The 71,392-nt window shown below is 45.4% G+C and overlaps 1 protein-coding gene and 1 long non-coding RNA gene across 2 annotated transcripts in view; one reads left to right on the top strand and one right to left on the bottom strand.

The window, feature by feature from the left end:
* The window catches only part of LOC131275931 (uncharacterized), an 18,493-nt gene extending 17,819 nt beyond the window's left edge, over positions 1 to 674 (bottom strand). The window contains exon 1 of the long non-coding RNA XR_009183392.1: positions 606 to 674. This is a non-coding gene — a long non-coding RNA (uncharacterized lncRNA). The remainder of the gene's footprint in view (positions 1 to 605) is intronic.
* Positions 675 to 16,793: 16,119 nt separating this feature from the next.
* On the top strand, positions 16,794 to 60,177 carry SLC25A37 (solute carrier family 25 member 37). Its single transcript, XM_004459510.5, has 4 exons — positions 16,794 to 17,152; positions 52,056 to 52,284; positions 54,195 to 54,251; positions 56,446 to 60,177. The coding sequence occupies exons 1-4, from the start codon at positions 16,943 to 16,945 to the stop codon at positions 56,964 to 56,966; spliced, it is 1,017 nt and encodes a 338-aa protein (XP_004459567.1). The 5' UTR covers positions 16,794 to 16,942; the 3' UTR covers positions 56,967 to 60,177.
* The last annotated feature ends 11,215 nt before the right edge of the window (positions 60,178 to 71,392 follow it).

Raw genomic sequence — 71,392 nt, 5'->3', positions numbered from 1 at the left:
TCAGAAAACAGAGGTGGAGATGCTAAGGGAGTAGGGGCATGGTATCGCCAATACCCAGTGCAGTACCTAGCCCTTAAAAGGTGCTCAAAAAATGATTTGTCAAACTTCACTCGGAGGACACATGAGTCGAAACATCAGTCAGGCTGTAAATTGAAGATGGAAGCAAATTGTTATGTGGGAACACGGAATATCCCTGTGTACTTGGATAAGTGCTGTTTAGTTCATGGTGTGAGTGAATCTCTCTTTCAGATGAACCACTACCTATAAGCAGTCCTGCTTTCCTGGTGTTTCTCTCAGCAGCCTCCTGCCTGCCTGGGTACTCTGAGCACAGCCTTTGTAATTCAGCTGAAGCAGTCAGAATCTCCCTGAGCCATTCCGCCTGTGGGAAACCCGAGGACTGAAGAATAAATATCTCCCGTATCAGAAGAGTTGGTAATTGAGACCTTGACAATCAACTGTACTTCCGGAGTTCAATAAATATTTGTTTGAAAAAACAACACAAAATTATCTAAAAAGTGGTTTCTCAAATGAATAAGCAACTACTTGTGTGTGACCATGGCCACTTCCTGCTGCATAACATTCATGAACACCTCTTGGTGACTTACCATAGTCCATGATTCAGGCCATGGAATTCCAGACTCGGAGAGCTGCTCTGACTTCTCAGCGGCTGGTTCATATTTATCAAACTCATGAGATTAGTGTGTGAAACTAGAATGCCAAGTTATCCATTACTTTACAGTGAGAGATAAATAACCAAAGTCCATGGGCTCAGCACGTTCCCCTTCTGTAGGCCAACCCTCATGAAAGCCAATGAATGACCCAGATGGAGTTACCTGTTGAGCATAAAACCAGAGGAACTAGAGGAAACAGACATTACATGGACTTAAAACAAGTAACAACTTTATACAACCATCCAGCCAAAGGCACTTGAAATACTGGCTTACTGTTGACTGTCACGATCCCTGCCTGTCCCAGCATTAGAGAGACTAAATGCTCACTCAGTCTTTTGCGGAGGTTGACTCTGTGTGACTCTCCTGCAACTGCAAGACTCCAAAGCCCTTTCAGGCTAACCCATTTTTCTTCTTATTTTAAAAACGGAAATGTTACTACTTTCAGTCTTTCAGTCAGATGTTAGGGACTTGGGCATCATCCTCTCTCTTTCAGGTGACTAAACAGCTCTCCTCAACTGTATGTAGACTTTAGACCTTAACGCTTGGAGAAAAGCTAAATTTTCCTCATCACCAAAGTTGTGAGGGCACAGTACTGTAGTCCTTGGAGTACTGACTGACAGCAGTTATAAACCAGGTTCCCAGAGAAGTTCAGTTTAAGGATTTTCGTTTTGTTTAGCTTTTCCCCTACACTCAGTTCTGTGGTGTATAGTACAAAGAGCTTAGACGGCTGTTTGTCAAAGCCTCTCCTGTAATCTAAGGGGACACAGATACTTAGGAAATTTCTCACAAGGGGAGCTCTGAGTGGAAAAGTAATGTACACTTGGCTTTGGCCCCTCCTCCTAGTGATCTTTCTCTTTCCTCCCCTTTTTCGCCACAAGAAGAGACTATCCAGTCTGCCTGAGGAACCTCTGGTTTTGTTCAAAACAGAAAATTTCAGTCTATGAGATCTAGCACATGGCAACAGAGAAAGCATTACCCGGAAGCCACAGAGATCATAAAACATTGGCACCAGCATAAATTGACACTCTTATATTACCTAGAACAGCATTTAGTACCTATCAAGTACTCAGTTTCTTGAGTGAATGAATGAGCAAATGAATATGTGACTAGCCTGACCGCTTCATTTTATCAAGGAGAAAATGAAGCCACAAGGGACAGGCTTGTAGGTGACTTAAGTGGTATCCCAAGATGGCAACTGGATGAATCAAGAATGCAACTGGCATCTGCCCCTAAGCTTGTTCTCACCCCCTCCCATTCAGCTTCTTCCTGGATGAAGCAACATCATTTATTCCCTCTGTCTTCCACCTTTAGTCTCGTCCCTCTCTATGCCCCATTGTCAACATTCATAACACACATTCCATTCTAAATAAAGCTTTTGCTAGATCCAGCTACCCTCAAAACACTGCCTTGCTTTTACTCTTTTCACTACCAAACTACTTGAAAGAGGAGTCTAGACCTGAACTGTTCAATATGGTAGTCACTAGCCATATGTAGTTATAAGCACTTGAAATGTGGCTAATTTGACTTGAGATGTGCCAGAAGTATAAAATAGACACCAATTTTGAAGACAGAATGAAAAAAGAATGTAAAATAGTTCATCAACAATTGTTTGGAACTGGGATAAATGAAACATATTATTAAAATTAATTTCATGTTTCTTTTTACATTCTTAATGTGGCTACTAGAAAGTCTAAAATTATCTATGTGGCTTGCATTATATTTCCACTAGACAGTGCTGATCTAGACTGCTTCAAAGTGCTTACAGACCATATCGAATACAAAGCACAATACCCATAAAATTAAAATGTGAGTTAAGTTTATGGAAGAATTTGTGTTCTCAAACCATTACTTACATCCAGATTTTATAGGAGGGAACACAGAGGCTTTGACATGAGAAATCACGGTGGAAATAATAGGGCAGTTTGCTCATTAACCAAGAAAATTGGCCTTGAAAGAAGAGCAATTGTCCAGCCAACACTGGTCTAGTTTCATGTCTCTTAGAAGATATCTTGGCCATAGTAATATCCTCAGAAGCTGTTTCAGAGGACAGATTAGCGCCTTCTGCGTCTGAACAGGAATGCCCATGTGTGGCTTTGGATTCCCAGGGAAGAGCAGGAAAGAGAATTGGGGAGGCAGCATGAAATCACAGGAGCCCCAGACTCTTCATCAGAAGACCTGGCTTCAAATGCTAGCTCTGAGGGACCTTGTTTAAGTCATGAAATCCTCTCTTTACCTCATCAGTGAAATCCATGCACTACAGCATAGTTCTGACTCTGAAGTTCCTGTCCATCTTCCTTGCACTCAGTACCTGGGCCTTGAGCAAATCACTTGAGATCTTTAAGCCTCGATTACCTCATTCATGAATGGGCATTAGGACATTGATGACCTGTGGAGAAGTGGAAGGTCAGTGAACTAATCTATGTAGAACACAGTTAATTGACATGGTGAGGACTCAATAATTTTTTTTAAAGGAGGTACCTGGAATTGAATCCAGTACTTCATACTGGTTGAGCAGTTGAGCAGGTGCTCAACTGCTGAACTACACCTGCTCCCTTCAATAAATTTTAAAAGCAAACAAATAAATAAAATCCTAAATATTGAAAGGTATTTTAAGGGCCATCAGTCCAACTCCCACCCAAATTCAAGTATGCTCCCACTTTTCCCTTGATATTGAGCCCCTGCTTGTTCACTGCCAAAAATGGTGGGAAGCCCACTGTCTCACAAGGCAGATGCTCTGTTTCTGAATGTTTATAACTATTAATTCTTCCAAATAGGAAGCTGAAATCTGCCTGCCTGTAACTTTCCTGCATCTGCCCAGCTTTGTCTTTTGGGCCCCACAGCCTCAGTCTAGTATCCTTCCAAGAGGAATTCCTGGATTTGTCCATCTTCAACCCTTTAAAGGCTGAGCAATTTCTGTGACTGTTTCTTAACTTTCAGACCCTTTGCCATTGTGGTTTAGCTCTTTAGAATATTTCAACTTATTGCTCTCCTTTTGAAAAGGAATCATCCTAAAGTGAGTTGACCTATACTTTACTCTGGGACTACAACCTCTCTTATCTAGAGACTTCCTTGACTAGTGCAGGCTAGGAATGCTTTCCTTTTTTTTTTTTTTTTTTGGCAGCCACATTTCATTGACTCACTGAATAGTTTTTATCAGATTCCTACTCATAAAGGTGAGGCAATTCAGTGTAGAAGTTTGAATCTTGGACTCTGGAGCCAGACTTTCTAGTCCAGAATCTGAGATCCACCCCTTACCATGTGCCAGTGGGTCCATTTTTTAAATTTCTCAGGGCTGCAGTATCCCTATCTGTAAAATGGAAATAATAGTGTTACCCCATTTTATTGGGTTGTTGTAAGGATTAAATGAGTTGGGCATTTACTGACAACTAGAATTTATTCATGAGCAAATGAGTAATTAAAAAAATACATTTTTAAGGAGAAATAACTCCAGCAATTATACTAGAATGTCTTATGATGAGAGAATTACAGGGTAATATTCCAGCACAAAAGTGGGGTACCTAACTCACATATGTATTTAGTCATTCATTCATTAAAAATAAATTCTTATTAGGTTCCTATCATGTGTTAGGTACTGATGTACATTCTGGGAAGGTATTAGTGAACCAAACAAAGAATCATCCCCTGAAAAACTTATTCTACTAGGGAGACAGGAGTGGACATGGGCAATAAGCAATAAACATCAACAAATAAGCTTAATAAATGAAAATATAAATAACAAATAAAACTATATTGTATATTAATAAATAAAATGATACTGTATATTAGAAGGTGGTGAGTGCTATGATTACAGAATAAAAAAATCATAGAATACGGAAAGGAAGATAAGCGTGTGGGGAAGTGAGGGGCAGCTTTCAGCATACAGCAGAGTGGTCAAACAACTCCTCCTTGAGAAGATGAACCAGGAACAAAGACTTGAAGGAGTTGTGGGGCTTGACCAAGAGGACATTTGAGGGAAAAGGATTCCAGGTAGAGGGAAGAGTTAAAGGCACACCATCTAATACCATAGTCATAAGCCACATGTGGTCTTTTGAATTTAAATTAAGAAAAAATAAATAAATTAAAAACTCCATTTCCTATAAAATAGAGCATTTCCACCACTGCAGAAGTTTCCACTGGACAGCACGACGCAGAGCACGGACCCTGAATAGGCGTGTGCCTGGCACTCTAAGGAAGAAAAAGGAGGGGAGAATGGCTTGGGTATAGGGAGTGAGAGGGAGAGAAACGCAGCCAAGGTCAGAGAGGGAAAATGTGGTTCGTATCGAGGAATGCTCTATCCTGTCCAGTATATCCATTATTTTTAGAATTTTCTAAACATTTTTGAAACAACCTTGACTTTTATCATTCTAAGAAGCTGCTCCTTCTAGTATCATATCTTCTAAGAGGTTGATAAGCTTGTATTTCATGACTTTTTCCAGTCGTTGATAAAAAATAGTTTAATGAACCTGGTCAAGGACGGAGTCTTGTGTCACACACACGCACATACACACACAACTTCCTGCTGATATTGGTTCCATTAATCAATCCTCTTGGGGCACAATTACAAATTGACCCAATCATAATATAATACTCCATAGCCTGTATTTCTCCCTCTTACTCCATGATAAGAGCCCTAAGAACAAAATGAGATAAGATTCATGAAAGTGCTTGAAAGTAATCAAGGGTTACACAAGTTTCTAGTATTTAGTATGACTTGGCCACCAACTGTTGGCACTAAGTGAGCATGTGTCTGTCATGGACCAGTAACTAAAGGATAGAGGGAAATACAGCAAAGCTTTGTTGGCAATAAAGGAAGGCACTCTACATTTCTACCTCTACACATGTATTAGACTTTAATATCCTCCTGCCTGGGCAAGTGCAGAAGCCTTTTTAAAAGAAACATGGTTTACTTACACAAAAGTGATCAGTTTTTTAAAAATTAAACTTTTTATTTTGAAATAATTTCAAATATACAGAACAGTTGCAAAAATAATACAAAATCCAAATATAGAACTCCAACATACCCCCCCAGCCAAATATCTGGATCCACCAACTTTTAACATTTTGCCACACATGCAGCATCATTCTATCTATCCATCTGCCTGTCTGTATCTAAGTATTTAATTATCTACTCTCTCTCCCTCTCTCTATCTCCATTTTATGAACACTTTAGTATAAGCTGTACACATCATGCTCCTTGAACACTTAGTACTTCCATATGTATTTCCTGAGAGCAAGACTCTTCATTTATATGATAACTGCACCTTAAATGCAGTTATCAAGTTCAAGAAACTTAACATTGATATAAAACTTACAGTCTACATTCCAATTTCTTCATATGTCCCAATAATGTCCCTTTGTGTGTTTTCTCCTCAAATGTTAGATCCAGTCCAGGATCAGGTATTGAATTTAATTCCCTCTGTTTCTTTACCATCTCTCTTTTTAAAATATATATATATATAACATAAAATTTCCCATCTCAGCCTCTTCCAAGCACACAATTCAGTGGGATTAATCACATTCATAATGTAGTGCTACCCGCACCCCCATCCATTAACAGAACTTTCCCATCACTACAAACAGAAACCCTGCATGCATTAGGCATTGCCTCCCCCTTTCCCTTTCCCTGGTTACCTGTACCTACTTCCTATCTCTATGAATTTGCATTTCTAGTTATTTCACATAAGTGAATTCATACAATAGCTGGCCCTTTGTGTCTGAAACAAACTGATCAGTCTTGATAGATGTGCAGTAAGTGCTGAGCAGTAAGTGGTGTGGATGTGCAGTAAGTGGTGAGCATTTAAATTGTTCCCTTTTATTATAATACTGAATTATAGTCTTTATTTTCACAATCATATTCATGCCCTATTTTTTAAAAATGCATTGATTAGAAATGTTTTGCTTTTGGGGGAAAAATAAGGCACTGAAAAAGCAGAATTAACTGTTGATTAAAAGATGGAAAACCTTTGGTGAATATAATCATCTGTGAAAAATGTCTATTGCTACAGTAAGGGATCACAGACATTTGTCAAACACTGAAGGAGAACTGGTATTTTTTGAGCACTAGTATATGTCAGATAATTTATAGACTATCTTTTTTAGTTCTGTAATGTAAACATTTCTATGTCCACTTTATATCTGAGAAATAGGACTCAGAGATGAGAAATTATTTCCCAAGGTCATACAGTCCAATAGTAAGTGGTAAGTCAGGCCCTTTGACTTCAAAGTTTACTTTTTCTACTCTGCTCCGCTTCCTCCTCAATCCATTAAACAAATGTTTATTCTTCTCCTGTTGTATGCAGGGACTTGTGCTAGGTTCTTGGGATATAAAGAAGTATAAACCAGGAATTCTGCTTTCCAAGGGTTTAAGAATCTAGTCAGGGGCCTGAGGCATGTGCTTAAATGAATACAGTCAAGATAGTAATGAAGAATGCCATCTATACGATGTAGCACACGAATCCTAGAGGAGTTTTGTGGCTGCAGATCTGTGTGGGTTGTAGGGTGAGGGCAGGCTTCGTGGAGGAGGTGACATTTTATTTTTGCATTCAAATACATTTAGTGATAGGCTCCTCTGTAGTAGGCATGGTTACTGGGGATGCAGCTGTAAAGACATGACACCTGGTGCCTGCTCTCTTGGCGCTCACACTGTGTATGTTTGATAATAAACAAACGAGGTAATTTTAAAAAGCAATGAGTACTATAATTTTTTAAGTGGTGTATTAAGGGTGATTGGGGTCTGGTTTAGATTGTTCTATCTGAGGTAGTGCCATAGGAGTTGATACTTGAAAGACAAGAAGAAGTTGCCCACGAGAATTGCTGACGGTTGGGTGTTCCACTCAGGGCGAACAACAAGTACAGGGCCCCAGAAAGAGAAGCAGACAGAATAATGTGGCTGGAGCCTGGTGGCCAGAGTCCTGGAGAGCAGAGAAGATGATATAGGTGCCCTAGGGGCTAGGTTGTGCAGGACCTGGAAGAGAAACTCGGGCAGGCAATGCGTGTTTGTTTCTAAATGCAATGGGAAATCTTGGAGGTTGCAGGTACCTTGAAGAAAGTGTAGACTTGGGAAGAGCAGGAAGGAGTATATATATGTATTAGGGACTTGGGGTACCTCTATTCCTAACTAGGGGATACTGTTGGAGGGATGAGAGCAGTGGTCACCCTAAACTCTGTTCTAAAATGTTGGGGGAATTTTCCGTAGCATTGGTTCACCATGCCCTTCACTCTTGTCCATAAGGAAGGAGGAAAGGGCAATGAATAAGTTAGGTTCTAGATCTAACATTCACAAGTATCCATGCATGAGGAGAAAGTTTTCTTCAATATCTGAATATTTTTATGTTTTGAATTATACATGTGGAAAAGTATAGAAATCATAAGTGTACAGCTCAATAAATTTCCAGAAAGTAAACACATCTTTGTCACCAGTACCCAGGTAAAGAAACAGAACATACCCAGAATCCCAGAAGGTCCTCAAGCCTCCTTCTACTCTCTGTCATCTGCCCCAAAGGACATCAGTTAGTTTTGTCTTTGAGCTTTATATACAAAAAAAAATCATACTGTCCAGTATTTTGTATATGGCTTCTTTTGTTCAACATTACATTAATGAGATTCAGCCATGTTGTTGCTTGGAGATCCTTTATTCTTATGGTTGCCTAATATTCCATTGGGTGAATATACTACAATTTATTCTACTACTGAGGGACATATGGATTGCTTCCAGTTTGGGACGATCATGAATTATGCTGCCATGAGCATTCTTGTGTCTTTTGGTGCACAAAGTAGGTGTTTCTGTGGGCTATATATTAGGAGTAGAATTCCTGGCTGTAAGGATGTTCAGTTTTAGAAGACACAGCCAGTATTCTAAATTGGTTATTTCGCTGCCAGTTGTTTTGAAAACTTGGGCTAAAAATACTCCTGGTTATGTTGACCAAATGCTCTGTTATTATCTGGATAATTTCAGTTTTCAATAACCTATCCTGGGTAGGCAAATTTCTTGGGAGAAATTACAAAATAAATAGCTGTAGACAAACTTTGTGAATGGCCACATTTTGGTTAAACTGAGAAGAATGTATTTATTATATCAAGTGGGAATTTGTAATAAACAAAGCAGAATACAGGACTTCCTAGTTTTTCTGTGGTCTGCATTTCCCCTGGGTTTTGTTGTTTTTTTTTAGCAAAAAATTTTTAATGTTTTTTTTAAAGGACAAATAGATCACATAAAATGTTACAATAAAAAACATAAGAGGTTCCCATATACCCCACTCCCCAACCTCCACGCTCCTCCCATATCAACATCCCCTCTCATCAGTGTGGCATTCATTGCATTTGGTGAATATACCCTGGAGCACTGCCATACCGCACGGACCATAGTTTATATTGTAGTTCACTCCCCCTCAGTCCATCCAGGGGGTTATGGTAGGATATATAATGCCCTGCATCTGTCCCTGCAATATCATTCAGGACAACTCCAAGTCCCAAAAATGCCCCATATCACACCTCTTCCTCCCTCTCCCTGTCCTCAGCAATTACCGTGGCCACCGTCTCCACATCAATGATACAATTTCTTCCATTGCTAGAGTCACAACAGCAAGTCCACGCCAGTCCATATTATATTCCTCCATCCTGTGGACCCTGAGGTGGTGATGTCTACTCCACCTCTAAATCAAGAGGGGTCTTAGATCCCACATGGCTGATGGATGCGATTCTCCTGCTTGCAGTTATAGATTCTCTCAGTTCCCTCGTGTGATCCTTGACCATTCTCACCTCCCCGTCAGGTGATCTGAAACCAGAGAGTAGCTGCTGCAACTCTGCTGAGGCTCAGGGCCCAGCTGGCACATGGACAGTCCAGAGATTCAAGTCTCCTGAGCATATTCAAACCCCAATGCTAACCACAGGTTCAGTAAAAGTGACAGAAAAGGCATGTGAAGAGTGGTCACATCCGAGTCCAACTCCATCACAATCAGGAACATAAGTTCCAAAGTAGGGCCCAATGGCAAACCACTGAACTCCAGAGCCATCTGCCATGACCATAGAACCTGTGCGTCTCCATGGCCCTCAGGAGCACCAGTACCTGGAGTTGTATGTACTTTCAGCCTGGGTTTTAATTAATGAAAAGTACCATCCAGCCCATTCTAGCATTGCCCCAACTTGGGAATCTCAGATCTCAATGCTCCTTCCACCAACACAGAAATTGAGGGCTTCTGTCTGAGAACTTGAAAGAAGGGAGAAAAACAAGTTGTCCTCTGAGGCCACTTACAGGGCCCCTCCTGCTGCCCCAGCTTCTAAAGGGAATTGTAGAGATGAATAACCCAGTGGTTAACACTTTCTCTCCCCTACCTGGTAGACTCCTATTGCTAACTCAGCCCTGCCATTGGCTTTGTAAGGTGGTGACCCTGGGTACCTATGTGTTTCTTTCACCTGTAAATTCACAATTGTTCTGCAATTGTCCCCCAACAGCAGCTGAAACTGAGGAACATATGATTAAAGGTCAGGGGAGATGTACCATGTCTAACAGGATGCCATGGACATAGAAAACAAGTATGGACCTCAAATGGCATATCACAATGGTTGGTGCTTCAAATTGTGAATAAGCTGCTTCCCACAAGGGCAACTTTAGGAAGAAGCAGGTATTTATTTAATCCTGATCTGTCTTCAAAGCAGGTGCTTTTTATTTTCACATGTTATCATCTCCATCATCTTAAGGGCTCCTCTTCAGTAGTCTATTTCAGGCATTGAAAATATGACAACTCTGCTGTCTGGAGGATTATGATCAATTAACCTGAATAACAACGTGGCGCACAGTGGTAAAAGTCACCTGTGGAATCTGGCTACTGTTGCAGTATGCTAATGTGTGGTGTCAGGGAAAACTGGCCTGAGTGGAGAATTGATGACTATCGAATTTTATAGAGTGGCCATCTGAGATATGACTAGTGACCACAATAAAGAAGTCTTATCAGCCTAAGAGTTTATTTGAAAAGCGGCTGAATGAAAGAGTACTGAATGAAACACCTGGGTTTTAATCCCAGCACTGCCACCCATAACTTTTGTGTCCTTGACAAGTTACTTTACCTCTTAGAGCTGTTTTGTTTATCTGTAAGATGGGAACCAAGACTATATCATATTTAAGGTCCTTTCCAACTCTTTGACTTTGTAACTACATGTTGTCCTAACAAAAGTCACACCCTAATTTAGCATTTGCAGTATGGAGTTGGAAAGAAAAGAATCTGTCACTTTTCTCTCTCGTTTCTATTAACTGTGTCCAGTGCCTTCAGACCTGAGGTGTAATGTGTTGTGTTTTTTTTGGAAATCATGGATGTCTGTAAAATTTAAGTCTATTAAGTAGGAGTATGGAGCTCTCTTCCAAAGAAATCTTAACCCCTTAATGAGTATTGGGTGTTTACTCAATTCAGGTCCCTAAGAGCTTACTGTGTTGTTAACAGAAGCCATAAGACATGGCTACTAGAGCTATAACATAAACGGAAGGTAGTGAGAGACTGAAAGAAGCAGGATGGGGTACAGGGTTCAGCTAACTTGTGGTGGGACAGAGAAGACTTCATAGAAAGGGGTCATTTGAGCTGAACACTGAAAGATGAATAACATCTCTACTGGTGTAAACATGGGAGCCTTCCCTTCAAAGAAGATATAAAAGGGGAAAAGTGCCATAGGTTTAAGGATATGGTTTTGAGGATGGACAGCAAGGGCTGGCTGTGAGTGACCATATGTTCTGGGTTTCCCAGAACAGTCTCAGCTTATACCTTCCAACCTGGTGTAATTATTAAGTGCCCTTTTCATTCTCAAAATGTTTCCCAGTTTGGATGATAGAGTATATGTTCAACATAGCTCTACGTGATGCTAAGAGGTAGAATCTGCATGCTGCTAATAGGTCTAAGAGGTAGAAAAAGAGAGGGGTCAGGAATTACTCCAAGATTGCCAACTGCTTGGCTGAAAAACTGAGGTAAAATACAGAAAAAAGGGTCATTGAAGGAGTTGCTGATTGGGAGAAAGATTCTGAATTTATTTTAGATCAGAAAGATGGAGCTGGGTTGAGTCCAACTTCTCATTCCACAGATAAGGAAACTGGGGCAAGAGATATTAAGTAACTTGCTCCATGTCCCCAACTAGACTCAGGACTGGAGCCCAGGCCTCTTGCATAAAACACCCTACCACCCCCACCCCCGATTTGGGGCTCTTGCCTTTCTCACTGAACTTTAGAGTCAGGCAGAATGTTCAGTTGCAGTTGTCTGTTGGCACATGCAAGGGGCTCAGAGGAGAGGTCAGGCATTAAAACAGAGACAGAGTTGGTAATTAGGAAAAGGAAGAGATTACCAGAGGGAAGAGAGGAAAAGAGTTCTGAGGAAGGATGTGGAGAGCATTGATGTTTTGTGGCTGAAGATAGAAAAGAGAAATGGAGGAGGAGGTGGTGGGTGTTGTCTGAAGGGCAGGAAGAGAGTGGAAGTGAGGGAGGAATTCCAGAGGAGGCAGAGGTCAAAGGGTTCCCTCTGTGAGAGGCAGGCTGATTTGGCATTTAGGTCATTAGTGACCTTTATAAGACCTCCTTGAGAAAAATGCAGGGGATTAGAAAACACTGTGCAAAGGCTGAAGGAAGAAGTGTATTGTGAGTGAGGAGAGAGGGCGAGGGCAGCATATTCTTTCAGGACTTCAAGATGGAGGAGGGAAACTGGGCAGAAGCTACTTAAGGTAAGTCGTGGGGAAGGGAGATTTTATGAGGCTATGGAGACACCTGAGGATGTTTGGGGAAATAAATGGAGAGGGGTAAAGTTTGTGATGTAAGCTGTTGTGGTGGGTGGCTAGCAGATGATTCAAAGCCCCAGAGGTGGATGGAGGCGGTGGGCTGGAGGGCCCTGGTCTGCGTGGACTCTTTGGTGAGAGCAGGCACCTCCTCCCTCAGGTAAGCAGGGGGCAGGAAGAGGAGAGCAGTGCAGAGACAGTGGCCCCTGATATGGAGAGGGGGAGAGTGGAGCTGTTGGGTGTTGTCAGTGACAGTGTGGGGAAGAGCTGCTGAGGAGGATGGTGTAGGAATTACCAGGAGTAAGTGGACCTTCTCACAGCAGTGAGGGCCCAGCCGACGTCACACAGGAGGGTTCTTAGTGGACTTGCTCAGTTGAGTCTGAGGAAATGTGAGCACAGGCAGGTTCTTCAAAGGTAGAGCAAGTCAAAACTACTCTCTCAACCTGCTGATAAAACACCCCATTCTGACCCTTACCTGTCATCCCCTTCTGTAGAAGGAAGCTTGATGATGTTCAGGAAAAGGGCATACCTCTAACTTCTTTGTACCCGATGGCTGCAGGATTCAGTTAACTTGCTGTGGGACAGAGAAGGCTTCATAGAAAGTCCCGCCTCTTCTTTCTTGGACTTGGGGTTCCTGAGATGACGCTTGCTTTCATCTTCGTTTCTTCTGCCTTCTGGGGGCACTCACCCCCAGGTCTGAACCACACTTAGTGCTTGTAGAAACGTGTGTTCAGAGGGCTCTCTCCACCCTCCCAACATAGAAACTCAACTTCAACTTGACCAGGAATCGGATGAGTGCACGCTGCAGTAAACATCCCAGCACCTGGCACCACACCACATGGTGCTCTAGGAGACAAAACACCAGCTGCAGGTGCTCCATGGCAAAGGCCTTCTCTCTGGCCAATGGAAGAGGAGTGCTGGGGCCCCCTGGAGAGGAATCATTGGTTAAATTCTGGGGATGGGGTTGCTATATCTATGTGCTTATGTGGGTAGGCTGGCAGATGTCAGAGCTAGAGCAATTATTCTGGAAAAAAAAAAAAATAGGATTGGGGAAAAGCCTGGTCCTCTTTCCTCTGTAACCCTGACTTTTTATCCTTTTTCCTCCCAAGCCCCCAAATTATATAACTTCACTACAAGTTTTCACAGTCTATATTTCATTCACTCCTGATGCCACCACCACGTGGTCAGTACCAGGGCCCATGACCTATAGAGGAGGAAGCATGCTGGCCAGAGCTACACAGCTAGTATTAAAATATAGGGGATACAGGGCTTGGGCAGTGCCCCTGACTCCAAGTCAAGTTCTCTTCACCTTGTACCCTCAGTAGCTTCTCCTTTCTAAGCAGAGCCTAGCTCCCCATTAGGCTAGGGCAGTATGATGGTATCTTTGGAGCATCAACGTTCAGGAACTTTATGTAAGACTCTGGCAGAACCAGCAAGTCATTCTAAATGTCCTGCTCCCCCCTCTTCCCACTACAGACCAGGTTGGCCACCACTTCTCTGCTCCTTAATGTCCATACTCTTGCCTTTCTAAGAAAAAGCTGCTCTTTCCCTGCTGTCCGTGTGGCTGAAGACTGGTGCTTGTGAGATGTCTAGGACAAGGGCTAGCTGCAGTGTTTCTTGGCATCCTCTTATTATTAACCACTTCTGCTACTATACCCAGTAGGGTTGGAAGGCGTGGAGGCACAGGCTCTAGGGATAACTCTCAGATTTATACTCCTAAAACTGGCTTTTCAAGAGAAAGGCTACTTCTGCCCTGTCAACATCAGAAGGTCACTTGCTGAGGCCACAGGGTCAAGAGACTGCCACCATCACTGCTGTGCTTGTTTCTCAGCACCTGTGAAGCTGGGGACCAGTGCAATGCTGTGTGGCAATAAGGAAGTCACTGCCCACCCTAACTGCTCCTAACTCCAGTGTCTATGACCTTGCCAGGCAGCAGAAAACATCAAAGCAGCAGGAAGATAGTCTCCAGCTCACTTCCTCCTTCCAGCTCTCTCTAGTTCACCTAATTGGCAGAATATAATTCACATCTAGACCCCTCACTACAAGGGAGACTGAGAAATGTGTTATAAAATTTTTAAAAGTTTTTAAAATTTTAAAAATATGTTCCGAAATTATAAGGCACTGCCTTGCAACAAGGACTTCAAGATGGATGCTGAGTATCAATCCACTCTACAATAGGTGGGGAGAAAAAATATTGAATACTTAAAATATTCCAAAGAGATTTTCTAATAGTATTATTTAAGGAAATTAGAAAACATCTTACATCTCTTAAGATTATAAGCATTGTTCACATTTGCCAAGAATTCTCTTATCCAAAAGATGATATCCTTCTACCAATTCCACCATTGCAAAATTCAGAGTTCTTCATTCATTAGGAGATATTACATATTCGGATATATTTGTGTATGTGCGTGATATCTATATGCATGTATATGCATATATATATATACATACATACACACATATATTATCTCCTAAAACTATTCCAGACATCTTTTTACTTTTTAAATTTTGTAAGTGATGAGTATTATTTAGTCTGAAAAAGAGAAAGTATTTTACTTCTAACCTTACAGTTATCATCTTATTCATTTTGTGTGCATATTTTACATATTTTGAATGTAATATTTACAGAATTATTTGTTTTTTAACATATCATATCTTGTTATATAATAGCATAATTTTTAATGGGTACATAATGCCATACTTATTTAATAATTTCCCTCTAGTTAAACATTTAGGTTGTTTCCAGTTATTCACTACTATAATGATTTTTTAAAATACTAAGGCCTTTATTATTTTTAAAAAGGTAGATTACATAAATGGTACACAGAAAATGTAAGGATTATCATATGCCCCGCTCCCCACACCTACCACACTCTCCCACATAAACAACGTACCTCATTAGTATGGCACATTCATTGCAATAATGCTTTGAGGAAGAGCTTTATACATATTCAAGCTTTTATGGCACTTTCCCAGAAGTGGCACAATGTACTACTTAAAGGGCATAAACTTTTGAATGAGTATCAACAACTTTTCATTAAAGCTGTTCTTAAAAACCAACTTTCAGCTTTTACAACAGGGACCTTTTCCTCCAGCAATCAGGAAGCAAAGTGCTTGTCTCCTGCTAAGGGCACCTACCACTCCTCTACCACTCATCTTGAGAGCCACTACTGGCAGCTCCCTAAGTGGGGAAATGGAGCCCTAGGCCTGAAGGCCTCTATTGTAAATGCCCAGGTCACTGTAGCTCAAATCCCTAAGGGCTGCCTTGAGGTCAGAGTGAGGGTCAAAGGTATCTTCTGAGCCTCCTCTGCCCTTTCATATTTCAAGTTCCAGCTTTTCTGATCAGAAGCCTCCTGGAGCGGTGGAAGCTGGTCTTGCAGGGTCAAGTCTTAAACCCTGGAACAGACATGTTGAGATGGCAGTTCCCATCTTTTCACTGAGACTTCCATCTCCATATTAACTACACAGGTCACTCCTCTACTTTCTGATTCCTTCTTCCTCCCTTAAATGGAGAAAGACAGTATTATTTAAGTAAAATAAAGCAGCCTGGTAATTTACAATTTAAGAAGTCACTTAGGTGACTTCAAGTCTAGGAGACCCAGTACTGTAAGATTTTATTCTCAACCACCTCCAAATCTTGCTGTGAGACCAGGCCTCTAAAAATCATCCAACCCTACCTTTAGGGTCACTGGGGGTGACTTCACATAAGGGCTCCATCCTGGTTCTACTTTAGTGTCTTGGTCTGTCCAGGTTAGGGTGGATTTAGCCTCTTTGTGAAAGCAAGAGGAGTAACAAACGTAACCCTAAGTGTTTTCAGTGAAATATATTTCAAATAAATGGATGTTCTCTCCTACACAGGGCCTAGACTTTTAACTTTGCCCCTGGGCGGCATTGGCCCTCGGGCTGCACCAAAGAAGGTGCTCAAGTGATATCTTGCAGGGAGGCCTCAATTCTAGAACTCCACTCCACCAGCCCCCACCTCAACCACCATAACCGCTCCATAACTGACATGACAGCCACTTCCCTCCCTTCAGGCCTTAGGAATGCCAGCGCTTGCTGAGCAGTACTATTTGCAAAACCACTAGCTCTGGGGGCGGATTTTCCACGCCGCTTTTCCTGACCTCCCTCCAGCTCTAGGCATGTCCCCCAGAGGGCCCGGCCGACTCTCCCCAATTATGGCTACCCTGCCCCTTGCCGGGCAGCACCACCCTGAAGATAGTACAACTTCCCGGGACACCCCAACGTCTCCTCTCGCCCCCATCCGGTTGCTTGGATATTTGCACTGGACAGCTGACGTCACACAGGGAGGTGGGTCCCCGCTGTCTGCACACCAATGGCGCGGCCGCGGTTGGCCTCTTCTTTTCCAGTGATTGGTGTCTCCCGCCCCTCTGCTCCACCCCACCCCGCCATGGCGTCAGGCGCCACAGCACCGGGGAGGTGGTTCCCACTTTAAGAAGTGAAGTTTTTCACCCCCTCCCCCTCCCTGCCCACCTCCTGCAGCCTCCGGTTCCCCGCGGGGCTGGCGGATGGAGCTACGCCGCGGCGGCGTAGGGAGCCAGGCCGTGGGGCGGGGAATGGATGGGGACGCTCGAGATGGCGGCGGCGGCTGCAAGGACGCCGGGTCGGAGGACTATGAGAACCTGCCGACCAGCGCCTCCTTATCCACCCACATGACAGCGGGAGCGATGGCCGGGATCCTGGAGCACTCGGTCATGTACCCGGTAGACTCCGTGAAGGTGAGGCGCGAGGAGACTCAGGCGAGACGGCGCGAGCAAGCGCGAGGGAAAAGCGCGCGCGCGCGTCAACCCGCGTACCCCGGCGCGGGGCACGGCGGCGAGAGCACGCTGTCCACGGGGCTGTGCGGCGCCCTCCCGGGGGCGGGGCGGGGGGCTCTGCGGGAGCGGGCGCGCGCCTTTCGCCGCGCGCTCGGGCAGTAGGGGCGCCAGCTCCCTCCGCTGGCCCGGCTCCGGCCGGTGGCGGCAGCTGCAGCCGGAGAGGAGGCTGGGCGGGCGCCCCTGGCTTCGGTCGCCGGGGCGGGGATCCCGCGGGAGGGCACGGCGAGCTTTGTGCAGTTTCACCATCCTGCCTGCGCGGGTTTGGGGCCCGGGGACCCCGCGACTCCTGTGGGCGCGCTCTGTACCTGAGTTGCGGCGAGAGGCAGCCGCAGGCCTGTGTGGGGTGGCAGAGGCTGCCCACACGTGCGGCGTTTCCGAGGGCTCTCGGGAAAGGGAAGCGGTAACCGCGCTGGCTGGAGAAACGTGGCCCCAGCCGGCCACGCGCCCTCGAGCCCTGGTGGTTCGTTTCTGCTCACGGGTGGTTTTTGACGGGGGGTGGGGGGTAGGGGAGAGGGATGGGGGTGGTAGGATCCTCCAGGCTCTTGGCCGCGCTGTCGGGGGTACAGGTTAAGCTACGCCTTCTATGCAGTTCCCTTTGCTCAAGGTTGCTGCACCTCAGCGGAGTATGGGCAGCAGAGGAGCTGGGAGGCTGTGAGACTTGCGGTGACATTGGTCTTCTCATTTTGCTTGCGGGGAGGCGACAGGGAGGGAGAGCTTGTGCTTCACAGCCCTTAATACGGGTTGAATAGTAGGTAGTCGGTTTGTCCGATGAAACGTTTCGGGTCACACACACACACACACGGCGGTAGTTTTAAATACAGTTCTGTGAGGAGGCAGCCTTCGCAGGCCAATTTTCCCTGTTAGACTCGGAGCTTCCCTCTATCGGCTTGTTCAGAGACTGAATGGGCAAAGAGTAGTGCAGGAAGTAATGCTAAGCCTTGACTGTTGCACATTGCACTTTCATAGGCATAGCTCTTCTAAGTCACACTGCGGGGGGAGTTAGATGAAGAAATAGGTACAGAGGTGGGCTGATGAACTTCTCTATCCTCATACTCCAGCTCAAGTGTGCTGTGGGGAAGTTGTGGGGGAAGGGTTCTGCAAGTCGAGGCTCACAGAACCCCTCACCCCCTCAGGAGCTGTATGTAACGGCTGAGGCTGGCCCCAAGTGAGCAGGCAGGAAGGCTTGAATTTCTAACTCGGAGGGTTTTCCCGGCTCTGGGCAGCCCTCCCAGAGCTGGCAGTCGATGGCTGGGCAGGTACAAGTCTAGTGGGAAAATGAATGACCATTCCCAGTAAGGTAAGGCCTGAGTCTTTCCTTGTGCTACTGTGCCTGAGCCATGACCCTTTCCATCCCTCTAATGTTCCACAGGGAAATTAGAGGAATTGTCCTTGCCTGCCAGGGTTACCAAGGGGATGGAGGAGATCTTGTCTCTTAAGTTTTTAAAGCTCCTCCTGGAAAGACCTTGGACAGATGCCAGGTGGCATTTGTATAGGAAAGAATCCTTCAAATGTAATACAATTCCTCATATTTGAAGCTCTTGTCTCATGTCCTGTGGCCAGAGTCTGGGGACAGCTGGGAGCAGGTTCCAGACCCGCTGGTGTGGTGGAGTCAAAAGTTCCATCAAGGAACTTCCTGCCTCTGAAGCCCTTGGCCTCTTTGCCATGAGTCTGGTTCAGAGCATCATTTTCGATTACTTTCAGGATTAAAAAATGATTAGTCATGCCTTTTGAGTTCCCTTTAATACTCTAAAGAAGCATTTGTCTCACATGTTTAAATTGTTACCTGTGTTTAATTCCCTCCCTGTCCCGTAGACACTGGTGTGTTGTGATCCACACGTCACCTGTGTACTTAGTATACTTTCTATAGCAGCTTTCAGCTCTGTGCTGATTAACATGGTGTGTGGCAGCAGGAGCTGGTCTGGGTGTCCTAAGCAAGTCACTTAGCTTTTGAGACTGGACTAAATTGAAGGCTTTGGTTAGCTAATCAATAAGGTCTTCTAGGTTCTGGAATTTTAATCCTGATCCCAAATAAGAGCTTTTAGGGGTTCTTCTGGACTTCAGCATGCAAGTTTGGTTTTACAGCACCTTTCATTTTTTTCCCTATAACTTTACTGGAAGGATATCAAAGATTATTTTCATTTCTCAGCTGAGGCAGAAGGCACAGAGCGAGTTAAGTGGTGTGACCCCAGATTGCAGGCAGGCTTCAGCAGAGTGCCAAGGTCTGCCAATAGCAGCAAAGTTGTCTGTGCCCAGCAGGAGACATCAGGGACACATCCATGCTTCAGTCATGGAAATACTTTGCTTTGGGATCCCCTGCCTGGGTTTCCCCTTTCTTTTAAATATTTTGGATGATGGAGATGGTGAGTAATTGAGTTAGGAGACCTGGGTTTGATTTTAAGCCCTGCCCCTAGTTTGCTTCATGCGTTTGGTACTTTCTGTTTCTTAGTTTTACCTCTCCTAAAATTCCTAAAATTGGGCTGCAGGCCAGTTAAGTATTTCTCAACATTTTTAACCCGTATTCCACGCCCCCCCCTTTTTTTTTTTGAGGTAGGCATCCTTTTTATTTGCATCTGAGGAACTCCAGGGTTGTCTTGGACGTGGGCAGCCCATGGTGGGTTTTTGCACAACTTGCCATAATCTGACATTGGGGCTGCTGAAATGGTCCAGCCAGGGGGTTGTGAGGAGGGGAGGGGATGGCAGCAGCATCCCCCCATGTCCCCTCCCCTTTTTCTCATTAGAGAAGTTGTGGGTTTACATAAAACACATAGTCCTGTGTCCCCTTTTGATTAACAACATCAGCAACAAAAACAGACCATCCATTGTACTCTTTTGTATTACTCTTACATGGGAAGCAGGTGCTCAATCACTGAGCTACATCTGCTCCCCAGTGAGAGTTGGTTTTTTCATTTGTTTTTGTTTTTAGGAGGTCCTGGGGATTGAACCTGTGACAGCATACATACGTGGGAAGCAGAGGCTTAAACACTTGAGCTACAGCTGCTCCCCTATTACGTGGATTTTGAAAGGCACACATATTGAACTTTGATCTTGTAATATTAAGTGAGAGTGTTGAGTCTGCCTGCTTTTTCCTGTTTTGCTCTCCTAGACAGTTAGGACAGTAGAGCACTTTCAACACTGAGCCTGGCAAGTTGCCTGGTTTTGTAGTCAGTCATAAGTACAGAAAAGCAGCCTTGCAAATGCTTAAAATTTTCTTATTAAATAAGCTCTTTCAAATCAGACATCAAGTTCTTCCCCCATGTGAACTTGATGTCTGATTTTCAAACTGTGGACCATGATCCATTAGTGGAATTGGCATTTTTAAAAGACAGCTTAGTGAGAGGGCAAAATTTGTGATGGCGTGACCTGCAATACAGAGAGGTGTTAGTTTAGAAACTTCTGCTTAGGGTTTGTATGTGTGTGTGTTCTGTGGGTCGCAGTGTAAAATGTGCTTCCTACTGGGGGTTATAGTCAAGAAAGTAGGTGAAATGCCAATCCCAGTGATTATTAAATAGTTATTTGGAAGACCTCTGGCAACTTTGCTGCCCTGTCCTGGGTCTCTGTCTTTCACTTAGCCCCACCATGCTCATTAATCCACACAGGGCCAGGCTCCTGGGACCTTTAGCCGCTGTTTGGAGCCCGCAGTGGTAGTGCCAGTGTGGAGCCCCTCAGCGTGTACCAAGGGAGTAAGCGTGACGTCTCCGCAGGGCTTCCCCCCCGCCCCCCCTCGTGGTAGACAGGACTTGCTCCTTTGCAGCTGGGGCTTTGCAGCAGGTTTTCCACGCATCCCTTCTTGGCGCTTGCTCCAAAGTGGCGTGGTGGTAGCCTAGACCAACACTTGGATGATTGTGAGAACCCCTGGTTGGGAGTGTTGGAGAGTGTGGGGAGAATGCCAGGTGGGTGGAGGAGGAAATTCCAACCAGATTAGGCACACCACTTGTAGCCCATGCTGAGTCCTGCTGTGGCGAAAGCAGAGGCAAAAGGAAACAGGAAAGATTTGAAGTGGGGGAACTTCGGCTGACCCTTCGACAGCCCTTTTCTTTTGCTTTGCATGTCCGGGAAGCCCTGTCCTTTAACTCTGCTGAGATATACCCTTCTTCCCTGCCCAGTTCAGAAGGAATGAGGGAACCAGGGAGAGCCAAGCATTTTGAGGCTTAGTGCTCTGTCCAGGAGTGGGTGAGTGCTAAGCAAGTTAGAATCCTCTAGTTGACTTATGTTGCCCTGCTGAGGCCAGGCAGGTGGGCCAGGACAGCTCTGCATTCTGTAACTCTGAAATTTTCTCCTCTGGGTCTCAGCGATGCAGGTGGACTCAAGGAAGGTTGCTGGGAGTTGGTGGTGGTGATGGTGAAGATGGCTGCCAGAGGCCTCTGTCAGTGCTTTCGAAAGTCCTTCGGCATTTGAAACAAAGTACAGCAGATGCCATTCGGCTTTGGAAGGGCATGAAATTCTAAATTATTCTAGTTCCTGGAACAAAATTATAATGAATTTTCTGTCTCCTGTCTCCTTCAAATCCCTCCTCTTCTCCCTCCTTTTTTTAAAAAATCCTTTTTCAAAAAAGTAAGGTTTATTTTCCTTTTTTAAAAGATAAATTTAGGGGGGCATGGAGTAAAAAAAAGTAGGGGGTGGTGTTTTGAACTTGGGTCCTATCCCTGGTTCATGAACCCCCAGGCTGCATGCCATCCCATAACGGTGAGCTGCACTGTTCAAGCCTGATGCCTGAATCCCAGATTCAGCATTTGGTCCCCCACATATTCACTTCCCTGTCTGTCCCCGGACTCCCCTGCTCTGGAATTGGAGGGGGGTGGACAGGGGCAGTGGGGGGAATATAGCTCTGAAGACTATAGTGAGAAGTGAAGACAGCCACAGCTTTTTAATAGGGAGAAGCATTGGGGTTTAATGGAGGGGGGGGGCGGAGAGTTTGAATTGGCTGCATTGCTTATACCACCAAGGGCTATGTATATGTTGGGTGGGGGGTGTTGACAATATGAGTGTCACCTGGAAAGGAGAGTCCAGCTTAGTGGGGTGTGTTTCCCACTACCTTGTCCTGGTCCTGTGGGCACGCTTTAGCCACCTGTGACCATCTCATTCATGAGGGCTTTTGTCCCACCTGCTCTTCGGAGCAGTGGCCAGGCTCAAGGCTCTAATCTTACCTTCCCTTTTTTACAGACTTGGGTCCCTGATCCCTCTTTCCTACTTCAGGAGGGTTACTTTTTCCTGACTTTCCTACTTCAGGAGGATTACTTTTCGCTGACTTATGGACTGACTCGCTAGACTGATGCCTTTGCCAGCCTCTCTCACAACCCAGAAACTCCTAGTTCTTTTCCCATCATCCCAAGTACTCAGCTTTTCCTTCTAAGAGTTTTTGTTTGTTTTTAATCTTATGGCCCTATCTGTGCTGTCCGCAGTCAGGATGTCTGCTGGACCACGCAAGGCAGTGTTAGAGGAGTGGGCCTTAGGTGAGCTCTGCCTTCCGCCAAGTCTGCCCTTTTCCTTCCCTACCTCCACCTTATGTGTCCATACTGACATTTTTTATAGGAGGAATATATCCAGTCACTTTCTCTTGGTAAACCTTCCCTAGAGCTCCTATAGAACTGGGACTTTTCACCGTCAGAGAAATATCTTGGGAGATTCACCTTCCTGTCGTTGACTTACTGGTTGGATGCTTTTGAGCAGGACACTTAACCCTTCTGAGTTTTATGCCCTTATCTGTAAAATGGGGTAATTTTTTTCTTGGTTTCTTCTTATCCAACTTTCCATTGCTTCCTACTTTGTATATTTTTCCTCTGGGGAAGTTCCTTCTTAACAAGCTTCCCTACATCCACCTCTTCACTGTTCCTGTCACCTTCCTGTTCTGGTTGGAATCTAGCTCTTCTCCTGGGGACATCACTGCTCTGAAGCCTCTCAAGTAAAGATGGTTTCCATCAGATCAAACCTAAGAACGTGTGGAGTGCTGTTACTACTGTTACTACTGCTGGTCCACCGTCTCATAAACCGCTCCTTCTCTGCTGAGGCACTGTCACCATGTGTCCCAGCCTCATTTCTTCTTTTATCTGTCACCTTCCCACCTCAGAATCTACCCTGACCTACTCTGAGAGGCAGGGTGCATAATGCTTTGGTGCCTGGACTCTTGAGCCAGCCTGCAGGGACTGGGTCCCATTCCTGTTAAGAGTTTCTTAACCTCTCTGTGCCTCATCTGTAAAATGGGTGGAAATGGTGCTAATCCCTCTGAGTGGTGGTGAGGATTAAGTCCTCTGAGCACTTAGACATTTCTGTGTCATCATCATCATCATCATAGTTGTCACTTTCCTGCCCTTACTGAGAACCTTGGCGTCTGGCTCACAGTCATCACCTGAGAACACCCCATCTCAGTCTTAATCCAGCTAACGTCCAGATCACTCCATTCTCCACACCCTGTGGGTCAAAGGCCTTTACCTCCACTAGGCCTTTTCATAACCCAGAACTTTCCCACCCCTAAAATCTTCAGTTCCGAACCCTCAAAGCCTGGACATGACTTCCTCACAGTCACACTCTGCGAGCTCTCCAGCTACTTCTTCCACCTATCCTTCAGCCCATTCCTATCTTCCTTATCTGGTTTGGACCCCATGGTCCATCACCTTTACCTATTTTCAGTGCCTCAGTGTCTCTGCCTTTGGTTTTTGCAGCACCAGCCTGCCTAACGCTGATCCTGGGTAATCTGTCCATTGCACAGCTGAGCCTTTCTGGAGAAAACCACACATCAGTTCAGTGGGTGCCCCTCTGTGCTCGTGCTCTGACCTCACCTGGGCCCACAGCTCAACTGCCTTGGCCTGCCCTATTTTCATGGTCAGTTTGCGTCCATTCTCCACAGCAGCTACTTCTGACCACCCTCTTTCTCCTCAAACCTTCCATCCCATGTTTTATTTTTCAGTCTTAGCCTGGCATCTTGCATTCTAGTTCATAGGAAAACTAGGATTCCAGCTGAACTCCTTCATTTTGCTGTCACTGCCCCTCCAAACTCACTTGACTTCAGTCCCCCTCCCCGCCTCTCATAAGGTAAGAGGTGTCCTTTGTTCTCCTAAGATGAGTTACCCTCTGGGGCTCTGAATCACCAGGGTAGGCAAGGGTGAAGTTTATGAACCACCCAGACAAACCTGGATTTGAATCCTGGCTCTCTGCACCTTGGCGTATTACTTGACCTCTCTCAACCCATGTTCTTTCTCTGCAAAGTGGGAGCATTATTTACAACACCACACTCTTGTGAGTTGAATTGCATAGCCCCCAAAAGATGTTGAAAGTCTCGACTCTTGGTGTCTGAATGTTACTTCATTTGGAAATAGGGTCTTTGCAGATGTAATCAAGTGGAGATGAGCTTATACCGTATTAGGGTGGGCCCTCCATTCAAGCATTTATAAGAAGATAAATACAAGACACACGGATACAGAGTGGAGAAAGCCACATGACGAAGAGGCACACGGTGGTGTGATGCAGCCCCAGGCAAGAATGCCAAGGGCTGTCAGCAACCACTGGAACCTGGAAGAGGCAGTGGAGGAGCCTCGGTAGCAACACCCTGATTTCGAACTTCCAGCATCCAGAACTATGAAAGAATAAATTTCGGTTTTTTAAGAGTCCTAGGAAACCAACACATCTCCCGTCTGGGGTTGACAGAAGAATTAAATGAAGTGATGGATGATAACTCTTGCCGCAGTGCTGGCACATACATTCTCAGTAAATGGTAATGGTAGGACTTATTTTAGTCATCATCCTCTTGAGTAATCCACTTCTGGTATCTTTTGCCTTCCTCTCTCCCTTGGCTTAAACTTAAAAGCATGTATACAAGTCCAAGACGGTCCCATCGTAAATAAACAAACCCCACTCGTCTCACCTTGACCTTATGTGCTTTTTCCTACAGTAAACAGACAGACTTGCTTTCTTTTCCCCTTCCCTGCCTTAAAATAACATGTTAAGAAAGAATTGTTGACATTTGGCCACTACTTCCTTACTTCGTCATCCCACGGCAGTCTGGCTGCCGTCCCTGCGACTCCACTGAAGCGTCACTGAGGCTGCTAAAGATGTTGCTGCGAGCTCAGCCTCGTGTTCCTGGCCCCTGCTGCCCTTGACCCTGCGTGGAGCTCGACCCTCAACCCCCGTGACCCTACGTCTTGGTTTCCCTCTTGGGGTCTGGCTACTCCTCAGCCCCCTCTCAGGCTCCTGGTGTCCCTGAGATGCTGGTCCTCCTCAGGGTTCTGCCCTCCACTCTCTTTTCTTCCCGCAGGACTCATGGCTCCATTTCCACCTCTGCCCTGGCAACTCCCAGATCTCTTTGCTGCAGGCTCTTGGGAGCTGAATATCCAATTGCTCTGCAGACGTGTCCACTTGGCTGCCTCCAGGCTCTTCCAGCTCAGCATGTCGAGAATGGACATCCTGACCTTCTCCTCTGACTTGCCCTTCTGCTTAGGTTTCTCCCTCAGAGACTTGCTTATCATCTTCAGCTTCTCTCCCTTCTCCCCTTCCCCTCATATGCCTCCCAAGAACTATTTTTGTGTCTCTCAACACCTTTTGAATTCTCTCTCTCCCCACTGCAACTCACTTCTTCAGGGAACTTGGATATCTTTTCATTGAGGACTTCCCTGACCACAAGAGTTAAAATTCAGTACTCCCCTCTAACCCCACCCCACACTCTCCTTTTCCCATCCCTGCTTTATTTTTCTCCACAGCTTTTGTTGCCTTCCAACGTACAGGTTGGTGACACAGTGTTGATCATCTGTCTCCTCCATTAGAATGTGAGCTCTCTAAGGGCAGGATTTTTTTTTCCTACTCTTTTTTCTCAGAGCCTGCAGAGGGGACCGAGGAGCAGCCCCATCTTTCTCTAAGTCAGATCTAGAGGCTGAGACTGTTCCAAGTTTCCTCTGACTTGTCCACCAGGGTGTGTGACACATAAAGGTATTTGGTGAATATTTGTTGAATGAATAAAGCCGTGGTTATTTTAAAGAGCTGCAAGGAAGAATGCTTTCCTAGCTGCAATTAAGTCAATTCTAGGTGTTTGTTTTGTCTTGTCTTGTTTTAATCCATAGCATGTCTTGGCCATTTTGTCCTTTTTTCTTTTTTTGCTTGCAGTAGAACCCAGCTGATTATTCATTTGACCATTTACTTCATTCCACAACTCCCAAATGCCCCTCTGTGCCAGGGACAGTGCTGGACACTGGGCTGCAAAAATAAGAATTCATGGCCCCTGTCCCCAGGGCATGCTCCCTATATTTAGACCATGAGCTCATGTGACAGGACTGGTTTCCTTTGAAGAGAAGAGTCTCCTGTCTTGTTATTTACTTTCAAATGGTATAAAGGAAGAGGTCTGGGCTCTCTGGACTGGGGATGCCTGAGCTGCCATCCTCTTGAAGCCCTGCAGTCTGCTGGGGAGCGAGGTCCCGGGTTTCTTTGTAGGGCACTCTGGAAATGGCTGCTTCGCCGTAGGAGACTGTGGTCCTCAACCGTGTCACCCCCATCTTCCTCACTCTGCGGTTTGTTACGCTGGACGCTGAAGTTGGCTAAGAGAAGGTGCCTTTGAAACCATCCCCCACCCTACTAGTAATCCCAGACAGTCCGGAAGGGCCGTTGTTTGGTCACCAAGCGGTGTTATGGTTTCACATTCATGCTTTCCTCTCTGAAGAGAAAACAAAGTGTTGAAATAGGGAGAAATCCCAGCAGCAGCTTGATTGAAGCAAGAGTTGCACAACAGGTTTACAGAATCCCTGGCAGTCGTGGGCCAGGCTGCAACTTAGCGGAACTAAGGGGACTTCCTTTGGGGCCACCGAACCTCTGGATCCATTGGACATATGCAGCAGAGGGACCTCGAAAGCTCTGGTGCCCTCAGGTCTGGCGCCACGCAGTCTATGGAGCCTGCTGCTGCCGAATGCACTGGCCTGTTCTTTCCTATGTCCGGGCCCTGGCATTGGTTGTACATTTAAGATGCTGCTGTGGGTGGGGCCTCAGGGGAGGCGCTGTGAGTATGTCAGGCTTATGCTGGCATTGGGGCTTCTAGAAAGGGCACTGAACCCAGGGTTCAGATCCCATGAATTTATGTCCTGTTCTGGCCATTAACGAACTTTGAAAACTTGGGCATGTCCTTTCTCTGGGATGATGTCTTCTCATGAACCTAGATCTGTCATCTGCTTTACATGCTTGGCAGGGCTGTTGAGAAGTTCAGCTGGGATCAGGTTTGGGAATGGCTTTGTTCATCCTTTATATGCTGAGCTCATGACCAATTGTATTGGAGGCAGTATGCTTAGAGAGTAGAACTGTTAAAGTTAGCAGCGTCTCCGGGACCAGCTGCCTGCTGCGGTGTCTGGTCGAGTTACTGAAGCTTAGTTGTCATCTGTAAAACAGGGATCACAGTAGTAACTACCTCTGAGTGTTTTTATGAGAATTAATTGAGCTGATGCACCTACAGTGTTAAAAAGGGTGCCTGGCACATGGTAAGCACTCACCTACAAAAGGACAGCAGTGTGCCCCAAGCCTGCTGGGCCTGTGCAGGTCTCTGTGGGGTTTTACGTTTGTATGCTCACTTCTTTTTAAAGAGTCTATCCCTTCTAGTGCCACATAGAAGAGTCTAGAGACGTGGGGAGGAGGGATTCCCGGACCTGGAATGTGGCTGATTGTCCTGGCATATGTCTGTTTTTGCTGATCCTTGGGATTTCCCCCTTGGCCTTCCCTTCCTTTATTTGCCTTGTTTGCTCACATCTGCTGACATGTAACAGAGTGAGGAGGAGGAGGTAGGCCTCAGATGCCTTTGTTTTGGGGTCCTTCGGCCCTTCCTTCCTCATGGTGCCCATGCCAAGGGTTTTGCTGGTGCTCTGCCATGCCCCAGGCCTGGCTTTGGGAATAGAGGGCAGTGGGTGGATGCTGGCAGCGGGCAGGAAGCTTGCCAGCCAGGCTTGCTGGAAAGCTGAGCACAGTGGGCAAAGCCCAAAGTGTCTTCTCGGCACTGCCTCTGACTCACAGCGTTCAAGGTGCCTCCGCTCTCCCCGGTGTCCCAGGACTGGCGAAAGCCGTGGTTGGAGGAGGTGGGTAGTCCACCCATGAGCAGGTGCAAGAGGTCAGTCTGGAGAGGTAGAGAAGCCTCTTAAAAGGAAAGAAGATGCAGTTGTGTGTATTTATGAGGGTGGAAAGGGTTTGAGCGCAGGGTGTGTCTTTAACTGAAGAGCCAAAAGAGTTGCTTTCCTTAGTCACCCATCTCTGTGAGTTGTTTGCCAAGTGCTGGCCTGATTCGTGGTAAGGGCTCTCCCTAGGAAGAGTTGAAAGGCATTTACAAGCATGTCAACTCACCCCTGGACTTCATTAAATGACCACTTTAAGGGTGGGGGTGTATCAGGCACGACCCTCTGTGCTGGATGCTGGGAGGCAGAGCCTGGACACACCTGAAGTCCCTCCTCCCAGAGCTCCCCATCTAGCAGGGAGGTCTAGCAGGGAGGTCGGTGTATTCCTTATAGGATTGGGTCATTCCCATAATGGTGACAGGCAGGCCCTCAGGGTGTCAGACCCTGAAGGTCAAGAGTGAGAGCATCCGTCGGGGGAAGTAATACCTCAGTATCTCATTTCTAGCCCGGAAAATGTGAAAGTTAGAACAAAGCTGAACCCGAGATTCTTTCTGTCCCTGAAAAATGTCACAGTGAGGCCCACGGGTGCCTGGCAATCTTCACGTCACCAGGCTGGACTTCCAGGCCGGACCTGAGGCTGTTGCTCCTCTTCTCCTCTGGGTTCTGAAGTGCTCATTCCAGCTCTGCCACCAAGCAGCTTCCTCAAGGCTTTCCGGGAAGCCCCGCTTCCTCCCTGGGTGGAAACTTTGCCTGCTGAGCCCAAAGACCAGAGGAGGGTGGTAACTAAAGGAGGAAGGGAGGAAAATAGTGATATCAGAGGCATTTCTGTTCCCAGTTGGTTCACAATTAATGGGTGGTGGTAGTGGCAAATATCAGCAGGAACAGAGGCCAGATAAAAGGCTAAAAATTAAATGTAGTCAAGTGATATGCGGAGGTTTAGGGTTTGCCTGAGTGACCTTTACTGGCCCCTTGTCATCAGGTCACAATTTGTAAGGCCAAGAGAGTGAGGCCCAGCAGAGTGGGTTGGTGGTCCGTGTAGCAAACAACTGTGCTTTGAGAAGGATGGGAATTACCTGGAGCCAAAAGTACTGGGACCTCTTCTTGACATTCTAGAGCAGAGATTCTTATGCTTTTTTGTTCCACTGTCCCTTTTGCCAGTCAGATGAAAACCACGGACCCCTTCTCAGAATGTGATGGCATGTAGTTTTACGACACTCAACTTGTGGTGGGTCTAACAACTACCATACTTTGAAGTATGAATGAATGTAAGTGATTTTTTTGAGATATGCAAGAACTGTAATGTGATAGAAAATCAATACTGTTGTAATTTATTGCATACATTCATAAGTGAAGGAAATGCTAGATTTCAGTTAGAGGTCAGAGAAAATAATAAGTTGATTTTTTTCAATTCAAGCTCATAGGCCCCTGAAATCTTTCCATGGACCCTTGGGTGTCTGTGGACTCCCGGTTAAGAACCCCTGCTCTAGAGTCACCTGAATGCATGTATCATTTCTTGTCTCTTTTTTATGATAAATATGTAGCTGATCATTTCCCCCTTTTTTCTTTTAGCCTTTCTGCCTCAAAAGTGGGAACCTCCTATAAAATGCAGATGGTTAGGTAGCAGCTGGGTTTATCTATTTGCCTCCAGCTGATTTCAATAAATGGCCTGAGACTGAGCTCTTGAGGACTTTTCTTCAGGTGTCTCTGTCAAGCTAGGGTTTAGACAGAAGCTTCTGGATCTCACAGCTTCTGGCAAATGAGCCCTATTTCTCCCAGAGGCCAGCCCTGTGACATGTGCATGGACTTACTGGCCCACCACCCCTCTATTTCTGTGTCCATGGATTCCCCCTGCACAGGACGTCTTTGTTACTAAATCCATTTGTTGAGTGTTTTGAAGGAGGAGGTGTGTTGCCCTCTTTAGGAGAATGTGGTGTCAGTGTCCTTAGACAATGCTGAACTGTTTCTAACTCCGAAGAAAAGGGCTGTGTAGAAGCACTCACTTGATCTGGGTGAAGTAGAAGCATGGAAAATGCCCTAGGGAGGAGAGGAGGTTTGTCAGTGAAAGGGTTAAAAATCTAAAGTGTTGGGGACTGAAGATCTCTTTTGATGTTACTATGCTTAAAAATTTTTTTCTTTTCTCGAATCTTGGTTTCCCTACTGAATTAATGTAAATGTATTTAGGCAGGCCAGGAAGGGTAAGTGTTACATCAATGTATGTATTTTGAATATTATTTATATTTAGTCCTTAGACCTTCAAGAATATCAACTTCAGAAATGACTTCTAATAATAAAAAACAATGTAATATCAGTATGCATTGACAAGTTGGAATAATTTTTAGCTACTACTTTGTTTCCAGAAGAAATTGTTCAAGGTTGGGAAGGAAGTAGAGAAGTTGACACTGAAATTTGTTCTTATAGGAAATGTATCAGTAAAAATTTAGGTGGTGACAGATTCCATTTGTCTTTGGAATCAGTGCTCCTCGTTCTCCAGGCTTCTGAGTATGGGCCCTGATGGGTGACTGCTTGACTTTGGGGAAGAATTCTTGTTACAAACTTCCCTTGAGTGTCTCTTCCAGGGGTCTTTTGTATCATCTGATAATTTAATCCTAAACAGTTTCTGCTGAAGTTTCCTTTCAGATCCTAAAGGCCAGAAGCTACAACAAAGCTGGGACTTTTCTCTTAAAAGACACTTTAAATTTTAAAGAGATCTTCTCTGAGCAACTGGAATTTAAGGGGCAGGGAAATCCTTGGCTGGGGGGGAGGTGCGGTTCTATAAACCCCAAACCTGCCATTTGTAATGTCTCTTGAACGTGGAGGGCAGGGAATGAAATGAGGAGAACCTCTCTCTCTAGATGTACACAAAATATTTATATTTTCTTTTTAGGGTCAATTGTTAATTAGCTCAAGATGGTCAGAAGTCAGCTAACTAAGTGACCATAGAAAAACACCTAACTTCTGAGTCTCAGTTCCTTCATCTGTAAAATGGCAAGACTGAACTTTTAAAACTCAGTCATCTCTTGGGATGTTTTCAGTTCTAAAATTTTCATTCCTTGGAATGAAATAAGGAAATAACATGGGGCAGTATAACCTTTGGGCTCCCTATTTTGACTTTGATGTAAAGTATAAACTTACAAATACTTCTGTTTTAGAAAGGAAACTACGAAGACCCCTGCAGGGGAATATCTGCCTGGGGGCTAAGGAGCTGGGAAAGGAGCCAGCTGCTGCTACCATTTTGGGGCCCTACTTGTCCCTATAACCCAAAGTGCTTGCCTGGAAATTATAGTTTATTTGATCTACTTTAAACCTCCAACTAAAACACTTCATGATTGCAAACCAGTCATTCAGATGACTTCAGAAATATTGAATGGCCACTGCCCAGCCCTGAAATCAAGGGGAGATTCGACTTCTAGAAGGCCCTTTTTATATCTTTCTGGCTCCTTCCTGCCAGAGACCTTTCCCAAGTTCACTACTAGGAAGCTGAGTCATCTAAGGGTCAGCTGGCATGGCAAAGGTCACTCAGTGTTGCCAGCAGCACAGATGGCGTTAGCCCAGACAGCCTGAGCATTTAGGGGGTAGCAGTAGTGGGAGTGACAGGGAAGGGGGAGCTGCTCCCTACATTGGGGAGCTCACTGCACCGTCTCCACTCACTGTTGAGAAATTCAGTGAGGAACACTCTCCTGTTTCAGTCACTCCTTTTCTTCCCTCCCTTCATTCTTCTCCATCCCAGAATCCAAGGATGGAGATCAGATACCAAACAGACTGAAACAGCGATTCTGTGAGAAAAGGCTACTCGATGTGTGATGTGGGGTGTGGCTGGGTAACCTGCCGGTGTGGTAGGTACCCTGTTAACAGGATTAGCAAACCTGCTCTGTGACAGGTACTCTACCAGTCCTGGCCTCTACCTTCCAAGAGCCCTCGCCCTGGTGGGGAGACAGACAAGCAAATACACAACCACAGTCCAGTTCGAGGCATGTAGGATCTCAGGCATGCCTGCCTGATACCCTGAAGCACCTGCAGAGGTGCCTCTTGCTGCCTCAAGAATCACTGGAGTATGCTTTGAGGATCTGGGACAATCCAAGCGGGGCTTTACAACTGGAATTTTGCCATTGAAGGACTGAGGGAAGCACATTCTAAAGAGAAGGAGCAAGTAGGAAATGGGGCAGTATGTGAGAACTCAGTATGATGGGAATTTCCAAGAGCAGAGTACATGATGCCTTCTGCCCACCCTTGCCAGTGGAGTTTGGACACAGTTCTGTAGATTGGTGGTCTTTGAAAAGTGGTGTATGAGAACCATCTGCTTTCAGAGAATAATCTCCCCCCCCCCTTTATTTAACACCTAGCCCTGATACTCTTTATAACTTTAAAATTTGGGGGTATTGCTGCAGGTAACCTGGGGCATCAGGGAACGGAGGAGTGTGGCCATTTTCAGTGGAGGTAGATTTGTGGTGACTCCTGCAACTGACAACAGGGAGGGTGGGTGGGGGTGGTCTTGTGAAGGCAGGACTAGCCCTGCAGGAGGCCTGAATGAGGTCAGTGGAAGAGAGAATGGAGCCCATGTTTCCATTTGAGGCTTCTGGGGAGTCATGATCCATGGCCTCTCCACCAAGGGTGTGAGGGCCTCTCAGGTCATGGGCCAAAGTTGCAGGCCCTCACTGGGGCCAGATGCCCTTCCCTTTCAGGTAGGCAGGCCCTGGGTTTGGTGAGAAGTGGTACTCTTTAGGAAGAGTGTGGTGGTTTTAAGTGAAGTAGATCCATGGTAACTTGAGTGATGCACAGGCCTGAGGCACGGTTTGGCGACTGTGCAGTCTCCCGTGGCTCTCCGTGCAGAGGTTGCCTTCCCTGGGCTCCTCACTTCAAGTGGAGAGAGAGAAGAGAAAACCTAGCCAGGAGGAAGTGAAGATGTACGTGAGTGTGGTGGCGGGATGCAGTACTTCAGTGCCCAAATCCCAGTTCCTAAACTTATGGTGTATATATATATTTTATATTGTCTTCAGAATAGAGGCTTGAGCGCCAGGACATACCCTCAGGCAGAGGGGCAGAATGGCAGGTGAAGTTGATTCATTCTGGGGGTTTCCATGTTTCCTTTCATCGAGTTACAGTTTTATGAAAGGGACTGTTGGAATTACAGACATGAGACTCAATTCCTGCCCTCAGAGAGCTTAGAGTGTAGTAGGTAAACATGTAGATGTGGAATACTGATTTTTGTGTGCACAATGTAAGCACTGAAGAGGCAAAAATAAAGGGCTCTCAGCTGCTCCTCTAGACTCCTTTATTAGTTCTTCCTCCAGCTGGCCTCTGATGTTAATCACCCAGAGCTCAGCCCCCCATTCTTCCTTTTCATTCTCAGCTCTCCCAGAATCATCATTTCATCCTAACAGTCCTGTACTAGTGGTTCCCAGGTGTTTATTTCCAGACTAGAGCTTTTTCTTTGTTCCAGATGCATGTATCTGATTGCCCAATGGACAGCTCTACCAGATGTCTTATCAGCATCTCAAATTCAGTAGATCCAAAAGTGAAATCCTTTTCTTGCCCATCCTTTCACCCCAAATCTGCCCCTCATGCCGTCTTCCTCACCTCTGTAAATGGAACCCCCAGCCAGCTAGTTGTTGAAGCCAGGAACCTAGGAATCATCCACGTTGCATATTCTACCCTGGTCCACCTTCCGCCAGGTCCTGTTGATGCGACCTTCACTACACAGCCCTCATCTGTTTGTTTTGTCTCCCCTGCCCGCACACTGGTCCAGGCCCCCGTCTTTGTCCAACCAGACTTCCTCATGTTTATGTGCTTCTCCCCACCCCCAATTTGTTTTCATGCAACAGCCTGGGTCTTTTTCTTTTTTTCTTAAAGTAAATTGGAGCATGTCACTTTGATATTTTATACTTAAACTGACCATCCTTTGCCAAGATTTTCTTTTTTAATTAGAGAAGCTGTGAGTTTATAGAACAATCATGCGTACAACACAGGATTACTGTATTCTACCCTGTTATTAGTACTTTGCATTGGTGTGGTACATTGGTTAAAATTGATGAGAGCACATTTTTATAACTACTGTTAACTATAATCCATGGTTTAACTTAAGTTCACTGCGTTGTGCATGGATTTTTAAAAATATTTTAATTCTATTATATGTATAATATATCTATTATATGTATAATCTAACATTTCCCCTTTTAACCACATTCTGATATACACATTTTAGTGCTGTTAATTATGTTCACAGTGTTGTGCTACCATCATCACCATCTATTACCAGAGCATTTCCATCATTCCAAATAGGAACTCTGTACATTTTAAGCATTTACTCCTTATTCCCTATCCCCACCCCATCCTCTGATAACCTATATTCTAGATTCTGACACTATGAGTTTGCTTATTCTAATTATTTCACATCAGTGAGATCATGGAATATTCTTTTGTGTCTGACTTATTTCACACAACATGATGTCTTCATGTTTCAGAACTGCATTCCTTTTTAGGACTGTAAATACTACATTTGCTTATCTGTTCATCTGTTGATGGGCACTTGGGTTGCTTCCGTCTTTGGACAATTGTGAATAATGCTGATATGAAATCAATTTACAGACATCTGTTTGAGCCCCTGCTTTCAATTCTTTTAGCTATATACCTAGAAGTGGGATTGCTAGGTCATATGGTAGTTCTATACCTAACTTTCTGAGGAACCACTATACTATCTTCCATAGTACTTACGCATGATTTTTAAGGTGAGCATGAACTCTGTGTCTTAGGCTCATCTCCTGCTTCTCACCAGGCTTCTGGTTAGAGCATCCTGCTCAGGGCCCCTGTCCACATCCTCCCTGCCACTGCCTCTGCCCCAAAGCCCCTTTCTCCCATGCCTCTCCTGCCGAACTCCACATGGCCTCGGGGTTGCCATTTAGATTCTAAACTTTAGAAGAATCACTTCCAGGTCTTCTCCCAACTCTAAATTAGGTTCCCTGTGTTTATTCTCATAGTACCATCCACTTTGGCTTCACGACTTTCAGAGTTTGTAATTGTTTAATTTCATTTTTTGTTTAATATTTTTCTCCCTTAGTAGACTATAAACTCCTTAAAGGCAAGAACCATGTCTGCTTTGCTCGCCATTATATCCCCAGCATCCCTAGCTTCACACCACTGATGTTTATTTAGTACATTCCTCATCCCTGTTTGTCTTGGTTTTAATGATAGAAGGGCCACGTCATTTTATCAGCTGAGACTCTTGTTGTCTGGGGACTCACTCTAACCCCTGTACCAATTTCCTTGGCTCATTTCTGGAAATTCTGCTCTTTCCTTCTGGTTAGACATCTTGGGTTTAAAATGTACACCTGAGTGCTTTGTTTCTGGAACAGAGGAGTTTTAGTCAGCATGATAGCTTACCCTTTGATTGGAGGTTTCTGCCATTCCCTTCGGCATCCAATAAAACACAAAAACAACCCCCCAAAAGCTTAGAAAATAATTCATACATATTGTCTAGCTCATTTTATTTTTTTTGCAACTCGGCCCCTGGAGGATGAAAGTTGAGTCTTTATGGTGTTTCCTTTGGTGTCTTTTTCCAGAGACCCTTAGAACTTCAGTCCTGGTGTTTTGGGCATTTTTGTCATCTTTGTTGTTATCTGATTTGAAGGGTGTCAAAAAAAAGCAGAAGATCCCACATGTAAAATCATCCCGTGGTGTGGAGTAGCATTTGTGGAAAGTCTGATCTTGCTAACATCTGGGAAATGTCCCTGGACATCTAGGCCGACGCCTGTGTTCCCTGGATTCTGAAGCCTGGCTTTCGTAGGGGCTTGCATCCTAGACTATTATCCTAGGTGGCAGAAAAGCCATACAGAGCCTGTGTTCTCCCTGAGTAAGTCACGCAGGACACAGATTTCTCAGCAAGCAGATAGCAGTTTGGGGGTGGGAATGAGTACGGGGTTTAAGTTGCCTGTCTTGTGTATGCCTGTGGGTAAAATCCAGTCTTTCTCTGAATCTCCGTCAATCCTTTATTGGGGGAAGCGGACTTGGCCCAGTGGTTAGGATATCCGTCTGCCACATGGGAGGTCCGCGGTTCAAACCCCGGGCCTCCTTGACCCATGTGCAGCTGGCCCATGCACAGTGCTGATGCACGCAAGGAGCGCTGTGCCATGCAGGGGTGTCCCCACGTGCAAGGAGTGTGCCCCGTAAGGAGAGCCGCCCAGCATGAAAGAAGTTTAGCCTGCCCAGAAATGGCGCCGCACACACGTAGAGCTGACACAACAAGATGATGCAACAAAAAGAAACACAGATTCCCATGCCGCTGACAACAATAGAAGTGGACAAAAAAGAACACGCAGCAAATGGACACAAAGAACAGACAACTGGGGGTGGGGGAAGGGGAGAGAAATAAATAAAAATAAATCTTAAAAAAAAAAAATTACCCTTAAAAAAAATCCTTTATTGGATATCTGCTTTGGGAAAGGTACATTTCTAGGTGCCAAGATCACAAAGATGAACGACGCTGTCCCCTCCTCCAGCATTCTCAGACTTTAATAGGAGTGAGGCATGCAGATGCATCACCTGATGTAATTATAAGTAGAGGAATGAATTAGAGAAAGCTGGCGACAGGGGCGCTTTTAAACATCTTTTTTCCCCATGAATAATAGGCTAATGGTGGGGCATGTTTCAGAAGGTGTGGCTCCTGAAGGGTGTGGAATGCTTGTATTGTAGAAGTTGGCAGGACCAGACCTGACTTGAGAGAAGCACATGGGGCTTTTTAGGTGCCCAGTTCCCCAGGCCCAGCCAGGGTAGATGCCAAGAGAGCTGTAACTCTCAGCACCCCATGGGGCCCTCTGCACCCCAGGCTCTGATACCAGGGGCAGTGCTTGGAGCCTCTGGCATGGGCACCCAGTTGCTCACACACGAATCTTTGGCTGGTACTTGTCAGCTACCCCTTGCCTGATTCCTGGGGTAAGATCTTTTGGGTTGCACAGGCTGTGTCCTAGAGAGGAAAGTACTGCATCCCTGCGGCAGGGGCCAGCAGGTGGGAACAGATGAGGATTTAAGCTTTGTGTCTTAAGCGTGTTGCCTTCTGTCAAAGCTTTGCCTTCTCTCCAGGAGATCTGGACCGACCTTGCAGATGCTTCCTTACAAGGCTGTGGATATCACTGTGACCAGGAGATTGTGCTGGCCATTTGAGACCTGGCTGCCTTAACCCAAACCAGACAAACATAGAAATAAACAGGAACCTTCCCATTCCAGGAGACCCCAGGGAATTATTTGATTGTATTGAGATTTCACACTTTGAAATGCTATGTGGTGGGAGCTGTCGATTAGACTTAGAAATTTCTTCTTATGCAAGTGTTTTTAAGCTTCAAATTGGCCTGATATACAATAATGTAGATTTACCTCCTCCACAGTAAAACACACATGTGCCTGCTCCCTCACACATTTGTTTTTCAAAGCATTCTTCAGTTTTCAGATTTAGAGTGTTACAGGCTGCAAAGGAGCTCTTTAGTGACAACCATTAACTCCATTTATTCATTTAGCCAGTATTCGCAGTTGTAATAGATTAATGAACAAAGCCCTTTAGGGCTTACACGGTGGAAATCCCACGTTTCCCAAGTTTCCTTGTGGAAGTCGATGCTCAAAGAGGTGAAGACCAGAGTTCCTCAGTGAGTTAGTGGCAGAGCCGGATGGAAATTTAGGTCTTCAGGTTCTTGGAATTGGGCCGTGTCTTTCATCATGCTCACATTCAGGTGCCCATTTTCGGGGCCCACCCCTGTTGGGTAGCATGAGACACACTCGCCATAAATGCATGTCCTTTAGTGTCCCATGAAGAGGCCGAGAGGCTACGAAGGCCCCTGTCCTCTGGGCTCCTGCGCCCTTCCCCGTAGCCCAACTTGGCCACCATCTGGCTGCCGCCCTGGGCTGCTTCCCCAGCAGTCCACAGTGTGGTCGAGCCTTGGGGCAGCGCTGAGAGCCTTCCCACAGCCCTGAGCCTGGGCCCACAGGACGTGCAAGAGCATCAGGGAAACTTCCCCACTCAGCCCCAGGCCCCGACTTCAGCAGTAAAAGTTTCCAGAACCGTCCGGACTTGGGCTCTGAGCACATTAGCGAGGCCGGGTGGGCGAGCCTTCTGTTGTGCTTTCACCTGGGACCCTCTGTGCCTGTGTAAACTGACACTGGTGATTTTTTTCCCTCCCCTACCTCTCTAGGTATCTAAGTTTCCTTTGTTACATAATCAAGATTAATTTAAGCAGCTTGGCTCATTTGGTCAGAAGTGATGAGTGAAGAAAGGTGAATGGGAAGGGGAGAAGGATCCTTTTGGGGGCTGCCCTGAGCAAGTCCCCCCTCCCTTTCCTGGGCGTTAAACTCTCTTCTGTTAAGAGAGGCAGTGAGACTATACGGTCGTTTAGGTGTCTTCTAGTGTCAGTGTTCAGTGATTATGAGCGGACTTACTTCTAACCACAGCAGCCCTGAAAGGGATCCTCCTCTTAGGGAATGAGAGTTTTATGCAGGAATGAAAGTAAAAATAACATCTTAGGAATTTGCAGTTTATCCAAAACAGCATAAATAAAAGTAGAGGGCAGCTCCATACTAGACACATGCAAAGTGCTTTTCATTCATTATCTTCTTTAATCTTTACTGAAACCTGAGGAGATAGGTACTATTGTGAGCCCCTTTTAGAGATTAGGTCACACAATAAGGAAGTGGCAGAGCTGGGACTTAGACACTGTTTTAGTTTGCTGAATTCTTCCAAAGCAATATACCAGGAATGGTATATTGGCTTTTACAATGGGAATTTATTAGGTTAAAAGCTTATAGTTTGGAGGCTGTGAAAGTGTCCAAAATCAAGGCCTCATCAGGAGACCTTTTCTCCCTAACCTGCAGCTGTGGGCATTCAGGCCCATGGCAGCATCTGCTTGTCCCCCTTCTCTGGGCCTTGTTGCTTTTGGTTTCAGGCTGACGTGGCTTCCTTGGCTCCTGGGGCCCTCTCTCTCAGCTTCTGGGTTCCTCTCTGTCTCTGCGGCCTTCTTTTGGTGTCAGCGGCCCTTTATCCCTCTGTTTATAAAAGACTCCAGTAAGAGGATTAAGACCCACCCTGGGTCATGCAGTCTAATAAAAGACCCTTAACTGAAGTCATTTAATCAAAAGGAAGGTCCCTTAATGGAGTCTAATGAGAGTTCCCATCTACAATATATTTAAACACACAGGAATGGATTAGCTTTAAGAACAGGATTTTCTGGAGTCCACAGAAGGCTCAGACACCTACATGCCACCTACATGTTTGGGGCTCCAAAGCCTGGGTTGCTGACCACTGTGCTCTCCCGTCAGCTTCTGAGGGCCTGGACTGCAGGGGAGACTGGGCAGGCTGCTTGGTCCAGCATTTTGCCGGTCGGGCTGCTGGTATAAGGTTTCATTCCTGGCCTGTCATTGTAAGGGTGTAGAACTGTGGCCTGAAATCCGCAAGACCAGTTGTGTCGCTGGTCACTTCCTTCGGGGAGCCTGGGGTCTATGGTGTGGTTTGTGGTCTGTCCTATTCTAGAGTCTGTGAGTCAGTGCAAACCTCTAATGAGACCCTTCTGTCTGGAAAGCCTTGTGCTAAACGGTCGTTTACCAGCAAGGGGAGGCAAAGAGCACCCACACCTTCTAGGCAAGACTAAGCTAGTTTGGGTGGTAGTTCTTTTTTTTTTAATTTATTTTTATTTATTGCCGCCCCCCCCCCCCCCCGTTTTCTGCTCTCTGTGTCCATTCACTGTGTGTTTTTTTTTTTTTTTTAAGATTTATTTAATTTCCCCCCCTCCCCTGGTTGTCTGTTCTTGGTGTCTGTTTGCTGCGTCTTGTTTCTTTGTCCGCTTCTGTTGTCGTCAGCGGCACGGGAAACTGTGTGTTCTTCTGTGTCCGCTTGCATTCTTGTGAGAGGCACCGGGAATCTGTGTCTCTTTTTGTTGCGTCATCTTGCTGCATCAGCTCTCCGTGCGTGCAGCGCCACTCCTGGACTGGCTGTGCTTTTTCCACGTGGGGCAGCTCTCCTTGTGGGGCACACTCCTTGCACGTGGGGCATCCCTACACGGGGGTCACCCCTGCGTGCTACAGCACTCCTTGTGTGCTGCAGCACTACATGTGGGCCAGCTCATCACATGGGTCAGGAGGCCCTGGATACCAAACTCTGGACCCCTTATATGGTAGGCAGATGCTCTATCAGTTGAGCCACAAGAAGATTTCGAGCTGCTCATAACAACATAGGTGGTAGTTTTCCCCCTACCAGGTAGAGACCATACTGGAACCTTTCTTAAAAATAATGATGAGAAACATTTCTTGAGCACCTTTTGTGATGTACCAGTTGGTTGCTATACTTAAGTCTTCTTACAGCTGAGGGGCTGAAGTGCAGAGATGTTAAGTAACTTCCCAGGCTCACACAGCTAAACGTTAGAATCGGATTTCAGTTATGAACTCTTCGAGGACAGGGTCATTCTTTTTCTCCTCAGGTCTTAAAAAATGGTGTCTGACATGGAGTTGAAGCTCAAACTTCAGAACCCATCCTCCCAGTCCTGCCCTGCTGCCCCTGGCCTCACACCTGATGTCTATCCCACATTCCATTCCCCATTCCTGCCATTCTGGTCTGGATTCTCCACTTAGAATATAAGTTCCTTCGGGGCAGAGACTCCCTGAGCCCTGGGTGGGGGTGGTTGGTTGAACTCGGTTCTTTGAGATCCTGTGATTGGGGTTTTCAGCAGAGTATGGTCAAAGGAGGATTGGGAGGCAGGAGTGCAGTGGCAGCAGCTCCAGGACCTGGGGCAGGTCATATAACTATTGCACAAAGCAAAGTAGGGACAGTCTAGAGGGGCGGCTGAACCCAGTAATCAATCAGAAGCTCCTAGGAGCCCCAGAGTGCAGAAAAGATGACAGCAGAACTGTGGGGAACACTGATCACGGTACCTGAATTCTCTTCCCTCCCCACAGTCGGCAACCCATGTTTTATGGGGGGGAGCATGTGCTTTTAGGGGCTTTGTTGTGGACTCTTGTATTAAACTTGCTCTTTGACGTGGTGTTCCGCAGCATCAGCAATTTACGTATGTGCCAGGAAAATGAAAAAACTTTGGAGGATGAGGCGTTCCTCCAGTTCTGCGTCTGGCATCCTGTCCTTACTTGTTAGTGGGGTGATTATGAGCCAGTGGTATAGGCAAGGGCGGGCAGAGTCAGTGGGAGAACCTCGCTAGTTAGCGCAAGTTACTAGCAGTGATTTGCATTCTCTTTTGAGAGCAGTCTCACCATTGGGATGTTTGAGTCAGCCTTTCTGTGCTGGCAGAGTGCCAGGCTTTTGTCCACCAAGATGACCCTCCTGCCCACACCCTCTGCAGGGCAAATGGTTTGAGTGCTTTTCCCATAGAGAGAATGGGTTTATCTTGAATGGGTCACCATTACCCAGTTCCGTTTGGGACTTATAGCCGGGGTCGTGGAGCAGAGTAAACCGCAGATGAGGCCTCAACAGCCTCCATCCCTCAGGAGCGGCGTGGGTGTTCCAGTGAGGATTTAGGTGACCCTGACGTAGGCAGGACGGCTCCCCCTTCAAAAAAGTCTAAGTCGGGTGCGTAGGGCTGGCACATGTGTGATTTAGCCTAGTTGTAGAAGCAGAGGCTGTCAGAGCCAGAACCGTGTGGTTGGACCTCAGCTGGGGTCCCCTCAGAGCCCACCCCTCCTGGCTCACAGCATGACTCTGCAGCCAGACTGCCTGGCTTCCAACCCTGCTTCTGCACATACAAACTTTGTGAACTCGGGTCAAGTCATTTAGACCCATTGTGCCTCAGTTTCCTCATTTGTAAAACTGGGATACTGCTAATATTACTGCTGTTTTTATTATTGAAATTTTTTAATAAATAGGGACATTGAGGCTCAGGGAAGCAAATTGATTCACTTTGGGGTACACAGTCAAAATAGTGCCAGATGTGGGACTAAAACCAACCACTGCCAGCCCTCTGCTCCCCTTGCTAGAGCAGGGCAAGATGGGTAGCGTTGACTGGTGGTTCAGGCTTCACCCTCCTGCCCAGTGCTTTCCTTCACTCTCCTTTTCCCAGTGAGGTCACCAACCCCACCCATGAAATCCCAGCCCTTTTACCTGGAATCTAGGAATTTGCCCCACCTGTAGGGCATGGACAGTTTAATCCTTTGGGGAGACCGCACATGTGATATTCCAAGTGTGTCCTTGGTATACTGGGTCAGAGCAAGACACAGATTCTTTCCTCCTTCCCTCTTCCTGCCACAGTATTTTTTGGAGGAGGGGAGAGGAGTAGAGCAGCCCTGGTTCCTGGAGTCAAAGAATGTGGGAATGGCTTCCTTTGACCCATAGGCAAGGCTGCAAGCTGCTGCCCCTGGGAAGAGAAGGGGGCCTAGGTGGTGTGTGATGTCACAGTGGCCTTGCAGGTGGTGGCAGCTTCAGAGAAAACTGCTGGCCTTGCATGGTAACCCAGGAGGGGGGCACCTCGGTTACAGAGGCTGCCCCCTTCTCCATCCACACGCAGGGAATTCCATCCGTGGCTCTTCATAGCACCCATCACAGTGCTGTCCTATGCTGGGGAAAACGTGGTCATAAATTCCAAACTCCTTACCACAGTACTCAGAGCCTCCCATACTCTCGCCCCAACCTGCCTCTCTCCCAGCAAACACTTATGGCTCTTCTCAGCCCTGTGCTGACCTTCCAGCCATATCTTATTGTTGCATTCCTGTGGCAGACCTTACCCTCCAGCCTCAGCGTCCTGTTTCCCAGACAGGCAGCGCATTCCTGACTTTCCTGACTTCGTGACACCCCTACCCCAGGCAGAATTGTTCTCTTCCTTTCCCTGCCCTATTTGCTTTCTTCTTTTTTTGAAAAATCAAAGTAATATATATACAGAGTTTTAAAAAAAAATCAAATACCATAGAAGGGGAATGGTAGCAACAGCTTCATTTCTTACTAAAATACTATCCCTCCTAATGGTACAGTTCAAATGGCCCCTCTTCTGAACCCCCTTTCTCAGTTGGACATAATCTGGGGTCTGAAGCTTTACACTGTAGCACTCTTCTAAGAAGTGGTATTTTGTACCAAAACCTCTTTTTCTGGGGGTGGGGGGGACTTGGTTATGGTTGTCTTGGGAGAATTTGTATTTTATATGGAAAGTGTGATGGAAGCTCATCGTTGAGTCATCTCGTCCCTAGAAACAGCAGTGCCCTGGAGTGTGCCCCAAGTGGACTCTGGATGTTTCAGGATTGTGTGTCTGGACAGTTTGAATGATGGAGACTGGATCCTTTGCAGTCCAGACCCCCATCTTAGAGGCAGCCTGTAACTAGGAAGGCTGGATTGTGGCTGGGCTGTTCAGAGAGGCGAATGAAAAATTGCCACCCCCGTGGCACATAAGCCAAAAGGCAGAGTAGCCTTTGTCATTTGTTCTCACCTCTGTGAACTCACTTCCTTTCCTCCTGCCCCCCAAATTCAGGGTGACCTGAACACTGAGGGAAGTCTGGGGCTTCTGATAGCTGAGGCGGGGAAATTGATGTAGACATAATTTAGCAAGTCTCATGATCTCTTTGTTTTGTCTTGGTAGACTGACTTTTTAGTGAGATGACCCTTTGGCTTACCCTAAAATTGTGGTTCTCAAAAAAGGGCTTTCCAGAATGGCAGGGGAGTTTTTTTTTTTTTCTCTTTAATATGTCCTCCTGGAACTCCCCTTGCACCATGGAATCAGATTCTGATCAACAGAGCAAGACACTGAACCATTTTCTCCAGTGCCCCCCTTCTTTTTGGGGGGATGACTACTTTTGAGGAGTCATTTTTCTCTTACTGGTTCTAAGAGGACCAAGTTTTCCTTCTGATTTTATTTTATTTTTTTATATATAAAATTTTATATATATTATATATATATAAAGTAAAGAATATCTCTTTGCATATATATATATTTTGCCAATTTGGAAGAAGGGTAAAAGATGTGATTTGGAGTTTTGAACTTGTGGCTAGGCCTCGATGTACTTGAGAATGCCATAAATACTGCAGTTCCCCTTAAAGGCCTTTCTGCCTCGCTCCATTCTTGGTTAACATGTGGGTGGTGATGTGCTGGAGGCTGCCCTCATCCTTCATTTTTGACCATTTCCCATGTTTTCCCAGGGCCAGGGCGAGACTGTTGAGAGTCCACCTTCCATAAACGTGTAATGTGGGCACGGGTCCCACTATGTGATGCTGGTAGTTGGGCTGTAGGAGTGCTGAGCGCTTCGCTGAGCGTGGTGTTGCTTGATGTGGTTTGGGTGTCTTCCTGTGCCGTGCGCTGCCCGAGGACTTTGGAAGGTGAGAGTGGGCTTTCCAAGGCCAACATGAGGCTTGTGGCTTTACTCCGGAAGGCCATCCTTTCCACAGACACAGAGCACTGTGCCAAAAAAGCCTCTTCCTCCTGGCCGCATGCTCAATGCGCAGCGTCACTTCAGTATGGGAGGACTCTGCGTGGGAACGACCTGCTTGGCCTGATCCCCTCTGCTCTGGGCGGCTGTTGGCAGGAGCTGACCCCTTGTGTCCTGAGAGAGTCAGACCCCAGGACATGGGGAGTGCAGTGCCATGGGGGACCCAACAGGTGGGGATAGCAGGCCTGCAGCCGGCAGGGCCGAGGGCAAGGCCTTGCTCTGGGGTGAGCAGTGGACTCAAGACAAGCAGGGTTGCAGTTTGCTTGGACCGTTTCCTGTGGTTCAATTTCGTGAACTTCATTGGTACTTGGAAATTGGCAGGCAGGATAGAGTTAAACTCAACCAATTTGATTTCTAATTCTGAAGCAGATATGGGTGGCAGAGGCTAATGTTATTTAGCATTTTTTCCCCCTAGCATTTCCTCAGTGCCTAAACCTTCCTTACCTTGGGAGAAAGTCTGGGACAGAGATTCCTGGCCAGCCTTCTGGGAATCAAGTCCTGGCTTCTAGATTGGAGCTGTTCCTGCTCTCGGTGTTGGTGATATTGGACTGTTGCCCCATGAGCCCTGAGCCCAGGTGGGCTGTTGCACTGGCACTTCAGATGTGGGAGCTTTTTTATATTACCACTTTTTTTGTGTTTTAATCTTTAAGAAATTGAGAAAGGAAGCTGGGAATCCTCAGCCATCTCTAGGTCAGAGAGGAAGTCAGTGGCCGAGTGATGCCGGAGGGGCCTTCTCGTCCCTTCTCTGGTCTCAGGTCTAGGTCCAGGTGCCGTGATCCTCATTGGAGTAGCCCAGGCTCCCATCTGAAAAGGCAGGGCCTGGGCTGGATGTGCTCTCTCCCTGAGGGCCTTGCAGCTCATGTTACATGATCCTGTGAGTTAAGAGTGAAAAGCTCACCTGGAACAGAACACACATTTTCCACTCTGTCTCCTCCCCTCAACAAGAGAACAGGTAAACAAGCAGACTTCTCTTGCTTTGTTTCCTTAGGTTAGAATTTGAGTAAGGCACTGACCCCTCACTACATACTGGCTTTGCTGGGAGTTCACAGAGCCAATTCAAAGAGGATACAGCGTTTGGTTTGGGTCCCTGAGTCCTTGTTGGACAGAGTCTTTGTCCTCCTACAGGATCAGTAAGTCTAGAGCCAAGGGAACTTGCTCTCAGGGTCACACAGAGTGGCAGAGCCAGGCCAGGGACCAGTGCACTTGCCCCCACCCTGTCCCCTTTGAAAGTGAACTGCGACGGTGCAGGAGGTGTGGAACGACACTTGATAATCACCTGCAGCAGACTCTCCCCCTGCTGATTTGCCATTCGGGTCTTGCCTCCCGGTTCCAGAACGTGTTCCGCATTGACCATTCTCTGTTTGGGTTGCCCGAGGAGTCTTTCTGACCCATAGAGCCCATCTCTGCACTCCTGCTTCTGCTTCGGGAGGGCTCATCCTTGGTTACAGCTGTGTCTCCTAAAGTGTGTTCAGCAAGGTGTAACTGGTCATTAAGTGAAGTAAGGCTTTTTCGTTGCTCAAGAAGTTTAAGAAGTACCTTAAAGTTAGGTTTCTTTCCTGAAGGACTTCTCAGAGGCTTCAGTATGGAGTACATGTTATGAATTTCCAAGAGGCAAAATGAAAATGCAAAAAATGGTCATTTATTATAAGGAAATGGCGGGGGGGGGGGAATACAGCTAAGTCTCGAACAGAAACTGAAAGCTAGATAGAAAATGTGTGAATCCTGTCTTTTTTTTTCCTTAAATCTTTGCTTCCTCATTGACCATCCTGTTTCATTCATTTACTTTTTTTTCCCATTCATTTTCTTTTTTCTCTTCCTCCCTCTCTCCCCCTTTTTCTCCTTCTCTGGTCCATAAGTAGATAACATGCCCAACTCTCATTTTCACATTTTCACAGCAGACTCACCAGAAAAAGAGATTGACTTGATCATGGTCTCTCAACCTCTGGCCACTTCTGCCCGCCTTCTTACCTGTCCACCTTCCACCCTCCCTGCTTCTTTTCTGAGGCAATTGCTACAATCTTTAACCCTGACTGACCCCTGGTGCAAGGTTCCTTACTCCAGATCTCTGAATTCCTTTTTGACACTCCTGATGGTCTTTGTCATTTTCCTCTTACTCTACCCATCACCCACTTTCCTTGTTTGCGTCCCAGTTTTTCTCCCTCTCTGTATCCCTGGTACCTAGCCTGGGGCCTAACCCAGTGTGTGCTCCTTGCAGGCTGAACAAATAAAGTTGAACAAATAAAGCCATGGGACAAAGAGGCTCTGGGCCATACTTTGGCCAGTGTGGCTGTGGTGGACCCAGTAGGGGCTTGACTGGGTACTCCTGTGTGCTAACCCATCACTTGCCTCTGTCCCAACTGTGGGCTTGAATATCCTAACTGACCAGTGTCATTTAACATGACTTGCCCTGGAGTAGACCATTCCCTGAGGTCCAAGAAATCCACTGGGGGTGCAAAGATAATTCAATTGTCCTTTTCTTTTCCATAGGAAGATGGAGTGTTTTGGTTCAGTAATATCTACTCCTCTCCCACTGCCCTGCCCCAAATATTAAAAGAAAGAAAGAAAGACAACGGTGCCTGGGGATCTTGCAAAATCTTGATGCCCAGCCTTCAGCTGACTGAAGAGAGCAGGTCTGTAAAGGAGAAGCCCTGCAGATGACTTCCCATATATAAAGGGTGCAGTGGAGGAGAGGAAACCAGAAATGATGGCCTGCCAACCAGTGCCAGGTGTTTTACAGGGTTCTCTAACTCAGTCTTCCCAACTGTGGACTGCAGTGTTGTTACAGGTGGGGGCAATTGGGCCCCAAGATTAAGGAGCCTGGTCAAGGTCCCCAGCTGAAATTCTGGGCGATTATACTGGCTGGCTCTAAAGCTTTGGTGCCATAGACCCTGCTACTTCCTGTCTCTACCCTCTTCTGACCCCATTGCCTTCCCTCAACCACTCCCTACTCATATTACTGAAGACGAGTCCCATGATGGCTGAGGAAGGTTGGAGAACCTTTCTAGAAAGTGTTAGAGAGCTGGAAGGCACTTAAATGTTCATTTTGTTCAGTGGCCTTCCAACCTAAGATGGTCATCAAAATCATCTGGGATATTTACAAAGAGGTTTTGAATGAATGGGCATTGGGTGGCGCCCACAGATTGTTATTTTTAAACATTTCCAGGTGATTTTGATAATCAGCCAAGTTTGGGGACCTCCTTCTCTGGTCATTCTCTTCATTTTCCAGTTGAGGACTTTGATGACCAGGGAGATGAGATGCTTTGGCGAAGGCTGCTCTGCTCTGGTTGGAGGCAGAGAGAGACCTGGAATTCAGCCTCTCAGCTCCCACCTGGGCATTCTGTAGGCTGTCTCACACTGCCACTCCTACTTGCATGAGGGCCTTCTAGTTTTACCGGTTAGGCCATTTTTATTTCCTAACTGCTCAAACAAACACGTACAGTAGGTTGGCTTAAGGAACAGGAATATATTCTCCTAGGCTAGGAGAAGTCCAAAATCCAGGCATCTCCAAGGTGACACTTTCTTCCTAAGACTCAGGTATTCTGGGGCTCCTGCTGCCAATCCCAGGTCCTTGGCTTTTCTGTCACATGGTAACACATATGGCTGTGCCTTTTCCTTTCCCCTGCAGGTTACACTGACTTCCCACTTCTGACCACTCCCCATGGCAACTTTCTCTGTGTCCAGCGTCCTTAGCTTATAAGGGTGTCAGCCATTTTTGATGAAGCCCACCCTCAGTTTGGGCACACCTTAACTAATAACATCTTCAAAAGTCCTATTTACAAATAGTCTCACACCCATAGGACCTGGGGTTGGGACCCGAATGTGCTTTTTAAAAAATATATTTTTTAAATTTATTTTTAAAAGGTACATGTATCATACAAAGTGTTACCTTAAAAAAATATGAGATTTCCATATGCCTCACTCCCCCCATCCCCCACTTTTCCCTCATCAACAACTTCTTTCATTGGTATGGTACAGTCATTGAAATTGATGAGTACATTTTGGAGCACTGCTGCACAGCTTGAATTATAGTTTACATTGTAGTTTACACTCTCACCCAGTCCATTCAGTGGGTTATGGCAGGATATATAATGTCCTACATCTGTCCCTGCAATATCATTTAGGACAACTCCAGGTCCCGAAAATGCTCCCATTAGTACACCTCTTTTTCCCTCTCCCTGCCTTCAGCAGCTCCAGTGGCCACTGTCTCCACATCAATGATATAATTTCTTCCATTGCTAGACTCACAAGGATTCTATAGTAGAATACCAATAAGTCCATTCTAGTCCATATTTTATTCCCTAATCCTGAGGACTCTGGAATGGTGATGCCAATGTACCTCCTAATTGAGAGGGGCCTTCAACTCCACATGCTGATGGATGGGATTCTCCTGCTTGTAGTTGTAGACTCTCAGTTCCTTGGTGTGGTAGGTGACCATCCTCACCTCCCTGTCAGCTGACCTGGGTAAGTCTAATGAACTGGAGAGTAGGTGTTGCAACTCAGCCGAGGCTCAGCACTCAGCTGGCTGAACGTGGCTTCAGTGAGGGATGTGATTTAGTGCCCAGTAGAGTCCAGGGAGGGCTTTGGACCATGGACTGATCTTACAAACCCAGGCTGGAAGCTAGGAAAGGAGGAGGTGACTGACGTAGGAGTGAGGTGAGGTTTCGCTTACCCTTAGTGAAATGCTGCTTCAGGCCCTCTCCTCTGGGATTGTGACTGGCATGACCTACTCTGTGTTGACAGGTCCAAGTTAGACCCCCCAGAACTGGCTGTCTTTACTCTGCTTATGGCTCAGTAGCTCAAACCTAGGCTTGAGATTACAGTGAAATATGGACTTTTAATCAGTAAAGATCTAGATAAAAGGTCATGAGAAGGACAGGTAAGTACAAGAAAGCATGGCTTCACTGCAGTTGGCATTCTAAGTTGTGTTTTATTTGTACATCCATTCGACAAATATTTATTGAGCACCCACTGTGAGCTAGACACTGGCATTGCAAAGGTACAGTGAATGAAACAGACACCTGCCCACATGGAGCTTAGACCATGGAAAGTTTATATTTGAACCTTATTACAGTACTTATCCTCTCGATGAATCTCTTTCATTTAGTCTCTTGAGTTACTTGAAGCATTATTAACAATAATGATAGTAATACGCATGTATTTAATTCTCTCAGCCATCCTCTCAAATGAGGAAACTGAAACTTACAGAGGTGAACTACTTTTCCCAGGATTATGCCATCAAGATGGAATCTGAATTCAATCCCAGTTCTTTCTGATTCTTTTTTTTTTTTTTTGGTAAGGCTAAGTTGTGTTTTTTTTTTTTAAGATTTATTTATTTCTCTCCCCTTCCCCCCCACCCCGGTTGTCTGTTCTCTGTGTCTATTTGCTGCGTCGTCTTTGTCCGCTTCTGTTGTTGTGAGTGGCACAGGAATCTGTGTTTCTTTCTGTTGCGTCATCTTGCTGTGTCAGCTCTCCGTGTGTGTGGCGCCATTCCTGAGCAGGCTGCGCTTTCTTTGGCTCTGGGCGGCTCTCCTTATGGAGCGCACTCCTTGCGCGTGGGGCTCCCCTACATGTGGGACACCCCTGCGCAGCAGGGCACTCCCGGCGCGCATCAGCACTGCGCGTGGGCCAGCTCCTTACGGGTCAAGGAGGCTCAGGGTTTGAACCGCGGACCTTCCATGTGGTAGACGGACGCCCTAACCACTGGGCCAGGTCCGCTGCCTTCTTTCTGATTCTTGCTCACCTTTTGTACTGCCTCGTGCGTGAGGCCCTTATTTTTTATCGAGGCAATTAGAAGAGACCAAGTGAAATACAAAACTCTGTTTGCTCTAAACGTGAGCAATTTGGAATGCCTTTCCTGAAGAATCAGTCTTGCCTCTTCCTTTCCAAAATGAGCGCTTGGCCAGGGACACACGTCATCCTTTGGGAGCAACATGGAGGCTCCATGACAGCCGCTCAGGGTCCCTCAGCCCGGCATTCCTGCTTCTACCATATTTGCGTATGAAGTAGCCTCTGTCCTAAAACCGCCTCAGTTTCTTTCTGAAAGGGGTTAGAATAGAAATCAATTTGGAAAATATCCCCAGGAGGTGTTTACCCAGTCAAAGGGGGGAAGGAATGAGTTTTCAATAAAGTTAAATTTAATTTAAAGAACAAGTTTTATAACCAGTAGTAGTCTTTCTTGTCTTTTGGTTTTGAGTATTAAAATAACCTTTTAGCAAATGACGATCATTCTAGAGGGCGGTGGTGATTGCTGCTTATATATATATATATTTTGGCTGCTTATATTTTTATTGTCACTTTAATGTTTCTTGGTAAAATATAAAGTTGGTAACCGTGTGTCCAGTTTCTTTGTGGCTTTCCTAGCCTGGGACACCTGAAGGACACGGGACCACAAATTTGAGGTCATTGGCTTTCACACCATTCCTCTGAGCCCCAGATTTTCCATGGGGGAGTGGGCAGGAGGCCCCAGGGGCAGGGCCTTGGGCCCCTTCAGCCTGTGTCCGGCCCAAGGAGCCCTTCTTGTTCCGTTTTAATTGGTTTATTTATGACTTTGTTTGGGAGATAAAAGGAAATCCCTGCCTGAAGACCCTCACCTCTAAGCTGCGTGTATGCTGGGGGGAGGTGGGTGGCCGGGGGCTGCTACTTGGCAGGGCTGAGCTGGTCAGCCCTGCACCTGGCTCATATTTCTCCTTTACTCGGGTGCCTGTCACACCTGGGTCACAGTAAGGTGCAGCTACCAACTCAGGAAAGCTCTTCCCTGGCCTGGAAGAGACTGTATGTAAGAAATTAAGAACAAGGCCATTTATATTTAAATCCTGACTTGTAAAGATGAAATGGAAAAAGTAGAGGCGATCAGGCCGTGCAGTCTGGAGTTCGGGGGGAGATTCTGTGGTAGGGGTTGAACTGGACCTTCAGAACAGGTAGGTTTCAGGTGGTGAAGATGGGGAGACTTAAGGACCAGCATGGGACACGCAGGATGATAGTTCTTCGGTTATTCTAGGCCTCTGAGTTTATTCAGGGGTTCACATGCACTGTTCATTTGATGCTTGCAACAACCCTGTTTTGTTGTTTTTTTTTAGTTGAAGGTTCTGAGAGCCAGAGAGGTTAAGGGGCCCATCAGAGGCCACACAGCTTTCTGTGGCAAGATCTTTCTTCTCCAAATTCTGCCCTCCTCCTCTGCCCTCTGCCTTTTGAGTGAAATCTGCAGGACTGTGTATGAGAGGAAAGATAGAATAAATAGCATTTCCTCCCCCAAGCAGTCCTTGAGGGCTGTTGACACCGCCTGCCTTCCCTCACTCTCTCTCTGGGCCTTCCTTTCCCTCTAATCCTCGTTAACTCCCATCTTATTGTTTTCTCTCCTCACTCAGACACGAATGCAGAGTTTGCAGCCAGATCCCAAAGCCCAATACTCAAGTGTCTACGGAGCTCTCAAGAAAATCATCCGGACCGAAGGCGTCTGGAGGCCCCTGCGCGGCATCAACATCATGGTCATGGGTGCAGGGCCTGCCCACGCCATGTATTTTGCCTGCTATGAAAGCATGAAAAGGACTTTTAACGATGTTTTCCACCACCGAGGAAACAGCCACCTAGCCAACGGTATTTTGAAAGCATTTGTCTGGAGTTAGAAAGCTCTCTTCTTCAACAGACCCTACCCCAGGGCGCCGCCCCCCGCGGTCCAGCAGCCTAGCCCTCGTCTCCGGCATGCTTGCTTACGCGTACAGGACAGAGTCGTGTGTGTACACACTCCCGAACACATGCACACACATGCTTTTTTCGTTCCCCTCTTCCATTTGCTGAAGCCTGGGGAAACTGGTGACAGAGGTGTTTTCGGTTTTTATTGTTGTGTGGGTTTCTTTTTTGTTGTTGTTGTTGTTTTTTTAAAAACATTCAAAAGCAATTAATGATCAGACATAGGAAAAATCCTGAATAGAAACAAAACTTTTGAATGCTGGATTCAGGAAAAAAAAATGCTATCTGGACAGCTTCTTTGAGACTATTTAAAAACTGATACAACAGGTCTCTACAACGTCAAGATCTAACTAAGCTTTAAAAGGTCAAGAAGTTTTATGGCTGACAAAGGATTTGCTCCAGCGCAGATGACCTTTCCCACCATACGCTTCTGGGGGTTTGGGAATTTTACCCCCATTCTCTTCCATTCGTCTGAGTTGCATCTCTCTGCCAGCGAGGGCTGACATTGTTTTGTTTTGTTATTTCAAGGGAGAGAGAGGGGATGGGGGTTGTGAGTTTGCCAGCAGCTCTTACCTATTCCATGTTTAACTGGGCCAGGCAAAGTGGTTACATTTGGCTTTTGTTGATTTTTTGTTTGTTTGTTTGGGTATGGTTTGGGACTATAGAGAGCAGCATAAAATCTATTTTATTTATTTTGACAAAATTAATTTTTCAAGAACAGTGAGGTAGATGTGGCCAGTTGATGATTTTTCCCTTCTCTTTTCCACGCAGAACCAAAAAGGGTCCTTTCCATCAGCAAACTTTGGTAATAAATATACCTGACTGGTTTGCAGACATTTAAAAAGGGGGCCATTTGTTGCATTTATTGAGATGGTCATGGAGAGCCACAGTCTGATGCTGTCCCTGAGTTCCTGTTACTGGGGCCTTCATTTCAGTGCCTGATTTAATTAATGGTTTGGCTCCTTGGTCACTGACCCTTTGAATGGGTTTGACACAACCCAGTTTATACCAAGTTTGGCGCAGTATCACTGCAGCATTCTGGTGGGGGCCGTGGTTGTGTTTTTGCAACCACAACGCATTTTTAAGGAGTCATCCTGGAGCTTTTCATTCCTTCCACCTTCCAGTGGCAATTTTGAATACTTGACAGTGTTACTGCAGGGTGGGCAGGACTCAGAGCCGAAAGTAAAATTTCAGGCCCGACTCAGACTTCTTAAATTCCTGGTTCTTGAAGCCAGTCCAGGTGAGACCCTCAGATGGGGTCTGCCATCTCCTGAGGCAAATCAGTATTTGCAAACTTACCCTGGAAACCTACCCTGTACAGATCTTCCTGACTTCCTCTTCTTTTGCCCATCTTTTTAAAAAGGCTCAGGTTTTACTGAGGAAAATGTCTTAAAGAGTTACCTTCTGATTTTTACCCCTTTTCTGCCGTATATATATGACCTGTTTGATTGTCCCAGCTTAAGGGCAGAGTGAGTTACTCTGTTGACAAGAGCCAGGAACCTGGAGAAGTAAAATCTAGACAATGGAAAAAGCCACAAAGGGTGGTTTCTGGGTGCCATCCAATTGGAGCAGGTCTCGCCATATCCCAGGGTGAACTATAAGGAAGAAACTAAGGTTTCTGCAGGATTAAAATGTGGATAACTGCCTGTGTCAACCCTCCCTGTCTTAATCCAGTATTCCCATTATTGCTTTAGGGTTTTAAGAGTTGGTAGTGAGTGCTGTTAAGCCAGATCCAGGGTTCCGTCTGGTTTAAGGTTCCAGGAACTTCCTCAGAACGTCTGATTCCAGAGGGTAATTTTATGGAGTTTGTTTTGCAGGGATAGCTGGGAGTATGGCCACCCTGCTCCACGATGCGGTAATGAATCCAGCAGAAGGTAATGTTTCATGGTCCCAGGGAAGGGCCGTAAGGGCTGTGGAAAGGGGCAGGGCCAAGGGGGGCTGGACAGAGGTGGGGAAAGGGAGCTCCTGTTCCCTAGACAGAGGCAGCAGAATTCTTTTTTTTTTTTTTTTTTTTAATTTAGAATTCTTGACCACATCATCAAAGGCTGCAAGAAAAGGGGTGTGAGCATTTATTTGAGCTCTCCAGTATACCTGTTCTCTAGAAAATGTGCTACTCAAAGTGTGATCTACAAACCAGCAGCAGCAGCATCCGCTGTCCCAGGGGAGCTTGTTAGAAATGCAGACTCTGGGAGTGGGAAACAGGAATCTGTTCTAAGAAGCTTTCCTGACGATTCTTCTACCTGCTTTTGCACTGCTCTGATACCTGTGTGCACACATGTCTGGCACTTGTTAGCCTTTATCAACCCTAGGCACATTTAGGGGAAACCTGTCAAAGTCCTTAGGACTTGGCTTATTTAGCTTTATTTAACATTGAAATTCTTGTGATGGGAAATTTCAAACACATACAAATGTAGAGAATAGTATTATAAACACCCAGGTGTCCATCACTCTGCTTCAAAAATTCACATTTTGCCATTGTTTTAGCTATTTCCCCCACATTTCCTTCCTTCTTTCCTTCCTCTCTCCCTCCCTTCTCCCTCCTTCTTTTCTTCTCCTCTCTCCCCTTTGTTGAGTTTCTGGAGTATTATACAGTAAATCCCACCTGTGAGTATTTGAGTCGAAGAAGTTAGAATCTGAGAGTGAGAAATGTTTGGGCCTGTTTTAAGCTGGGTTACTCTCTGTCTGACAGTGGCTTTAGGTGAGATTTGGAATTCCCTCCACCTTTCCCCTCCACTGCAAATGGTCCCTTGCCAGAAGGAGACTTGGAGATAAAAGATTATACCATTTTCAGCATATTAAGTCTTATAAGTTTCTCTATTTTTGTCTTTTAAGGTTAAGATTTCTTATTTCCTCTTAGCTGCCCCCCATGTCCTAGCAGTTGAGGGACTTGTGTGACCTTCAGGTGTCAGATGGGAGGAGGATAGGGGTCCTTATCTGTGGTGCTAAGGGTAAACCAGGATGCAGAGGCAACGACAGGTGGTCCCTTCACTTTGGTTTCCTTATGTGCAGGGTGAGATGTGCTGGAGAGACTGCTACTTTCATTTTTTATCTTGGAAATGGAAAGCTCAGAAAGTGCCCGTGTTCTATTACACCTCCCATCCTCTTTCTAAAGAGATGTGACATCCTTAGGGAAACATACCTGTCTTTATGTGTCTCCCTGTCTTGTCCTTTAATTATTATGTGTTCACCACAGTGTACTTTTGGGGACAGGAAAGATTATCCTTAAAAAAGTAGCCAGGTAGAGGTGTTTGTAGGTAGGCAAAGAGGGGGAGGGAAAGGTCTCTTCAAGGTAGTTCAGAGAAAAATCAAAATCCTCCAAAAGAACACTCTTAGCACTTACATATTACATAACTCAGGCTTTTTGATTTTTAGGCAGTTCATACAGGCACCTGATCAGTGACCAGTTCATGTCAATCAGCCAGTGGGTTTTGTTTAGTTTTTGTTTAAAGGAAAAGAAAGTAAGGCTTACTTCCCTGTCCTTCCTCACTGTCATTATTATTGATTTAAAGCCTTTATTTCTTTAAAAGTAAAGAAAAGCACAGTGTTGGCAAAGGTTGGGGGGCAGTCATTAAAATCCTGAGCCTAAGGGACCCCCAGTAGCCCCCACTTCCTCATGTCCTTTGAACCACTAGTAGCTTTTGTATTAAAATGTCAGTGTCTTCATTGGTGTTTGTCACCGAACTTTTGGGCAAACAATTCTCACGTCTCTTCCAAAAGGACAGTGGCACAGAAGCTAAAAGCACTGTCAGAGGACAGACCACTCAAAATAAGTGACAGCAAGCGAGTCCAATAGATGTGTTAGGGCCAGAGGCGGGCAGGGGGGCCAGAGGTGCGGGCTCTAGATTTGCGGTGGGTGCCAGGGCAGCCAGGGCCTGACCAAGCAGATTGGCTAATCTGTGCCAGACCGGGGCAGTGTGTGTGCTGGCTCTTGGTGATGTTACGGCGTGTCTAACCTACTCATTTCTCTTTATGGCTTGGCTTCTCTTTTCACTCCGACCCGGGGTGGGGCCATACCCAACCACCTGCCCACTCCCTGCTCTTCTGGACTGCCCTGTGGCCCGACAACAGTGGTGAAGCAGCGCATGCAGATGTTTAACTCGCCTTACCGGTCAGCCCTCAGCTGCATCCGGACAGTGTGGAGGACCGAGGGCTTGGGGGCCTTCTACCGGAGTTACACCACGCAGCTGACCATGAACATTCCTTTCCAGTCCATCCACTTTATTACCTACGAATTCCTGCAGGAGCAGGTCAACCCCCACCGGGGGTACAACCCGCAGTCCCACATCATCTCAGGCGGACTGGCTGGGGCCATCGCTGCGGCAGCCACGACCCCCCTGGATGTCTGTAAGACCCTGCTCAACACTCAGGAGAACATGGCGCTCTCCCTGGCCAACGTCAACGGCCGCCTGTCAGGCATGGCCAACGCTTTCCGGACAGTGTACCAGCTCAACGGCCTGCCCGGCTACTTCAAAGGGGTACAGGCCCGCATCATCTACCAGATGCCATCCACAGCCATTTCCTGGTCTGTCTATGAGTTTTTCAAGTACTTCCTCACGAAGCACAAGCTGGAGAGTCGAGCTCCATACTAAAGGAACAGACGGTGGGAAGTGATTCCAGAATCTTTTTATTTTCAAAAGGCTTTCCCCGCCTGATTCCATTTCCTTGCCCTCACACCCAAATTATTTTTTGCAGAGTGTTCACTGTGGGCCTTCTGCTCCCCAATACCTTAGAAAGAGGTGGGGGACAGAACAGCCGCGTACCTAAAGGGTGTCTGTGGGGAGATCTAAAGTGGTGGTGGAGGGCGCAAGACTTCATAAGGGAGGGAGGAAGCACTTATTCTCTTCCTCCTCTAAAAGGAATGTAGCTTTTCTGCTTCGCTGCAGCAGTCTCCCTCCCTACCCACCCCCAACAATCTTAGATTACACGGAAGGGAAGAAAGGGTGCAGTGACTGAAAACATTAAAGAAAAATTTTATGTATATAAAAGTTCCAGTACACAGTATAAAATAGATGGATAATGTTTATCCTTTATTTTTCTATGTAGAAGTTTTTGAATTTGTATGTGTGCCTGTGCGTGTGTACAAGTAGTATTACAGCTGGGGCAAGAAAGCTGTTTTTAAAATACAGAGGCCTAAAATCTTCCACTAGGTTAAGTCAGAAGGCACCAAAGTAACTTGATTAAATTGCTGAATGTGGTCTAAAGTTGTGTCTAGCCTCCCAGATGGAAGTTCGACTTGAATGTAAAATAATAAACATTAAGTTTATATTGTGAATTTCTCTTTTCATGGAAAAAAAAAGGGTATGTTGAAAAAAAATCTAAATAGTGATATATCACTTCCAGCTAATTCTCTTTGTTCCCCCTTTTCTTTTATTCAGTCAGTCACCTTCGTGTGCCTTTTCCTTTTGTATTTCCTAAAAATTCCAAAACCAAAGACCTAGCCCTGGAACATTTTGTCCTGCTGTATACACACATGCACACTTACTGGATGGCAGAATCCCTCTAATACTTCAGGACAGGGGACTCCAGTGGAATTATTACTAGTCTTAAACCTACCAAGACCAGTTCCTTGCCTTTGTTTTGAGTGATGTGTGTGTGTGCTTCCATGGTTCAGTGCTTACCAAGACCTTGAAATGCGAACATTTGGCTTCTTGTGGTGCAGATAATTTGGATAAGTCCGATTTTTATTGCTAGGATTTCTTTCAGCATCAACGTTTTAACCAAGGCACTTCAGCTACCCTTTTTTGTTCATTTTGACTGAATCTCCTCCTTTGTGTCCCTGTGTAGTTTAGGAATTTAAAAAACATAGCAAATATATCTGTGGCATTTGCCAGCTGCTCCCGCCTCGGCCTGCCATTCTTTTCCCCCATGACAGAGCCTCTGGCCTGCAGTGACAGAGCCAGGGCCTTCAACCTGGGCCTAGCTGCTGCAGCCTGACTTGGACCGTCAAGCACAAGTCAGAGGATGTCTCTGCAGAGCCATTCTTTAGCCTTAAAGTCTAACCTCCTTGTTTTCTAAAATGGTATGCTCCGAGTTACATCATCAGTGAGGGAAAACACAAGCCTGCTTTCTCCAAGCCATTTGATTTGCTACCAGATGGCTGTCTAAGGGGAAACTGAATAGCTTCACAGTTTCCTTTTATGAACCCTCACCAGAGCCCATCTCTGAAAATGAGCCTGTTGTGGGTGTGTATTTTCATTTTGGTGAACCTGAGCTGGACAGCTCAGCCTTGCCACCACCTCCTGACGCAAAATGCATCTTTTCACCGAGACTCAGGCCTGGGCTCCTTTGGATGGTGTTACTTCCAAGCTCAGTTTATGCTTGGAGAATTTTTGTCTTGGGACCATGCATATAGACCTTCCTGGGGTAGTTTTTGTTTTTTATCTAATAGCTCTGAGTTTTGCACACAATTAACTTCCATTTTTGGATCAGGGACAGGGGGTGCCATTGTGGGATGGATCCCACGGATGCTCCAGGAGCCGGGCCTCACTGCTGCTGGCCCACGGTGGGGCCGCCCCTAGAGGAAACCAGTTGCAGCAAGCTTCTGTCCCATGCTAGGATGCAAAAAGCCCACTGATACTATGCTGATGCTGAAAGGGGCTTACATCTGTTCTCTAAACATATCTTAACTGGTGTTTTTGATAATCAAGGAAAAAAGCTAGATCAATCTTTTTTTTAAAAAAAAAATCCAACTCCATTTTTTAGTCCACTTGAAGTTATGTCACACTGCTGTGAAATATTCCTTATTTCCTAGGAGATTTTGTTTTAGATGGTATTTGGAAAAGCACATTGTCATTTCTCTGGGAAAGCTACCTTGGGGTAGGGAGATGCAAGTAGGAGAGGTAGGAACTGAATTTCAGAGTCTGGCCTTGGCTTTCTTCTCACTGTGTGATGATGATATAGGGTTGGCGCTACCTGCCCTGCCCTCTTCCCACTTTGTTTTGGAATTGAATGAGTAATGTATCTGAAAAGGCTTTTGAAAATTGTGAAGCACTAAACAAATGTAAGTGGTCATTAATTTTGTGGGAATTAATTTTCTGCTTTTGCCCTGAGTAGACCGCAGTCCAATCTCTTTGATTGTGACTTTGAGATTGTGAGGTGCTAACTAGGAAGATGGCTTCCCTTTCTCCTTCTCTGACAATGGCCAACATCCTACAATCATGGCACAGTCTTGGACATTAGTGTCTCTGAATGACGTGTGAAGCCAGGCAATGCCACCTGAGTACAGTGCTCATACTTTAGCAGAGGGCATGTGTGTGTTAGCTCTTCCTCTCAGACCACAGTTTGAGGTCAGCCACTTAAAGATCAGCTAGATCTTTACTAGAATTTTGAGTTTCTTTTCAAATAGGATACATCTTCAGTTTTTTCTTAACTTGAATTGAATTTATCTATTTTCTGACCTACATCCTATGTGTGGTGTCTTATTTCCGGCCCCCCCCCCCCCCGCCTTTTTTTCCCCTTGGAAATGCTGAATCTAATCCCAAGTGCTGTCCTCCAGAGTTCTCCTGAGGCTGCATATCCAACACACTGTTACGCCAGTGAGGTTTTATTTAACTATTTAAGGATTTTGTGCCTGTGAAATACAAATGTACTACTGCTCCCTCCCTGCACAATGCACTATGTATGTTACAAGGGCGAGCAAGTGTCATTTCCTAAATGCCTACAGTAAATGTGTCTGCCTCTGGATTGTTGCCATCTTGAGGAAGGAAAGAAATGTGTGTTTATGTGTGTGGAGTTTATTTCTGATAACGCTGCTACAGTTGTAACACTGGAGTTAGAGAAAATAAAGCATCAATCTTCGAAGTGTGGTGGACTCTGTGCTGGGAGTACTGACATTAAAGCAGTGTGGAACATAATTTATGGGCCCTCCCGTGTCTAGTCCGGTCTCCTAGAGGACCCTTTCAATCCTCTTACCACAACGGAGGCGGCTCACCTCCTCCACCAGCCCAGAGACTTCCACAGCGTTTCCAGGGCAGGAACTGGGAGCCTCTTGGATTACAGGGGAGGGGCAGATCCTTTCATGGTGGGGGCATGAGTGTGACAAGCTTCATGGGTTCCCTGGCACATTGTATGCTCTCCCTTCTCTCTCACGCGCGCACACACACACACACACACACTGGTTGCTTAGCTGACGGCTGATCAGAATGGATCTGTCTATGGGGTGGGAGGGCTGGGCGGACCAGAATCCATACATTTTTTTTTTTTAAGATTTGTTTATCTCTCCCTCCCCCCTCATCTGTCCATTCACTGTGTGTTCTTCTGTGTCTGCTTGTCTTTAGGCAGCACCGGGAACCAATCCTGGGACCTTCCAGACTGGGAGAGAGGTGCTCAATCTCTTGCGTCACCTCAGCTCCCTGGTGTGCTGCATCTCTCGTTCTCCCTCCTCTGCATCTCTTTGCTATGTCATCTTGCTGCACCAGCTTTCCACATGGGCCAGCACTCTTTGGGCCAGTTCATCACACAGACCAGCTCGCCTTCACCAGGAGGCCCCAGGAATCAAACCCTGGACCTCCTATATGGTAGATGGGAGCCCAGTTGCTTGAGCCACATCTGCTTCCCCATACATTTCTTAAAGGCGACAGATTAAGTCAAAGAACATAACCTTTTCTGGAGGGGGTGGGGTGGGAGAGAGAATCAGACTCCTTTGAAAGGTCAAGCATAACTCTTAGTTGATTGTGGAGGCCCCAGGGCCAGAGCACCATTCAACAGGATTGTGAAGCTCTTGGAGTAGAGAGTTGGAATTGAAGTCAGATCTGGGAACCCGTTGAGGACAAGGGTTCCCAGGAGGTAGGAAGGAGGTGCCAGTTAGAGGGTAGAGAGAACTTCCTGCTTTTTGATTGTACCAAAGGCCAGCCCTGTGCTACTCAAAACCAGCTTGTGGCTTGTGGTCACTTCCCTCTCTTCCAGGGTGGGTGGCAGGGAGGGCCTGTTTCCTGTGCATAAGTAAGAGTGCTCCTCTCCCTCCCCACTAAGTCAATTATCATGCAAATCTGGAGTTTCTGCAATGGGCAGTGCTGGGCTCAGCACCATGTGGAGAGATGTAAGACACACGGGACCTGCCTTTCCAGCCCTCAAGCCTAATGGAAGAATGTGTGGGAGGATGTTCATGCTCCAAGATGTTACCAAAGGCTGCTACGAAAGTAACACAGGATTGCGATACCTGTTAGATTTAAGCTCCTTGTCTGTCCTCACGGCTGTTTGTCCAGCCAGCGTGTGCTGGAGCTGGCCCCACACCCACTCCCTAGAGCTGAGGGCATGTTCCTTCCCACCCCTGCACTCAGTGGCGTCCCATTGACAGCTTGAAATCACGTTGGAGGGAATATTTACACCACAGAAATGGGCAAACACTACAAAACAGGGCTCATCCTTTTTGGAGAGCTGGCTTGCCAGTACATGGCCCATGTGTAGCAAAGTGAGCTTGGTGTGTGCGAGGTATTTGGTAAAGGTCTGCTAAGAGAACAAAAGTTTCTATCTTTAATCTGGGTCCCCTCTAGTGCTGCCTCTAGCAATTCCTGGCCTGCCTCCTGGTGGCAGAGACCATCTCTCCATCACTCAAGAAACCTCTCAAGCAGGTCCACACCCCTATTTCAGCCCTAGAAAGGCCATAAAAGCAAGGTATTGCCTCTGCTCCTGGGCCAATCTCTCTTTCCAGACTAAGACTTCCTGCCTGAGTTCCAGGCCTTCTCTTCGGTCAGCCACTCCTGCAGGAGAGGCTCTGTGCCTACCCACAGGGGTGGCCTTAATGAGGCAAACAGAGAAGAATATAATAAGCCCAGCATGGTACAACCTCTAGGGTATTATTGCTGACCAGGAAATAAAAGTTGTCTCTAGTCTAAGGCAGAATGTAGTGAAAGCCCTGAGAGTAATGGATGTAAATTAGGAGAACAGTGTAGGGGCAGGGTGAGCGGTACCCTAGTAAGCTGTAAAAGCTTTGGTCGCCATGGTAAAAAGTTTGATCTTTAGTTTCCAGGTAATAGCAGCCATTTAAGGGCTCGGTAATTGGAACTCCGCTTTAGGAATTTCCAATTTTTGGAAGAGGACAGGAAGGAGTTGAGAAGGAATTACCCAGGAGGTGGTCTGTTTGGTGTCCCATTGAAATTGTTGGAGAGGGGAAGGCCAGTGAGACTGGAGCAGACTGGGTGGGACTGATGAGAGCACAGAAGTGGATTCAGCAGAGGGCTGGGGACCTGAGATGAGAGAGACTTAGGAGAAGTGGCAGTGTCAGGAGGAAGAACTGGCTGAAGGAGTAGCAGGTGGTGGCAGAGATTATGTTCCTCCACTGGCTTCTCCTTAGTCCTCACTCACCTTAGGCAGGCAGAGCACTTTAGCTGTTCCGTCTTTTCACTCCCCTCAGTTGGCTCCCATTTCCCTGCTCTCTTCCAGGTGGCCCACCTTTGTGACTACCTCTGCTGGCTCCCTGGCAGCTTTTGTTCCTTTCTGGGCCACAAAGAATGGCTGCTTAGATGGTTCTGCCTTTGGAATTCCTCTCTCTCCACCTCCTCTTGGTTCTGTTTTACTTTCAGGTTTAACTGGCTTCTCTGGGAAGAATATTCCCAGATGTGGGGATGTGGCAACCCCCCACTTCTCTTCTGAGTTCCAGATCTCCCTTTCCAGTGGATGCTGAGGGCTGTGCAATCCCAGTCCTTCCCCTACTTCAAGTGACTGCTTTCAGAGGCTACCCATGTTACTTGCTTGCTCAAAACCTTCCCGGGTTCCTCCTTGCTTACTAAATTTAAGCATAACTCCCTTCCACATACCAATACCCAATTTAGCTTCTTCTGAGGGAATAGAAACAGCAGGGAAGCAGGATGGACCCATAAGGTCCTAATTTCCATCTTTTTTTTCTGGACCTCCATTCCCACTGCAATGTCTTCCTCTCCCCCTCATTCCACCTCTCCTCTCTGCACATCAGAATTTTGTCTTTCCCTTCAGGCCAACGGAGGATGGTCTTTACTACCCCACCACAAAGCTCCTGATTCCCAGTCAGCTGCAGCCTTCCCCTCCTGTCCTAAAGCCTGCCATTTCCTGCCTGCCTTTGCACTTTTGCTGGTGTCGTGCCTCATGAGGACAGAAACTGCAGTTTACTCATTCTTGTTTTTTCCTGTGCCCCCCTTCCTGCCCAGTACTTCCCCCATTATGCATAACAGTAGCAATGGTTGTTAATTGAATTTAGTAAACTTCTGAAGTCCTGTTGAGTTTGAAATGCCTGTGAGACATCTAAGTGGAGGTACCTAGGAGGAAACAATATTCACATTCAGGAGAAAGGCTGGAACTGGAATCAAGAGCCTAAAGCCTTGGCACTTATGAGAGCCCCAAGGGAGGAGTAGAACCTTGGGGAGTGACTATCTTTAATGATGAGAGAGGAGGGAACCAGGACAGACTAGAAAACTGAGGTGAGGTTTTGAGGAAGGAGGGACTGTCATCACCTGCTTAGGTGTGAAGTGAAAGCAACCACAGCCCTTTAAAAAATCCTAGATGGTTTCTCCTTGCTTTGGTCCTCTGTCTTTGGTTTGTTTTCTCCTCCCCTTACTCTTCTTGCCTTTTCTGATTCCCTTCTAAATCCCACCTTCACCAAGTTCAGCTGCTTTTCCTCTTAGCATCCTTACTAACATATCTGACTTATTATCCCAATAGCTGGCTAAGGAGATAATTGGACAAGTACTCAAAATGCACAACCGAGGCTTGTTCATAAAAATGAAAAACTAGGCACAAACTAGATATTACTGAGATGTTGAACAACTTATAGAAAATCTGGATACTGGGATATACTGGTACTAGAGTGGGAAGAAATTTCATCAGATTTTCCCAGCCAGATGCTATTTAAAATCTGGACCCCCCCCAATGCATTTTTTTAAAAAGATTTCTATTGTGGTAACATCTACACAAAACAGACATTCCCATTTTAGTCATTTCTACATACACAGTTTAGTGATATCAATTACATTAGCAGTTTGGTGTCATCGTTACCACCATCCATTACCAAAACTTTTTCATCACCCCTAATAGGAACTCTGTATTCTTTAAGCAATAACTCTCTATTCCCCCATCTGCCAACCCTCAGCCGCTGGTAACCTATAATCTGTTGTCTCTATGAATTTGCTTACTTTACCTATTGCACAGAAATGAAATCACGCAATATTTGTCTTTTGTGTCTGATTTATTTCACTTAACTGTCTTTAAGGTTCCACCGTGCTGAAGCATGTATCAGGACACCATTCCTTTTTATGGCTGAATAATATACCACTGTATGTGCATACCACATTTTATCCATTCATCTGTTAATGACACCTGAGTTGCTTCTGTGCCTTGACAATTGTGAATAATGCCACTAGGAACATTGGTGGGCAAATATCTTTTTGAGTCCCTGTTTTCAATTCTTTTGGGTATATACCTAGAAGTGGGATTCTGGGTCATATGGTAATTCTTTTTTGAGCTTCCTGAGGAACCACCAAACTGTTTTCCACAGTGCACCATTTTACCTTCCTACTGACAATGAACAAGACTCCACATTTCTCTGCATCTTTGCCAGCACTCATTATTTTCTGTTTTTTTTTTTAAATAGTATTCATCCTAATGGGTGTAGAGTGGTATTTCATTGTGGTTTTGATTTGTATTTCCCTAATGTCTAATGATGTTGATCATCTTTTCATGTGCTTATTGGCCCTCCGTATATCTCCTTTGAAGAAATATCAATTCAAGTTCTTTGCCCATTTTAAAATTGGGTTGCTTGTCTTGTTTTTTTATTTTTATTTTTTTTGAGCTGTAGGAGTTCTTTATTCTGGATACTAAACCCTTGTCAGGTAGATGGTTTCCAGATATTTTCTCCCATTCTAATGTCCTTTGAGGCACAAATGTTTTTAATTTTGAGGAAGTCCACTTTATTTTTTCTTTTTTTGCTCATGCTTCTAATATTCCACACTGCATTTTTAAAAAGATTTATTTGTTTTCTCCCCTTCTTCTCCCCCCACTCTGCTGTTTTTGCTGTCTGTGTCCATTTTCTGTGTGATCTTCTGTATTTGTTTCTCTTTTTGTCTTCTCATTTTTTCTCTTCTAAGATTCAATGGGATTCAATCCTGGGGACCTCTGATGTGTAGAGATTTTCCTGTCAGCTGTGCCACCTCACTTCCTGGTTTCTGCTGCACTTCGCCATGACTCTCCCCTTTGTCTCTCTTTTGTTGCATCATCATTTTGCCATGTGACTCACTTGTGCAGGCGCTGGCTCTCCTCACGGGCACTCGTCTTGCTGTGTGGGCACATGGCTCGCCACATGGGCACTCACGTGGGTACTGGGCTCACTGCTCAGGCACTCTCATGTAGGCACTGACTCGCCACACAGGCACACGTTCTCTTCTTTTTCACCAGGAGGCCCCAGGGATCAAACCTGGATCCTCCCATATGGTAGGCGGAAGCCCTATCACTTGAGCCACATCCACTTCCCCCAATGCATTTTTAAACTGTGAAAATACCTCCAAGCTGACCTGTTTGCCTAGCTTTGCTTCCTAAAGGCAATGTTACTTTGGAGAACTCTGTGAAGGCATGGGTAGGTATAACGCTTTAGAATTCCAGTTTCCTGTTGAAATGACTAATTTAAGAGGTTCTTCACTCATGTTCTTTCTAATCTATGGTAATCATGATTTCTCACTTTCCATAGAAAATGGAACATATACCTGCCAGGAAACTGATGAAACCCAAATGCTAGCAGCTTCCTTTGCTTCTTGATGCTTCTCCAGCACTTTGAGTGCTCTTACCCATGGTTTAGTTGATCTCCGTAACCATGAAATTCAGTAGTCAGTTGATAATATTTAAGCCAATGCAATTTCCGAGAACAAATGATAGGGTATTACTCCTTCTTACATCACACATCAACTTCATGATATGAGTGAAATCTGGGTAAAATACAAACAAAGGGAGGTCATGATTAATGGTACTGAAAGGGCAATCATAGCGGGAAGAGCAGCCAGGAGGAAAGAATATTCTTGAGGGAAAGAGTGGCCCAAACCCTCAGCCTAGTTTTTCATTGTAGTTGAAAAAACTTTGTTCTCACAGAATGGAATGTGCAGTTCTAAGCCTCATGGTGAGCTAGGATTGCCAAGAGCACTTATTTGTTCTTAGATTCTTTCTGTCCTGCTTCGTCTGATCCAGCTTCCTATTTTGAAGAGATTGTTTTGACTGATTCTTATTTTGTTTTAGATCAAAATTTTTATCAGCTTTATCTCGAATTTCCACCTTGGTGTCTATACTACTTGTTTTAAGATCAGCAAGTTTCTAAAAGCCAAATTGGAAAAACATAAACTTACCTTGTAGTAAATACCAATGTAAAGATAATTTTTCTTGTTGTTTGTTTGTTGGTAAAATCATTTATTTGCTCTGGCCCATTTTAACCATTTTTGGTGCATGGTGGATAGGTTGGTGTGTCCAGATACCTGGGCTTTAGTTCTGGAGGTAACTGCTTGGGTGACCTTGTCATATCATTTAATCTCTCTGGTCTCAGTTTCTTCATCTTCAAAATGAAAGAGTCGGGTTAGATGGCCTGTAATAGTGCTTCTATTAGTGCAGCATCCTATGATAATGTCCATAAAATACAGGTGCTATCTAGTCTCTATGTAAGTCTTTATTTATTTATTATAATTTTAAAAATTTTTAAAAAGATACTTAGATTATATAAATGGTACATAGAATATATAGTAGACCCCATATGCCCCACTCCCTATGCCTTCCACATTTTCCCACATTGGCAACATCTTTCGTTAGTGAGGTACATTCATTGCAACTGTTAAACACGTTTTGGAGCATTGCCATTAAGCATGGCTTATAGTTTACATTGTAGTTTACACTCTCTCCCACTCAATTCTGTAGGTTATGGTAGAATATATAATGACCCATATCTGTCATAACGTCATTCAGGACAGTTCCCAAGTCTCCAAAATGCTCCTGTATTACACCTGTTTTTCCCTCTCCCTACCCCAAGAACCTCCAGTGGCCACTATCTCTATATCAACGATCTTTCTTGCATTGCTAGAATCACAGTTAAGTCTCTAGTCTATATAAGTCTTTAATTTTTAAAATATTGATTACATGCTTTTCATATGAAACCAGAAAGAAAATCTTTGCAGGTTTTAGTCTACCTATCATAGAGAATCATCCTTTTTCCTTCTTCTCCTCACATTCCACTTCCTAAACTACTCTACAAATAAAACAAAATTCCACAAACTTGTTGTGGGCAAATGATGGATAAAGTGTATTTTGCCTTCTTCTCTTCAATATATTTTAATTGCTACTTTTCTATGAAATTGTATTTAAATAATTTATTTGTATAATTTGTTTTTAATGTCTATCTAAACTTTGTAAGTGACTGCTGGTCTCTGTTGAACTCTAGTACAGTGTCAGGCACAAAGTAGATTATATTGAGCTTCTGCTGTTTGGGAACAGAAATAGCAATAACGCCCTTATTTTACATAGTCTATTGCTACAGGAAGATTCAATGTGGTTTGTCTGTGGCATAGTTTGTTGTAGAATTACTATGTCTCAACTGTTTTTTAAAGCATCTAAATAACTAATATCTGCTGTAAGGTATGATTATGTTTATATTAATCTTTTCTATTGAATAACTTTTATTTTGGGGGAAATTCTGAATTCTCTAGTACTATGCAACTATAAAATATTGACTTAAAATTATTTCCAAGGACATCTTTTTACAAAAGATGCATTCCCTTGTCACTGAATTTCTTATTTAGTAATGAAAGCAAATTGTGTTTCACTTAATTTTCTTGAAAATATCTGTGCTTTCATTTTCATTCTTAAAAGATCGAAATTTTCCCTGAAAGTTTTCAAGTTTTAATCAAGGCTGGATTTAGAGCAAGGTGAGAGCCAGCCCCATACATTAGAGCAGGAGAAATTTGCGATGTTTATAAATTGTAGTGGGTATGTCAGTTATGGTTTACAATGCCAAGGAGGTCAGGGATTAGAGAAAAGGTTTCTTTTTAGGGTTAATAGGGAATACAATGTCACCACTAGGGTGGAGTGTATTACTTGCAGAATGCAATTTTATATTTCATTCAGATCCAGAGCAATCAATTCTTTTGCCCAGCTAAATCTGTGAATTTCTATTGTTAGCCACAAGGTGGCATCTAATTTTCATTAATACATGAGTCACATCTCACAGCTCACCCTTCAATTAGAAACCCACATCTCTCTCAGGTTCTGGACTCTAATTGTACCAGAAGTTTCATATTCAAATGACAACATCTGTAAAGGAAATTATGTTAACATTTTTGTCTACAAGTTTTGAAGTAAACCTTCTTATATCTGGTTAAGTCATATATATATCAAGTCATGCTCATGTATTTTTTTTTAATATACTTTAAAAAATTTTTTTAAGATTACATAAATGTTACATAAAAAATGTAGGGGATTCCCATATGCCCTGCTCCCCACCCCTCCCACACTTTCCTACATTGACAACATCCTTCATTAGTGTAGTATATTTGTTAAAATTGATGAACACATGTTGGAGCATTGCCACTATGTGTGGATTATAGTTTACATTATAGTTCAGACTCTCTCCTACACAGTTTTGTAAGTTATGACAAGATATAAAATGACCTGTATCTGTCATTGCAACATCATTCAGGACAGTTCCAATGTCCTGAAAATGCCCCATATTACACCTGTTTTTCCCTCTCCCTCCCCTCAGAACCTCCAGTGGCCACTGCTCCACATCAGTGATAAAAGTTCTTCCATGGCAGGAATCACAATAAGTCTATAGTAGAATACCAGCAAGTCTACTTTGGTCCATCGTTCATTCCCCAATCCTGAGGATTCTGGGATGGTGAGTTCCTCTCCACCTGTAATTGAGGAGGGGGCTTAGATCCCATGGGATGAGATGGATGAGACTCTCTTGCTTGCAGTTGTAGACTCTCTCTGTTATTTGGGATTGTCATCTGTCATCATCTCCTTGTTGTTGTGGGGGAGTTCAATGAACTGGAGAGTAGGTAGTGCAACTCCGTTGAAATTCAGGGCCCAACTGGCACATGAACGGCCCAAAGATTGAAGTCTCTTGGAAATATACCTATTAAATCTAGTGCTAACTATAGGTTCAATTAGAAGGGGCAGAAGAGCTATGTGCAGGGAAACCATAAATGAGTCCAACTCTGTCACACTGGGGAGCATAAATTCCAAAGTAGGGCCCACTGGCAAGGCACCAAACTCCTGAGCTATCTGCCCTACCTATAGTGTCTGGATGACTCTAGAGCCCTCAGGAGCCCTGCTATTTGAGGCAATATTTACTGTGGCAGTCAATAAGATCCTGCTGAGACATGCATAAGCGCAACCTCTGGAATGACTTAATGACTCCTTTTGAAGTCTTTTAGCCTTATAAACTCATTTGTCTTTATCCTTTCCCCCTTTTGGCCAAGGTTTTTTTCTTGTTGCATTGTTAGTTGGTGCTTGGTAGTAATCCCTTGGTGCCAAGGAGGCTCATCCCCGGGAGTCATGTCCCATTCCAGGGGCAGGTAATTCATTTATATGCTCAGTTTGACTTAGAGAAAGGCCACATTTGAGCAACAAGGAGGCTCCCAGGGGGTAACTCTTAGGCAACCTATTTCAATTTCAAAAGAAAATGTTCATGAGTAGAGTCATCAATATCAGTGGCCCATCAATAGTCTATCCCCCTTCACTAGTCACTGCCCCTGTACTTGGGAGATTCTTGCTGTCTCACTAGAGAATGTGGCAGAACTCCCCAGGATGGGAATTCAATATTCTTTCAGTTATTGTGTGGATCTCCACCCACCATGACAATGCCCCATAAACATTCATATGCCTTATAGGTATGTCCAGGTGAACCTCCTCCCATGCATCCCCCATCACTGACACCCCACACCAATGATCATCCCCTGTCACAGTTTTAACCATTCTGTGATCCAAAACTTCTTTTAAAAAAGCCAACAAAATAACCGAATGAAATAAAAAATGCAATAATGATAGTTTTAAAAATAAATTACAATTAAAATTTTTGAAATAATAAAAAATAAAATTATGAAAAAAATTGGCATTGTCTTTCATCTGTTGTTTTGAATGTACGGTGACATTTTCTTCCATTTATTCCTCTAGTATCTTATTTTTTTCATTTTATTTTCCAAGAAACTTTATGTTACAGAATTGTCACATACAGACTATAGGGGATTCCCATATACCCAACATCCTCCCCCTTTCCTCCTTTCCCCTATTAATATTAATAACATTTTACATGTGGATCATACATTTGTTACAATTGATATACAAATATTGAAGCATTGCTACTAACCATTGTCAGTGTTTTACATCTGGCTTACATTTTGGACCATACACTTTTGTAAATTTTGATATTTAACATGGCCTGTATCCATCACTGCAAGCTCATGTAGAAAAATTCCAGCACCCCCCAAAAACTCCATATTACATCTATTCCTTTCTCTCCCTCCCCTCAGGATCCATGGCAAATACCAAGCTTCACTCCTTGAAGAAAAAGATTCATAGTTACTTTACTTGCAACTACATTACGGGCTGGACATACTGGCCTGTCTTCCCCTATTAGGCACTGCCTATACTCTCAAGAGACTCCTGCCTCTCTATTTGAGAACACAGCAGGACTCCCCAGGATAGGAGTCCAACACCTTCCCATTCATTATGTGGGTCTCCTCCCATCGATAACAACACACAAGATGAACATTCACACACTCCCTAGAAGTCTGCTCCAGGTATGCCTGTCCCTCATGCCTCCCACATCCAACACCCTAAACCAGTAACCCTCTCCTGTTGTATTTGCCAAAACATTTCCAGTGTTGCAGTTTCAACTGCTTGTGCATTTTTAATGTTTTAACTTGATCATTGTATTGAATAGCTGTTATAGTTTTGGAAAGTTTTCCATGTATTTTTGCCCTTCTGCGAAGAGTGGAGGCATGTACTATTTTCACATACAATTATTAAATGTCACACACTGTTTTGCTTGGGAGTGGAAGGGTACAAAGGAGCCTTCCTCAAG

The sequence above is a fragment of the Dasypus novemcinctus genome, chromosome 25 (genome assembly GCF_030445035.2).
Source record: "Dasypus novemcinctus isolate mDasNov1 chromosome 25, mDasNov1.1.hap2, whole genome shotgun sequence".
Taxonomy (NCBI): Eukaryota; Metazoa; Chordata; class Mammalia; order Cingulata; family Dasypodidae; genus Dasypus; species Dasypus novemcinctus.
This window is presented reverse-complemented; position numbering and strand designations above follow the sequence as displayed.

Excerpts from the sequence above, each read along its gene's own strand:
- SLC25A37 (XM_004459510.5), top strand. The coding sequence starts at position 16,943 with ATGGAGCTACGCCGCGGCGGCGTAGGGAGCCAGGCCGTGGGGCGGGGA. Across the intron at positions 52,285-54,194 it reads AAACAGCCACCTAGCCAACG|GGATAGCTGGGAGTATGGCC; the intron begins GTATTTTGAAAG and ends TTTGTTTTGCAG. Across the intron at positions 54,252-56,445 it reads GGTAATGAATCCAGCAGAAG|TGGTGAAGCAGCGCATGCAG; the intron begins GTAATGTTTCAT and ends GCCCGACAACAG.